General features: G+C 38.3%; 2 long non-coding RNA genes across 2 annotated transcripts; one reads left to right on the forward strand and one right to left on the reverse strand.

Annotated features, from left to right (window-relative positions):
• Window positions 1–17,253: 17,253 nt before the first annotated feature.
• On the forward strand, window positions 17,254–36,630 carry LOC309630619. The gene is made up of 2 exons (XR_014245841.1): window positions 17,254–30,348; window positions 30,539–36,630. It is a non-coding gene; the product is annotated as an uncharacterized lncRNA (long non-coding RNA).
• A 2,121-nt stretch (window positions 36,631–38,751) lies between these two features.
• LOC309630656 lies at window positions 38,752–54,642 on the reverse strand. Its single transcript, XR_014245866.1, has 2 exons — window positions 54,556–54,642; window positions 38,752–49,664 (listed from the first exon to the last, which is right to left on the reverse strand). It is a non-coding gene; the product is annotated as an uncharacterized lncRNA (long non-coding RNA).
• Between the last annotated feature and the right edge of the window lie 17,447 nt (window positions 54,643–72,089).

Raw genomic sequence — 72,089 nt, forward strand, 5'->3', positions numbered from 1 at the left:
ATGGATTTTGATGTAGGAGAAAATGGTGGTTTAGAGAAGATGAGGGCTATGTGCAATCAGGGGATGGGTTGGGGAAAATCTTTCCACTGTTCTCTTTTCTCACTACAGCCTTGCCCCACCAGGATTGTTGCCCGTTCCATCACCACTGCAAAGCCAACACTGAGCAGTTCCATACCAGGTCTGCCCAGCTGGAGGCAGCATGCAAGTGCATCTAGTCGTGCATGAGGTGTGGAGCCAATGGCTGCAGGAAGATGAGCTAAAACATTACTTTCCTCTCCCTCCTTAGTTCCTGAACTTGGTTATTACAATCATGGAAAAGATCTCTTAGATAAGAGTAGTACTAAGGGTGATGGAACAGGGAGTTTTACTGAGGGGCAGGATTAACTGGTTGGGAGTGTGCTAAATGGGCAATGGTTCAGCCTAGATTTAATACCAATGTTCTCCATTCTGAGCCATATCTCCGTACCTCCATTAAATGTTTCAGTAAAGGCATCAGGGTTTAGGATTTAGTTTCTCTCACTGGGCATCTTATTAACCAAAGTAGCTGATATATCCAGAGAAATATGAGCTTTTAGTGAATAATAAGAAATTTTATAAGTTACCTGCTATAAAAGAAAGGTAATACTTTGAATGATCTATACTGGAGGACCAGATTAATGTATTAGATCAAAAATGAATTAAAACCAAGCATAAAAATATCCTCAAAGAGATATGGAAAGATATGACAATTTGAAATAGGGTCAAGAAGTTTTAAAAAATAACTAATTGAATAATTGCCAAAACTTGGAAGCAACCAAGATAGCCTTCAGTAGATGAATGAATAAATAAAATGTGGAACATTCAGATAATGATATATTATTCAGCATTAAAAAGAAATGAGCTATCAAGCCATGACAAGATTCAAATGCATATTACTAAGTGAAAGAAGTCAATCCAAAAAGGCAATATACTACATGATTTCAACTATTTGACATCCTGGAAAAGGCAAAACTATGGAAACAGTAAAAAGATCAGTGGTTGCCAGGGGTTGTGTTTAAGGCAAGAATACAAAATAAAAAAAAAAAAAAAGAAAACTTACTGAATATAAATAATATCACAAAGGAACAAGAATCAGATCTGACACCAGACTTTTTTACTGATTTACAGATTTACCTTACCACAAACTGATGTAAGAAAACAACCAATTATGTTTCAAAATGTTTAAGAAAAATAATCTGGAACTATAATTTTGTACACAGAAAAGCTATTTTTAGATACAGGCATGAAATAAAGCTTCTCGAATATATATAAATTTAGAGTATTTATTGCACAAAGATCTTCTTTAAGAACATTTTAGAGAAAGTAGTTTGACAAAAAGATGACATAAATCCAGGAAGATACCATAAGAAAAGGAATAGAAATATTATTAAAATTAGTAAAATTTAATGCTGACTATAATAATTCAGAACTAAAATTCAAGGTGAAGGGAACTGAGGGAATGTTATATATTATGCTAGTCTACTTGTCTTCTCTAGAGGGAAGATAGAGCTATCCATAAGCTTAAGAAATAGAAAAAGAAAATAATTATAACTAAGGGTCTTAATATATTTGGAGTAACTATGAGAATAATTAAACTGTAATAAAACCTTCATACAAAAGGAAATTCAATATTTCCAATGGAAGAAAAGAAAGAAGAAAATAGAACATAAAATGGGTGATAAATAGAAAATACTAAATACGAGTATAGAAATAATATAATGTCTATTTTAATATATATAAGGGAATCAAAATAACCAATCAAAAGATAGATTACAATACCTGGCAATTACAATATTAGATTATAATATTTTCATTACTAAAGATACACTTAAAACAAAAGGATATAAAAAGACTAGAAATGAGAAATCACTAGAAAGAAATGAGAAATCACAACTAGGCAAAAAGAAAAATCAAAAAAATCCCAATAATTTTAATATTGGAAAAAAATAGAATTAAAGGTGAAAAAATAACAAAGGATAAGTAGGAACTATATACAAGTAAAATTTACAACTTAAGAGGTTATAACTATAGGGACCATATATTCACCAAACAATGTAGCCTCAAAATAAATAAAGCAACAACTGACAGAATTAAGTAAGAAGTAAAGAATTCAATAAAGTTGCAGATTTAAATATAACTGCTTCAGATTTAAATAATCAGCAGATGAGTAAAAATATAGAAAATTTGAAAAATATGACTAATAGGTTCATTAAGAGAGAGAGAAAAAAGTTTACACACAACAAGTGGTAAATATGCATTCTTTTAAGTGTATAAGCCTAAAATTGGCCAGGTACTAACCACAAATAAAGCTTCAACAAATTCCAAGGCTGAAACTTCATAAAAACTATGTTCTCTGAACATAATACATTAAAACTGGATTAAAAACCAATACAAAAGTTTGGAGGACTTTTTAAATTTTTTAAAATTTTGGCCATACCTCGCAGCTTGTGGGATCTTAGTTGCCCGACCACAGATCGAACCTGGGCTCTGGCAGTGAAAGCACAGAGACCTAACAACTGGACCACCAGGGAATTCCCAGAGGACTTCTGTTTAAAATAAATGTTGACTGTATCCCTAGACCCATTAAATTAGCAGTAAAGTTTGTTTTGTTGTAGTATGTGTGTGTGTCTGTGTGTGTGTGTCCATGTATATACATATGTGTATTAAGATCTAAACCTACAAGAACAAGACGAATGAACAAGAGTCAACAGCAAGAGAGACCCCAAAAGCATATGAACTTTTGACACCAGGCACCTCTGAAAGCTGACGTGAAAGGTGATGTTCTGTTTAAAAGTAGGTAGATTCACCAATATCCTGTCACTCTGTGCCATAAAGCAATGGGCTCCCTTCAACCAAGAAGAAGAAAAGAGGTCAATGATCTGAAGAGAGAAAATGGACTTAGGGACACTAAGCTAAGTGAGGGCTAGTATACTACACTAAAACCATGGGGACTAATTCAAAATCTACATTCAAATTTTTGGGAATTTCAAACTTCCACCCAGATCTCAAAACCAGCAGCCAGGATTATATCCTCCAGGCAGACTGTTGAGAGAATCTTCCTGATGAAACTGACAATCCCAAGAGGAAAACTAATGGCACTCAATTGTAGGTTGTGTAACAAAGTATACCAGAAAGACTAACCTACATGAAGTCCCCAACTGACAAGCCCTAACCATGTTTCAATCAACTTTTTAGTGGTTGTTTCAAAATACACCAGAAAGTCAATGACCAACAGATATTTGGAGATTTCTAAAATTAAAAATAGAGGTTAAAAAATGCTAACAAAACCCCAGCAATTTGGTACAACCTAAGACGGTGAAGGGAGGAGAAAGCTTTACATAAACTATTATACCAGTAAAGAGATAAGATATTGCTTTCATAAACCAATAAGATGCTATAATACAAATAGAACACAACACAGGAACAAAACAAAAAGGGCCCATAGCAATTAAAAACACTGTAAAAGAGATAAAAGCTTAATAAAAGAGTTGAGAGATAAAACTTCTCCAAAAACAAAAATAAAAACAACACAAACAAACAAAAAGCAAAGCAACAAACAAAGAATAGATTACAGGTGAATCTCAAAATATTGATTTCTTGTCAGTCTGGAACAGCTGAAGCCCTGCTTGGTTAACTCCTAAAGGACTGGTTAGCTCCCCCAGGCTATTCAGAGAATGGTCTTAGAGGAGTAGGGTTCGATAGCATATACAGCATGAAAGAGGTTGGGAATAGTTGATCTGGATAAAAAAATGTAAACCTAACAATAATCAGCAAATGGAGTTAAAAATGTTTACCTAAGTAGAGGGAGTGGAACCAGGGATATGACACTTTTATAGAATTGTTTCATTTTTTATATGATGTGCTGGTGCAGAAACAGATTAAGGCAGTGCCTAGACTATGAGGTCAACACAACCATCCCCTAGCAGATGCAATATTGTCTGAGGACAGTTCACAGCTGATTAACTTTTGGGGAATTGCCCTCAGCTGTGAGGAACTGTCCTGCCCAAGACTATGCTCTGCTAAAGTGGCCAGTAGCCAGTGACCAGTACTGGCTGGTGTGGAAACACAAAGGCCTGACCACTTCCTTCCATTTAAGACAACAGTGAACTGCCATCTCAGCTCCAGAACTCCCAGAGAATCCACTGAAGCATCAACTGCAAGTGCACTGAGGGTCAACTTCTCCCTCTGTCTAGTCTCACCTTATTCATTTCCTAACAGGTAGGTTTCTCAAGAGCACTCTCCAAAAAAGGAACTGCATGCAACTTTTGGTGTCAGAATTTCTTTCCCGAGAACCTAACCTAAGACAGCATCTAGTAAGTACATGGAAGGAGGTCCAATCTTACTACTAATTAGAAAATGCAGATTAAAAACAATGAGCTATCAATTTATACTTATCAATGGGCAAAATTAGATAGATAATACCAATATAAGTTCAGGCAAGGACAGCTCTGCCTTTTAATTGGGGTATTTAGACCATTTACATTTGATATAATTATTGGTATGGTTAGGTTTTAATCTATCATCTTGTTATTTGTTTCTATTGTCCCAAGTATTCTTTGTTTTCTCTATCTTATACTTTGGATGGATCTTTTACTCATGCATATTTTTGTAATATGATGCACTGGCCTTTGGAAAATATCGGTTCACTAAATTATGCAGAACTTCCAAATGTTGACACAAATCATTATATAATATCAAAACAATCACATTCATCAAAATCACCACCAGTCTCATCAGGAAAATCCTTAAGCAATGGGAAACTGTCAAGTTCACAGTAGTGGATACAGGTCTTTCATAATCTAATTTTCACAGGAAATCTCAAATTTTATCATTGGCAACAAATATCATCAGTTGTTCTCCTTGATGTAACAAATTCACTTTGTTCGATTTCAAGAAAATGTTTTCCAAATACTCAAGCCTAATTGACCATTATTTGAGTCTTTCTTATAAGTAAAAATTGTGTTCCATTAAAAAAGTGACTAGTTCCACTCAAACAACAACGTGAGCTTCTCCTGGAGACAACATTGCATTTCAAATGTGCAGCAGAAATGCTTTATGCATACTTTCCCTTTTGTCACACAGAATGTTAAAAAGACATGTACTCAAGTGTTGGCATGTAGTACAATTAATAATTTTTATTGCTTCATCAAGGACATTGCAAAGAGAAATTTGATTTTTTTAAAAAACTACAGTTAATGGCAGTAAAGAATACGACTACTAGTATGGTTTGTCACCATGAACTTGATTTGTGCTAAGGTGCCAGCAATTTGCCCACCCTGGCTTTTGCACCAGCAGTGCAAATTCCAACCCGGTGAAAAAGGCAAATAACATCTTAATACTGTGTACCTAGACCAAGTGTACCAAGTTCCACTGTGATGCTATAGTAAACTCACAGGGTGCTGAGAGAGATTTTTAAATTTCAAGGGAAACCTAGCAGTACTCAATATCTGTTGCATACTGCGCAAAGTACTAGCTCCAGCTAGTTCAGTTTCAAGGTAGATTCCACTATATTCCTTTTTATGATAGTATATTTTTGAAATTTGATTTTTCAGTGCTTCTTGTGATAAAAATTAATGTGGAATAGTAAATGAGGATGACAGTATTCCATCTGATTCCAAGGTTTGAAAAGTTGTGCCCATCAGGTACACATATCTTATTAATAAATAACTGTAGTTAGTCAAGAGTAAAATAAAAATACACCATTTATTTGCATTATTTTTTCATTTATTAAGATTTTAGAACATGAATACTTATTGAGTTCTTTCAGCCTAGCTACTTAGTATACAGAAATGCTATGGATAAATTATTGAGACACTAAGAGGGCCATGGATTGGGAACTTTTGGTTACCTCTGTCTCTGTACCATTATGAAAAAAGAATTTGAACTTTCAGGCACCCTGAAAGGGTTTCAGGAACTCTCAGTGATGTATAGACTACACTTTGAGAACCACTGTATTTGCTAAGTTCTCTAGTTCTCGAGTGTCAAAAGAAATTTTTAATAGTTATATGAATTACATGTCATCAGAAAATGTGCTCTCTCTATCCTGGCTTATTCTGGTCTATGCCTATCTGTTTGTCCAGGGTCTGGTACAGGTTGCCGGCTTAAGATGAATTGGTTAATTGAACTAACATCAATTGAGTCCAAGCCTCATGCCAGACTCACTATTTTGGTTTGGAGATTTTTATCACATGAGATCTTTCCTCTGCCTTCAGGTAGCTTAAAATCTTGTGGGAGAAATTGGCAAAATATAGATTACCAACAATATTTTTTTTATGTATTTTTTAACAACTTTATTGAAGTATAATTGCTTTACACTGGTGTGTTGGTTTCTGCTTTATAACAAAGCGAATCATCTATACATAGGGATGGACCTAGAGACTGTCATACAGAGTGAAGTAAGTCAGAAAGAGAAAAATAAATACCATATGCTAACACATATATGTATGGAATCTAAAAACAATATTTTTTAAATGCTATCATAGAGGCAAAAAGAGTGCTTTGGAAACACATAAACAGGTTTTCTAGTTTAGCTTTTGTGGCTCATGGAAGATTCTCCCAAGACATATGTTGACTACGTCTCAAAGAATAAAGGGATGAGAGAGAGAGAAGGGATAGAGAGAGAGGAAATAAATGAATGAATGAGAAGGACTATATTGGTATGAATCAGGGGATAGTGATAAATGAAGCTACAGACGGAGGCAGGGCTGTACAAATGTCAAGCTGTGAAGTTAGGACTTCATTATTAACGGGATAGTGAGAAGTCATTGAAGGATTTCAAGGAGAGAACTGACAGATTTGTTGTAAAAATCTTCCTCTGAGAGCCATTAAAGAATGGGTTAGAAGACGGCAAGCTTAGAAGGAGACCAGTTAGGAGCTGGTGGCAAAATTAAAGTGAGAAATGATGAATGCCTGAACTAAAATCTGGGTGGAGGTGGTCAGTGAAGACGAGGGTGCATTGATTTGGCAGGATGGTGAGTGGAAGCCAGTGAGCATGGGAATGAATGACCAGCAAGTGTCCTTTTACTTTTTTTTTTTTAAGAGGGAGGAAGTGCAGGTTTGCAAAGGGAAGATAGTAAGTTCATTTAGGTCATTTTGAAGTGTCTATTGAATATCCAGCAAATAGGTACTTATGCCAGAGTAGAGCTAACATTGTTCTGGCAACACTGCCAAGTTTCATGCTATTAAGTTCATTAAGGAATTATTGCCTAAGGTAGATATACAGTATGCTTCCCAACCACTGAGCAAAGAACAGGAAGAAAGAGAAGAGGAAGGACAGACAGGGACTCTATTTTATAGAGTAAACCTGAGTTCATAATCATAGTAGGATCCAATGATGCCCATAGGACTCTCCCATAGTACCTCTACTGGCAACCTCTTGTCTGATTTTTAAGCACAGTACCTAAGAAGGGAGACTGCTCATTTATTTTCTTATTGAAATTGTACTCACTTCTCACTTTGTAACAAGGAAAGGGCAACATGGTTTTGCTTAGTTTCACCAAATAAATTAAATTTAGAAGTTCGCATTTATCTAGTGCCAATTCAAAGTATCAGTAGGTTCTGTGAAGTAAAGAACTTCTCCAGCATCTGGAGTTCTGTTTCCTTTCCCCGAAGGGATTATGTGCAGCCTATCACTTTTCCTTCCCATACAGATTCTCCTCTCCCAGACCAGCTCTGTGTATAACAATGAGGCAGAAGGCAGGTTATTACACCTGGATGACTCAGACAAGGAAGCACTGACAACGGAGAGGCAGCCTCTTGACCATTCATCATGTGAACTGAACAATCCCCTCACCCTTAGGCTTAACCCCCATTGCGCAATATGACTCAAAGTTATCCAGTCACATGTGTCTTTGAAAACAGCCCGGGGCTCTCTAGTTTGAATTGATCCTTGAGCCAAAGATCCAGGCCATTTGCAGAGATCTTGGCAATAGGCTCCTCAGCTGTCAACAAGCAGAAACACTGAGTTAACACGAACACTTTCAGTGAAGTGAAGTTAGGGGCAAGTCCATTTTCTAAATCCTACATCAAGACGTCTGACATACTTGATGGTGCTTTGGACAGAATCTGGCTCTCTCAAGGATAAATCTCCCTAAAGAGTAAAACATCTTTGTCTTGGAATCCACCGATGAGAAATTCAGAAAGGAGAGTGACAGAAGTTTACTTTTGTATTATCTAAGAAAAAATACTTTGTTAAAAAAAGAGTCATGTGGTAAAAAGACCATTGGGACTTACAATCAGAAGACAGGGGTTCTGGTGTACGTTCTACCATCTGCTACTGAGACGGGACAATTTTATAAGCTTGTATAGTTTACTGAATTCATTGTCTTCCTTGTTTCCGCTTTCCAAGCTGTTTCCTAGGCCCTTGCTATTTCCTTGCCTCCAGGAATTTTGCAGGACAGAAAACAGGAGCTACACAAAGTCAATGGAAACTTTTTGTAAAAGCTCAAAGTGACTGAAGAGAGGTCAGTCACAAATTCTAAAGTGCTGAAGTTTTGCCTTAAATTTCCTATCTGTCTTATTCCCTAGCACTTCCCAATAAACCAGCGCTGAGCACAGAGAGGAAGCACATTGATGTATGTTGGTGAATGTGAGAAAGTCCTATGAACATGATGGCAGACGGTGTTGGCAGAAATCTAACTTCTTTCTCTAAAAGAAACAAAACAAAATAACAGATTCAGTAAATAATAACCATGTAGCATTGAGACTGACTATTAACACTGAAGATGCCTGAGCATCACAGAATGTCAGCAGTTAATGCTGTTACTCTTGCAACTAGTTCTTGGTAGCTATGAACCTGTGACTGGACACTGGAACACTGACCATTGATCACCTCATGAATGGCCTCTTGAAAGATATGAAGCTAAGGCCTGGTCACTGGAACTCTGCCGTAGAAAACACTCACATGTCCATGACCATGCTTGGTAGCAGAAATCAACCAAAGCAACAAGAAGACGCTGTTGGTCTCACTTCTGCATGCCAAATTTTATGTCGCTGCAACTCATTGGTGAAACCAAGTCTGCAACTAACCTCCTAATTGCAAGTCGGTATGTTACTTCTAGCTTGGTAGCTTCTAAAGTACAGGAAGACTGACTAAAAGGGGTGGAAATTGTTGCTAACAACCACCATAGTATTCAACTGCTATGTAGATGTCTACCTCAGACAACATTCTATATCTCAACTTATTATCTTTCTTTTCAAACATGCTTTTCCTCCTGGGTTCTATCTCAGTGGCACTAATTCCATCCAGTTTTCAAGTCAAAAACCTTGAGGTTATTTTTCATTTCTACTCTCTCTCTCCACGTATCACCTGGTATGACACAAAATCTTCCTAAGCCTTTCTCACATGTGCCCCTTCTGTTTTGATTTCATGTCTTCATTATTTTTCTCCTAGATTATTCCAATAATCTCTTTTATTTTAATCCACTCTCATGGATCACCCACTCTGTAGTCAGAGAAATCTCTCCCAGTGCAAATTTGATCATTTACATTTCCTCTGTTCAGAACTTTGCAATGGCTCCATGTCCAAATTTCCGGCAAGGCAATATTTCTCTTCCTTCCTTTCCAAATTTATTGGTGATACTCACCCTTCTTCATGCTTTGCACTCAGTCTTTCTGGATTAATTGGAATTCCTTGAAAATGTCTTCCATCAATTCATCCATTTACCCATTTATTAAATATCTATTAAAATCCCCTACTTATTAAAAATAGAATATGGTCAAGGATATAAAGAAGATGATTGATAATTTTCCATAAGGAGTTTACAGTTATAGTCTAAAGTGAACAGGTGGCTACAATACAGTGTGATAAAGAATTTCCCTATACAGGAGAGTTGGATGGGGTAGTCAGAGAAACTTTCCTCGCATTGTGACCCCTGAGCTGAGTCTTGAGGGATGAGTAGCACTAACTAGATGAAGACATAGGAAAAGAAGAAATGAAAAGCACTTCCAGATAGAGGAAGAAGTATACATACAAAGGCCAGAGAGAGCAAGGTGTTTCAGGGTTCAGATTGTTGAGTGAGTTGAGGATTGTATTTTTAGGGCTCTCCAGAAAAACAGAACCAATAGGAGGTAAATAAAAAGAAATTTATTTTAAGGAACTGGCTCAAGTTTAAAATCTACAGGGTGGGCTGGTTGGCTGGAGACCCAGAAATAGCTGATGCTGCAGTTCAAGTCCAAAGGCTGTTGACCTGAAGAAGAGTCAATGTTGCATCTCAAATCCAAAGACTAAAGCTAGAGAGACAGGCTGGGAAGAGCTGAGCCAATGTTGCAGTTGAAGTCTGAATGCAGTCTGCTGGCAGATTTTCCTCTTGCTTGGGAGAGGTCAGTCTTTTGTTCCATTCAGCCCTTGAACTGATTGGATGTGGCCCACCTACATTATAGAGGGCAAGCTACTTTACTCAACCTCTACCAGTTTAAATGTAAATCTTTTCTTTTGGCCAAGATGCACGGCATGTGGGATGTTAGTTCCCCAATTAGGGATTGAACCCATGCCCCCTGCATTGGAAGTGCAGAGTCTTAACCACTGGACCACCAAGGAATTCCCCCTAAATGTAAATCTTACTTAGTGAAATAAGCCAGATACATAAAGATAAATACTACATAATACAACTTATATGGGGAATCTAAAAGAGTCAAACACATAGAAAGAAAAATAGTGATTGTCAGGAGCTGGCAGAGGGGAAATGGGAGTAAGTCAAATAATACTCTTTCATTATACAAGATGAATAAGCCCTAGAGATTTACTGTATAGCATAGCTTCGATAGTTACCAATTCTTTATTGTATACTTAAAATTTTGCAGAGTGTAGATCCTATGTTAAGTATTCCTATCACACAAAAAATAATAAAGAGTACAGTAGGAAACTTCTGAAGGTGATGCATACATTTATGGCATAGATTGTGGTGATAGTTTTATAGATATACTTATCTCTAAACTCATCAGGTTCTATACATTAAATATGTACAGCTTTTTGTGTGTCAATCATGTCTCAATAAGTGGTTTAAACATGTAAATCTGGGCTTCCCTGGTGGCGCAGTGGTTGAGAATCTGCCTGCTAGTGCAGGGGACACGGGTTCGAGCCCTGGTCTGGGAAGATCCCACATGCCGCAGAGCAACTAGGCCCATGAGCCACAACTACTGGGCCTGCGTGTCTGGAGCCTGTGCCCTGCAACAAGAGAGGCCGCGACAGTGAGAGGCCCGTGCACCGCGATGAAGAGTGGCCCCTGCTTGCCACAACTAGAGAAAGCCCTCGCATAGAAACAAAGACACAACACAGCAAAAAATAAATAAATAAATAAAGTAAATAAATAAATAAGTCAGGACCTCTTTAAAAAAAAATGTAAATCTCATTCAAAACATTCCTCATGGAAACATCTAGATCATTGTTTGTCTAAATATCTAGATACTTAGGGACCACGCAAATTGACACATAAACTTTACCATCCTGGGATAAAACTGAACTCAAGATTAGAAGGGCCAAGTCTGAATGTCATGCTTGGGAATTTGAACTTCAATTTGGAGATCAGATGGAATCATTAAAGAGTTGTAAGCAGAAAGTCCCTTGAGCAGATCCGTGTTTAGGAAAAATAATTCTGCTAAGAGAGAAGAAAACAGAATGGAGTGATGACAAGAATTAAGGGGGGAGTTGTGGAGGAGGGAGAAAAGCTAGAAACTGGTTAATTAAACACAGGAAACTCTTGCAGCCATATAAGAATCATAATCTTCATATACCTCTGTTGTTTCAGGCTGTAATGTGTTTTCACCCATTGTCTACTTGGAAAAATCCTATTTGTCTGTCGAAACCCACTTGTAGTAAGCAGAATTTTAAGATGATTCCAAAGAATCCCACCTCATATAATCTCCTCCCCTTGAGTGCTTGTATAACCTGTGTATTTGATGGAGTATTATTCCTGTGATTAGATTAGACTAGATGGCTGAGGTGAAGGTTTTTGTTTTGTTTTTTTAACATCTTTATTGGAGTATAATTGCTTTACAATGTTGTGTTAGTTTCTGCTGTATAACAAAGTGACTCAGCTATACGTATACATATATTCCTATATCCCCTCCCTCTTGTGTCTCCCTCCCACCCTCCCTATCCCACCCCTCTAGGTGGTCACAAAGCAGGAGCTACTCTCCCAGTGTGATGCAGCTGCTTCCCACTATCTATCTATTTTACATTTAGTAGTGTATATATGTAAATACTATCTTCTCACTTCGTCCCAGCTTACCCTTCCCCCTCCCCGTGTCCTCAAGTCCATTCTCTATGTCTGCATCTTTATGCCTGTCCTGCCCCTAGGTTCTTCAGAACTTTTTTTTTTTTACATTCAATAAATATGTGTTTGCATACTGTATTAGTTTTTCTCTTTCTGACTTACTTCACTCTGTATGACAGACTCTAGGTCCATCCACCTCACTACAAATAACTCAATTTCATTGCTTTTTATGGCTGAGTAATATTCCATTGTATATATGTGCCACATCTGCTTTATCCATTCATCTGTCGATGGGCATTTAGGTTGCTTCCATGTCCTGGCTATTGTAGATAGAGATGCAATGAATGTTGTAGTACATGTCTCTTTTTGAATTATGGTTTTCTCAGGGTATATGGCCAGTAATGGGATTGCTGGGTCATATGGTAGTTCTATTTTTAGTTTTTTAAGGAACCTCCATACTGTTTTCCATAGTGGCTGTATCAATTTACATTCCTACTAACAGTGCAAGAGGGTTCTCTTTTCTCCACACCCTCTCCAGCATTTGTTGTTTGTAGATTTTTTGATGATGGCCATTCTGACCAGTGTGAAGTGATACCTCTTTGAAGTTTTGATTTACATTTCTCTAATGATTAGTGATGTTGAGCATCCTTTCATGTGTTTGTTGGCAATCTGTATATATTCTTTGGAGAAATGTCTATTTAGGTCTTCTGCTCATTTTTGGATTGGGTTGTTTGTTTTTTTGATATTGAGCTGCATGAGTTGCTTGTATATTTTGGAGATTAATCCTTTGGCAGTTGATTTGTTTGCAAATATTTTCTCCCATTCTGAGGGTTGTCTTTTTGTCTTGTTTATGATTTCCTTTGCTGTGCAAAAGATTTTAAGTTTCATTAGGCCCCATTTATTTATTTTTGTTTTTATTTCCATTTCTCTAGGAGGTGGGTCAAAAAAGGATCTTGTTGTGATTTATGTCATAGAGTGTTCTGCCTTTGTTTTCCTCTAAGAGTTTTAAAGTGACTGGCTTTACATTTAGGTCTTTAATCCATTTTGAGTTTACTTTTGTGTATGGTGTTAGAGAGTGTTCTAATTTCATTCTTTTACATGTAGCTGTCCAGTTTTCCCAGCATCACTTATTGAAGAGGCTGTCTTTTCTCCATTGTATATTCTTGCTTCCTTTATCAAAGGTAAGGTGATTACATGTGCGTGGGTTTATCTCTGGGCTTTCTATCCTGTTCCATTGATCTATATTTCTGTTTTTGTGCCTGTACCATACTGTCTTGATTACTGTAGTTTTGTAGTGTAGTCTGAAGTCCGGGAGCCTGATTTCTCCAGCTCCGTTTTTCTTTCTCAAGATTGCTTTGGCTAATCAGGGTCTTTTGTGTTTCCATACAAATTGTGAAATTTTTTGTTCTAGTTCTGTGAAAAATGCCATTGGTAGTTTGATAGGGATTGCATTGAACCTGTCGATTGCTTTGGGTAGTATAGTCATTTTCACAATGTTGATTCTTCCAATCCAAGAACATGGTATAGCTCATTATTCTTTGTCTCTTGTAATAATCTTTTTTTTTTTAATTTTTTTTTCACACACACACAAACACTGTATTTTATTTTTACAAGAGATAAATAGACTGACACCAAGCATTGTACATGAATGACCACAACAAAAGCAACAATGATTGCAATTACCAAACATGAAACACACTCATACTATGTCATAATATTGACATTCAGTCCAGTAATCCTCCACTGTAACAGCTCCTTTACCTTGCAGTGAAAATTGATTTGTATATTCTTTGCCTCTGAGCCCTCATGGGATTTTTTTCTTTTTTTAAATTCAAACAGAAAGTCACAAAAATTATACTCATCCTCATCAGTTCACTCAGTCCCAAGTAATTAATTTTTTTTTCCATCTTGATCTTTTGTTAGCACTTTTATGAGCTCATCAGTTATTCATTAGAGTTCTGAAAATGCTTATTCATTCAGTTCAGCAGTACAGTCAGTTACCAGAAACCTGTACTTGTCAGAGTCTTTTCCATGAATTTCCTGAAGATGAAACCCTTTTACAGGAACATATTTACAAAAGCATCAGAGTACAGCCAGAACTGTCTGTAAATGACAAAAGACTTTAAAAAGTCTCTTGTAATAATCTTTAAAGTCTATTTTGTCTGATATGAGAATTGCTACTCCAGCTTTCTTTTGATTTCCATTTTCATGGAATATCTTTTTCCATCCCCTCACTTTAAGTCTGTATGTGTCCCTAGGTCTGAAGTGGGTCTCTTGTAGACAGCATATATACGGGTCTGGTTTTTGTATCCATTCAGCCAGTCTATGTCTTTTGGTTGGGACATTTAATCTACTTACATTTAAGGTAATTATCAATATGTATGTTCCTATTATCATTTTCTTAATTGTTTTGGGTTTGTTTTTGTAGGTCTTTTCCTTGTCTTGTGTTTCCTGCCTAGAGACGTTCTTTTAGCATTTGTTGTAAAGCTGGTTTGATGGTGTTGAATTCTCTTAACTTTTGCTCATCTGTAAAGTTTTTAATTTCTCCATCGAATCTGAATGAGATCCTTGCTGGGTACAGTAATCTTGGTTGTAGGTTTTCCCTTTCATCACTTTAAATATGTCTTGCCACTCCCTCTGGCTTGCAGAGTTTCTGCTGAAAGATCAGCTGATTACCTTATGGGGATTCCCTTGTATGTTATTTGTTGCTTTTCCCTTGCTGCTTTTAATATTTTTTCATTGTATTTAATTTTTGTTAGTTTAATTAATATGTGTCTTGGTGTGTTTCTCCTTGGATTTATCCTTTATGGGACTCTCTATGCTTCCTAGAGTTGATTGACTATTTCCTTTCCCATATTAGGGAAGTTTTCACCTATAATCTCTTCAAATATTTTCTCAGTCCCTTTCTTTTTCTATTTTTCTTCTGGGACCCCTATAATTCAAATGTTCGTGCATTTAATTTTCTCCCAGAGCTCTCTGAGACTGTCTTCAATTCTTTTAATTATTTTATTCTTTATTCTGCTCTGTGGTAGTTATTTCCACTATTTTATCTTCCAGGTCACTTATCTGTTCTTCTGCCTCAGTTATTCTGCTATTGATTCCTTCTAGAGAATTCTTAATTTCATTTATTGTGTTGTTCATCACTGTTTGTTTGCTCTTTAGTTCTTCCAGGTCCTTGTTTAATGTTTCTTGTATTTTCCCCATTCTATTTCCAAGATTTTGGATCATCTTTACTATCATTACCCTGAATTCTTTTTCAGGTAGACTGCCTATTTCCTCTTCATTTGTTTGTTCTGGTGGGTTTTTACCTTGCTCCTTCATCTGCTCTGTATTTCTCTGTCTTCTCATTTTGCTTAACTTACTGTGTTTGGGGTCTCCTTTTCGTAGCCTGCAGGTTTGTAGTTTCTGTTGTTTTTGGTGTCTGCCCCAGTGGGTAAGGTTGAATCAGTGGGTTGTGTAGGCTTCCTGGTGGAGGGGACTTGTGCCTGTGTTCTGGTGGATGATGCTGGATCTTGTCGTTCTGGTGGGCAGAACCGCATCCAGTGACGTGTTTTGGGGTGTCTGTGAACTTATTATGATTTTAGGCACCCTCTCTGCCAATGGGTGGGGTTGTGTTCCTGTCTTGCTAGTTGTTTGGCATTGGGCAATCATCACTGGAGCTTGCTTGTCATTGAGTGGAGCTGGGTCTTTGCGTTGGGACGGAGATCTCTGGGAGAGCTCTCACCAACTGAGATTATGCGGGGTTGGGTGGTCTCTGGTGGTCCAATGTCCTGAACTTGGCTCTCCCACCTCAGAGGCTCAGGCCTGACACCCAGCCAAAGCACCAAGACCTTGTCAGCCTCACGGCTCAGAAGAAAAGGGAGAAAAAAAGAAATAAAAATAAAATAAAATAAAGTCATTAAAATAAAAAATAAAAAAATTATTAAAATAGAAATTAAAAATGTATTAAAAAATAGGAGAGCAACCCAACCAATAAACAAATCCACCAATGATAACAAGCACTAAAACTATACTAAGATAAACATAAAAATCAGAAAATAGTCAGTCGCATACAGCAAACCCCAAGTCCACAGTTGCTCCTAAAGTCCACCACCTCAATTTTGTGATGATTCATTGTCTCTTCAGTTATTCCACAGCTGCAGGGTACATCAAGTTGACTGTGGAGATTTAATCTGCTGCTCCTGAGCCTGCATGGAGAGATTTCCCTTTCTCTTCTTTGTTCACACAGCTGCTGGAGTTCACCTTTGGATTTGGCCTCGCCTCTGCATGTAGGTCACTCTCTGGCATCTGTTCTTTGCCCAGATAGCATGTGTTTAAAGGAGAGGCTGCTTAGGGGGTTCTGGCTTGCTCAGGCCCGGGGGGAGGGAGGGGTACAGAATGCAGGGTGAGCCTGTGATAGCAGAGGCCGGTGTGACATTGAAACAGTCTGTGTTCTCCTGGGGAAGTTGTCCCTGGATCACGGGACCCTGGCAGTGGCGGGCTGCACAGGCTCCCGGGAGGGGAGGTGTGGATAGTGACCTGTGCTTGCACACAGGCCTCTTGGTGGCGGCAACAGCAGCATTAGCATTTCATGCCCATCTCTGGTGTCCGCGCTGATAGCCGCAGCTCGCGCCTGTCTCTGGAGCTTGTTTAGGCGGTGCTCTGAATCCCCTCTCCTCATGCACCCTGAAACAATGGTCTCTTGCCTCTTAGGCAGGTCCAGACTTTTTCCCAGACTCCCTCCAGGCTAGCTGTGGCTCACTAGCCCCCTTCAGGCTGTGTTCACGCCGCCAACCCCAGTCCTCTCCCTGGGATCCGACCGAAGCCCAAGCCTCAGCTCCCAGCCCCCGCCCGCCCCGGCGGGTGAGCAGACAAGCCTCTCGGGCTGGTGAGTGCTGGTCGGCACCAATCCTTTGTGCAGGAATCTCTCTGCTTTGCCCTCCGCACCCCTGTTGCTGTGCTCTCCTCCGTGGCTCCGAAGCTTCCCCCCACCCACCCTCCATCTCCACCAGTGAAGGAGCTCCTAGTGTGTGGAAACCTTTCCTCCTTCACAGCTCCCTCCCCAAAGTTCAGGTCCCATCCCTATTCTTTTGTCTCTGTTTTTTCTTTTTTCTTTTGCCCTACCCAGGTACGTGGGGAGTTTCGTGCCTTTTAGGAGGTCTGACGTCTTCTGCCAACATTCAGTAGGTGTTCTGTCGAAGTTGTTACATATGTAGATGTATTTCTGATGTATTTGTGGGGAGGAAGGTGATCTCCACGTCTTACTCCTCCGCCATCTTGAAGGTCCCCCTGAAGGGGTTTTATAGATGTAACTGAATGCCCATCAGCTGACTGTTAATGGAAATTTAACAGAAGGAGAGATTTTTCTGGATGAGCCTCATCTAATTAGATGAGCCCTTTAATAAAAGGTCGAATGTCAGAGATGGGAGGAGTAGCAAATGTTATCCAGTTGGTTTTAAAGAAGCAAACTGCCATGTTTTGGAGGGGGTCATGTGACAAGGAATAGCAGGTGACTCTAGTAGACAAGAGCTTCAGTCTTCTAACCACAAAGAACAGAATTCTGCCAATAAATCTCAGAAAAGATTTCAGCCCCAGCCAACACCTTGGCATTAGCCTTCTGCAACCCTGAATGGAGGATCTAGTTGGGCCATGCCTGAACTTCTGACCTACAGAAAATAGCTTCTTAAACTAGGAATGTAAGCTTCCTCCCATTTGGTAGCAGTTTATAGAGACATTTCCCCTTTTGAATGCGATGAGATAGGTGGTGATAGGAATAGTGTCTGAGCAGAGTCTGGAAGAATGTGAATAGTTGGATTTAATCCGAACAACAGATAATTGTTTGCATCCAACATTTGGACTAGAAAATGAGAGGTGTAAGCACCGACTGCCAAAAGCCATCATCTGGGGTCTGGAACTTTTTCCAGCTCCTTGAGATATCATTCAAAACTATTTGAGTTCTTTGAAGGCAGGTCAAGATGGATACATTCAGTATGCTGACTCTCAAGTCAAATGAGGGCGAAAAGTTGAAGATGTCATCCCATTAACTCACACGAGTTCCAATAGTGATAATAGTAATAAAAACAATAGTTTCTGGTACTGAAGGAAAAGAATTGGGTCATAAATGAGTTAAATGCAAAAAATAACTATTCAGACTTTCTCTCCCCACTACACAACCCTGCGTATTAGATCACAAATATGAAGGGGGAAAAAGATTCTGTATTATATTCAGTGGCAAGATATTTGAATAAATGAATCTAAGTACATTTACACATTAAATTAGGCTGGTGTTTGAACTTTTCTAGAAACTCCAGGAGAGCAGCACTCTGCTTTATATGCCTCACCCTCTGTTCCCAGTGCCAAGAACAGTGCTTGGCAAATAATAGGCACTCAATAAATATTTGATGGCTGACTGACTTTCTGGAGAAACACATCCTAAAGCTGAAAATAATAACAAACTCTTAACCAAATGGAATCACTGAAATCTACAGCTGGCAAACCTCTTCTCCCTCTCTTTTTCAGGAGATTAATTGCAGTACTTAACATTTGTAAAGCATTTCTGACACATCAAAATGGCCAGAGGGGAATTTGTACTGAAAATCTAATCTATTATTACTAATAAATTGCCCTGTGGTCCCAACTATCCCCTAGGGATTTGGAGATGGGAGAGAAAGGGAAAGTCACTTTCAATGTTTTTCTCAATGTCTTAATTTGGGAAAACTCAGAAGTTTTTTCAGTGGTTCATTCTGAGGTCTGGGCAAAGGTTCAAGCCCATTCCTGAGTTATCTCAACTGATTCATCCTCCCCCGTCCAAAGCCAACAGTTGGGAAGGTTTGCAGCAGTACTCTGCCCTAACTGTACTTAGTGCTGAGAGGTTTTTAATCTTTTTCTTGTTGGTCTCCTTATCTTCTGGTGCTTCTCTGTCTCATCCCCTTTTCCAGAGGCTCCCAACATAATCAGCATCTCCTGCAGCTGATGACAGACACAAGAAGCAGATGGACAAAAAGGTTAATGGAAGGGGAATGGTAAGTCCAGATACAGAGAAAGAAGAGGCAACTGGAAGTTTAGCTGGGTTACACACAAGCAGAGATAGCTAGTAAAGGCTTCAAAGAGCTCAGAAACAGGGTCGGAAAAAGGCTTTCTACAGGTCAGCGGGGCAGTCTCTCCACCCAAAGACAAATTATTGTCTCAGCAAATTAAAAAAAAATTATACTAAAATTTCCCGAAGTGCTATTGGGTCTTTCTTTTTGTCAATGCATTTCTAGTAATTTGTCAGCTCCAACAGTTAGAAATTTTTTCCAAGTTGTGATTATCATTTGTTAGTGTAATGTTTCCTGCCCAGTATCCATTCTTTCTTATTCTAACAAGAGAACCCAGATTTGATTTTGGAGAGTGATTTCTCTGCCATTGAGTGGACTCTTGGTGAGACTGTCAATCAGAATATTCATGGCCAAGTATGTGATCGATGGTGAACACATTTTGGATTCTTTCTCTTTGGGGTTGGACAATGGAGTGAAACAAGGATTAAATTAAAAAATGATTGGAGCTGTCTCAACACAGTGGTGGTACTCAGAGAAGACCAGCAAGAGTTTTTGCCGTGTAGAAGGAATCTCAGAATATCAAGTAGAGTTCCCTGTGCGGTACAGTAGCTCCTTGTTGATTATGACCTAAACGGGAAAACAATATGAAAAAGAATGGATATATGTATATATATAAAACTGAATCACTTTGCGGTGCACCTGAAACTAACACAACATTGTAAATCAACTATACTCCAATATAAAATAAAAATTAAGTTAAAAAAGAAAGAAAGAGAGAGGGAGAATCTCAGAGTTGCCCTGGTTTCTTTTCAAGTTTGTTATCTCTCCAGGTATGTGCCCTACTCCCTATCCTTCTGACAAATTTTCTTTCACTTAAGTTGGATGGAGTTAGTCCCTGTTGCTTACCACCAAAGACCCCTAACAGATAGTCATGTATCCAGCTTATTCTTGTTATGTGCTATTCTTGCAAGGAAATATGTAATGACTGATAACATGGGTGTATAAGTTCTTAGACAATAGGATGAAGAAGACAAAAGATACTAAACTGACGAAAGTTATGGTGGCCCAAACTCTGTTTACTTGTGCCGTCCTGTATCATCACAAAACTTTCAAAGTGGCATGATTACAGCAGTTAAAACACCCCCATTCTACACAAGTATTACTTGTGGTTCTAGTTCGTAAATTGAGCCTATATAGATTAGTATCAAGCATAATTTCAGTACACGTTTCCTTTTTACAGAGGGAACAACAGGCTTACTTCTGAAAGAAAACTGAGTTCAAATGTTTTCATTGAGACACAAGTTCTAGTTGCGAGGGACATGGATTTTTATGCCTAGGTCTCTAACAACTCAGTTTTTGTCATCCCCCCAGAGTCAGTGCCTAAGGCAACTGTGGAACTTCCTGCATCCTTGGAAAAATGGCATGAAAAAAATTATGGGTAAACAATTAGCATATTTAATATTGTGAGAGAACTCTTTCTGACTTGTGATGTCTTAGGAAGGCTTTGTGGTCAAGGTGGGACTTGATTTGGAATTTAAGTGATGGATAGCATTTGAAAAGACAGAAGTAGGAAGGCCCTCCAGGTATAATGAATGGAGTTAGCAAAAGCATTTAGGTAGAAAAATAAAAGACACATCTGGAAGACAGTGTATAAGACAGCAGAAAGAGCCAAGGTAGAGGAATTTTTAGAGGAAAAACAGAGAAAAGTATGTTCAGGTTGTATGGCCTTGAAAGTAAGGCTAAGAAGTTTGGATTTTATCAACAACTAGGCTCTTGTAAGTTTTAGAGTATAGAATTGAGGAGGTAGAATGATGCTTACAAAGGTCAATTTATTGTGGGATATAGATGAAGAAAGCTTAGAGGAACTCATGTTAGAGATATTCAGGAACTGAATAAAGTTGGTAGAGGGTAAAGGTTGGAGGAAAAATATTATAACCCCAGGATATAATTTATGATTATCATTTGTTTTGTTACCAAATTCCTCCCACCAATTGGTTTTCTGATGGTTCTCCCATTTCTTCTTGAAGCAAAGGGTGGGAACATTTCAATTAATAGAGGATTGTAATGGCTTAGGATCCAAATATTCAAGGTTTTACTTTACTTTTGTTGATTGACCTATACTGTGTCAAGATGGACCCCAGGTGCTACAGTGGACCTAAGCTAGCCCAGTGGACAACTTCCTGCCCTTCTTCATTACTCTTTCCTTTAAACATTTGAAAGAAAATTCAGTAAAGTTACTAAATCTCCTTGGGTGCTATCTTAGCTTTTCTTGGCCAGATGTCAGAAATTTAGACCAATTATTCTTCCTAGTTCTTACCCTTCCAATGAAGAGGAAAATAAATTTTGTCTTGCTTGTAATCCTCAGTCAGTCAGTAGTACTGACCTGACTACTGTATCAACAGGAATTCTAAGGGTGTGTCTGGGCTCAGTGGGGAAGCGCCATGTTTAAGAACAATGTCAGCCATATATGAGGAGATGGGGCCTCTCTGACTTAGGAACTCTGTTAGACTAGCAGGGTTGGTCTTACACTAAGTAAAGCATTATTTTCTTCACAATGTAAATAGGAGGTTCCAGGAAAGCCCTAGCATCCCCAAATATCCATTCAAATATTCCTGGGAGAACTTAAAGTTGAACTAATTCATCTAAAGCTTAGAAAACTTACACCTTCTCTCTTATGTGCATGGGGTGGGAGGTTAAGATCTCTGGGTCTGAGGAAGAAGAGGGATTTTCATCCTGGAAATTAAAATGGAGTTGGACTTGCTTTGCAAACAAGTTTTTAATATGATGATTTTCTTTTCTAGATCAAAATGTGGGGACACTATTTGACAGGGAATTTTTTTAACTCAAAAATTAATTTATATTAACAATTTAAAAAATCATAGTGATTAAGTCTCATTTAGTAATTAAAATAATTGAATAATAGGCAGTTGAGACAGTCCATGAAAATCAAAACATCTGTTTAACAAATGAGAAAGACAAACAGTATTAGTTTGACACATACAAGAGATCATGAATATTATTTGACTTGGATTTCTGAGGCATATAATGATTTTCCTGCCCATTGTTTGTTATTTTGATGGATAGCCTTGTTCATACTTTAGAATTCTGAGATCAACAAGGAAAACCTATAGTTTAAGTGAAACTGCATGTGGCCAGATGTAAGTACTCAGTGATACAAATGGTTAAACTTTATCAAAAGCCAATATTATAAATCTTTCTAAAACAGACTGATTGGAATTGGAGATTTATATTATGAAAAGTACAAATTGTTACAAAAAGAACATTTTTGAAGGTTAAGTTACATTCAAATGATTATTTTTTTGATATAGGACTTGGAATGAGCCAGAGACATGAGAAGGACATGATGCACATTGAAATCCGTCAGAAACAAGGGAAAAAAATGATCTTTATGAAGATAAAATAATTCTTTGTAAACTCGGGTTCAAGTTACAAATATTTGAGTAATACAGAACATGTGTCTGTTCTAATAGTGCAACCACAGTCTAATAATTCAACCACAAATCACAGGTATTGTCATGGTAGCAATATGGTTCTTAGACGCCTACTCCATAAGTAGCACCAAATTTGGAGACTTTCATCGTAATTGCCTGGATTAATAAAATATTTCACAAAATCAGTTGTCATCATCATCAAGAAACTTTAATGACCACCTACAATAGACAAGAAACTCCATTTATACTCAGTTTAACAAGAGCCTATATACCTAAATGCCTTGTTTAGATAATGGCAAACATGTTTTTAAAATAAATCAGTTTGCAGATAATAGGAAGGGGAACAATACCATAACATCCAAACCAAGATTAGCTCACCAGAGTGTTCATAGAAATGCTTGTTTTAAAATGATAAATACTGTTCAGTCATGTTAAAGGCAATCCAAAATGTTTTTTTTTCCTAGGGTACAGTGGTTGGGCCACTTGGTTTTGTTATTTGACACCCTCTTGGCCTGGGTTCCATACCCCACACCCTCTTCCCACTCCTCCCCCTGCCCAGCTGGTGTCTGGGTGTGGGGCTGAGGAGAGACGATTGCACAACACACAGCAAGAAAGGGACAGGCTTTGGCAACAGGGCCCCCAGAGATCCAATCCAGCTGCTGTAAAAGGAATCTTATGGCATGTCCCCACCCCACCCTTGACGAAATCACAAGTGATCTTGGAAAAGTTACAAGACCAACTTGCTGATTTGTGCAGATGTAGTGAATGCAGACAGCACAACCTCCAGCATAAAGGGGGAACAAGGAGCTCTTAGGACCACCTCCACCATTACAGTGTTTCCGTGACCATGGGCAAGGAGTGAAACCCCTTCCACTCAGTCTTAACTCAGAAATAGACACAAAAATAACTCTTCCCATTTCTAGAGGACATGTGAGAACACTCCAGAAATACAAAGGGAGTACCAAAATGTTGAACGTTGTCATGAAGGAAAAATGAGAAACAAGAAGAGTTATGCATACCTCAAATAGATACATTTTAAATTCCAGGAAACTTTAAAAATAAAGTATGATAGGATGAATGTGGTATTGGAAATGTGACAATGTAAAATGAGAAACTCTGCCTATTATTACTGAGGCATCTGATTCAGTTATAATTCAACGTGTGTGTATCTGGTAGATTTCAGATCACAGTCTCAGGCATCTCATTTGATCAATTGCAGCCACGTGAGGTGAGCAAGGCAGTCAACATTGTTGCCACATTGTAAATAAAAATACTGAGGTTCAGAGAGTCTTGGTGATGAAGCACAGCCAAGTAATACCAGGTTTAGAATTTAAAGTATTTAAGATATTATTGGGAAAGCTGCATTAAGAATAGATTTGTGTCCTGAGGAATATTTCTGAAGATTCTATCTGGGATTTCACTCTAAGATGTGGATCTGTAAGTAAGCCAGAGCAAGGAGGCTCATTTTAGAATTGGTCAATTGCTCTTTACAATGATTATTAGATTGTCAGGTTGAAATATATGTCTATAAATATGGACTTTTTAAGGATATTTACTTAAGAAGAACCCACAAGAACAGAAACTACACAACCAATCGTAGTGTTTTATGTAAATCATTAAGATGCTAAATGTCTCCTCTAGGAGATTTTAGATGAGATGAAAATGAAGGTGTGCCCCACAGAAAAGTAAGCAGGAACATTCTTTGATTGAAGGCACTCTTTTTTCCTTTGCCTTACTCCCCCCTCTCCCGGCCCAAACTTTTAGTTTGAAATCATTGTCAAATGTACAGAGAAGTTGAAAAAAAACTGTTGTGATAACCTGTATCCCAACCCATTTGTGAACTATTTGTAAATTTGTTGCAGATAGTATAACATTTCGCTTCTAAACATGTCAGTTTGTATCTCCAAAAAAGAAGACACTTTTTTCTATATAACCTCAATACTCTTATCATATCTAAGAAAAATAACCATATATCCTTAATATCATCCAATATCCTCCATATTCAAAACTTTCAGATTGTCGACAAAACCTTGTCTGTAGCATTTTTTTTCTGAAATACAATCCAATCAAACTTTACACATTGCATGTGGTTATGTTTCTTTAGCTCTTTTTATATTGCAACAGTCCCCCTACCTTTTTTTTTTTTAACTTTGACTTTTTGAAGAGACAACACTGATTTTCTTACAGAATGTCCCACATTCTAGATTTGTCTGCTTATTTCTTTGTGGTGAAGTTTAACTTGTAACTCTCCCCTATGTTTCCATTAACTGGATGTGAGGTCCAAGGGCTTGTTTATATTTCAGTTAAACATTTTCAGCAAAATAATCCACAGATGATGCTATGCCCTTTATATTGCACAATGCCAAGGGGTCCTATTAGTGATGCTAACTTTGATCGTATGATCCGATGGGACCATGAGATATTTCTATAGTAAAGATACATTTTTCCCTTTGGATTGGCAAGTCATGTGTGAAATGATATATTTAAAAAAAAAATTTTATTGGCATATAGTTGCTTTACAATATTGTGTTAGTTTCTACTGTACAGCAAAGTGAATCAGTTATACTTACACATATATCCCCTCTTTTTTAGATTTCCTTCCCATTTTGGTCATCACAGAGCACTGAGGAGAGTTCCCTGTGCTACACAGTAGGTTCTCATTAGTTATCTATTTTATACATAGTAGTGTATATATGTCAATCCCAATCTCCCAATTCATCCCACCCACTCTTCCCCCCTTGGTATCCATAAATTTGTTTTCTACATCTGTGTCTCTAGTTCCACCTTGCAGATAAGTTCATCTGTACCATTTTTCTAGATTCCACATGTAAGCAATATTATATGATATTTGTTTTTCTCTTTCTGACTTACTTCACTCTGTATGACTGTCTCTAGGTCTATCCATGTCTCTGCAAATGGCACAATTGTGTTCCTTTTTATGGCTGCATAATACTCCATTTTATATATATATATATATATATATATATATCACATCATATATACATATACACATCACATCTTCTTTATCTATTCCTCTGTTGGTGGACATTTAGGTTGCTTCCATGTCCTGGCTATTGTAAATAGTGTTGCAATGAACACTGGGGTGTATCTATAGTTTTGAATTATGGTTTTCTCTGGGTACATGCCCAGGAGTGTGATTGCTGGGTCATATGGTAGTTCTATTTTTAGTTTTTTGAGGAACCTCCACACTGTTCTCCATAGTGGCTGTATCAATTCATATTCCCACCAACAGTGCAGGAGAGTTCCCTTTTCTCCACATCCTCTCCAGCATTTATTGTTTATAGATTTTTTGGTGATGGCCACTCTGACTGGTGTGAGGTGATACCTCATTGTAGTTTTCATTTGCATTTCTCTAATAATTAGTGATGTTGAGCATCTTTTTATGTGTTTGTTGGCCATCTGTATGTCTTCTTTGGAGAAATGTCTATTTAGGTTTTCTGCCCATTTTTTCATTGGGTTGTTTTTTTGATATTGATCTTCATGAGCTGTTTGTATATTTTGGAGATTAATCCCTTGTAATGATATTTGACATTATGAGACCATTTTGTTCCCTAACAAACAACATTCAATCTAATAGTTTTAGTAGCCTTTCTTGATCCTTGCACAATGGTGATTTTCTAATTCTGTCATTCCACCTACATTTCGAAGCTCACACTATTCTTTGTAAAGAAGCACTTTCTTTAAGCTTCATTTTATAAAAAAGAAAACGACAGAATAAATGCTTGATTCTTTCCTTTAGCTTTTGACCTTCAAGAAGGGGTATAATAAACTGAATCACTTTGCTGTATACCTGAAACTAACACAATGTGGCTAATCAACTATACTCCAATATAAAATAAAAAGTTAAAAAAAGAAGGGGTATAATAAGGAAATGTTAAAAGTTGAAAAACACCTCTAAAGTGCTCAGAAATCCGGAATTTTTTCATAATCTGCAATTAGCTCAAAACGGCAGTATTACTATGGACAAAGTTTAGAGATGCTCCATTAGAGATGCATAAAAGCCAGCCAGAAGAGGGTTATTAACTACAGTCTACTTGCTTTAGAGGCCATTTGGATCTAGGCAATCAAATAGTTAATCTTCTATTTGGGAAGATATTAAGGAGAGGTGAAATCTAACATTATGCTTAAAAATAGAGAGACTAAAACTGTTTCAACATGGTAGAGAAATTCGGCCAAAAGTCGCCGCTAAGTGCAACTGTACCAGGTGGTGAGAACGTTTCCCCCATAGCTGGGTACTGGGGAAGGGACAGGAGAAGTAGCGTCTGATGTGACAAGAAATGAAGTGACTTGAGATCTCTCTTACTGTCCCCTGGACTCTGTCCTCACCATCTCCTTTTTTACTATTTAAGTAAATTTGATTCATGAAAAAAACAGTTTGAAGGTTCCCAAAGAATGAAATAACTACAGATTTAATCTTCCTTTTTTAAATTTATTTGCTTTTACTGTAGGACATAAAAGGCCTTTATTTCAATGCAGCCCACAATCCAGTGAGTAATTTCCCAGGCCAGGGCGAAGCCATCGAAAGTTCTGCGATGCCTTAGAAGATATTTCAAGGCTTTCCTTGCCTCCTCTGCCCATCCCACTCCCCGTTGCTTCCTCCCCCTGAAGACTTGTACTCAAAGCTTAGAGAGCTAATAAAACCTACCGAACATTCTGTCTTCCTTTGGAAAGTGCCAGGCACTGATTTTGTTCAAAACACCATAGGTGGTGACTATTTATTCCATGCTATTTGCCAGTCACTGGAATGGAAAACAGTGGGAGAAGAGAAAAACCCAAGAGACTACAGCGTAGGGCAGGCAGGAGGAGGTGGAGCTGGTCCCTTGGCTATAACCGTGTGCTCCATTACAAAAAAGGCAGCCAGAACTGTGGTTTTCAAATTTACAGTGAAAAAAAAAAAAAAAACACGCATACTGTAGAGAGAGTGCTATAACATTCTCTCCCTCCCTGTCTCATTTCTTTCACCTTTTTTTTTCCCCCAAAGAAATGGTGAGTTGAAAATATCACACTGTGTCAGACCAAAGAGTCCAATCAAAAGTAACTTCCATGGATATGGGAAAGAGGCAATGGAAGGGCAGTCCAGGTGAGGCTGAAGGGGGGCAGTCTGACCAAGGAAAGACCACCTCGACGTTTCACTGTGGCAGCCCCACTTTGGAGAACAAGCAGCAAATGAGAGCCAGCGCAAATGTTAATGTAACAGGATAAGTGGAGGGAAGCTGCCCTTGGCAAGAGAACTAAGCCTGTTCGTTTTTATAATATAAGAGAAAGCAGGAGAGGGAGATTGTGGGCTCGCTCACCAGGTGCATTTTGCAAGCTTTCCCAGTTCCCTTTTCATTAGGTCCTCTCATATTATTGCCAGAGGCTTCAAAGCTATATGGAACGAGGCTTGCCATCCTGCTGAACTCATTCTGACTTCTATTTGTATTGCATGGTTTGCCTACTTAAAAAAATTTTTTTTTATCAGTGGAAAATAAGAAGCATCTCAGAAATTAGTGAGTTTCAGCTGACAGGGGCTAGATTCAATAGGAAAGTTCTGGCGATATTTTTGAGAACCTCTGTGTGCTTGCATGCCTAATGGTCAAGTGTAATGTATTGAATTTGTAGCATCTGTGTGCTGTCAGCTTTTATTTACTATTGTTTAAAAAATTAAATAAAAGTTTCTTGGGAAGATGTTTAGAAGCACTTCACAGTTTCTTTTCATATCAGTGTAGTGAGGTAAGTTTTTGTTGTTCTTTTTAATTTTTAGCCTTTGTCCTAAAGAATGTGGTTTCTCTCCAATATTTTTTGATACTTGCACCTTTGAACCTCACCGCATCCACAGACTGCCCCCCTAACTGTCAACTTTACCCCAAATCAGGAATTAAACATTCTGCCTTCATTTTCTCAGGGAAGCCATGACACAAAAGAAATGTAAAAAAAATGTCAGCCTATGGTTTTGGAGCTTCAAAATAAAAATTTCAAGCTCATGGAAAAAAAATGTATGATGTGAAAGTTCCAAAAGTTTGGGTTTGGGAGATACCTAAAGCATTTGCCCAAGGGTAATTGGGTATAAAATGATCAGATTTTTAAAATCAGCCTTTTTTTTTTTTGGTTCTTAGCATATATAAAGGTTCCATGAGAGAAAGGACAGATGCAAGGGGTCATTAACAGAGTTGGAAATTGGGATGGGTCCCTGAGAAGTAGACCTGTGTCCTGCTTTTCCCTCTTCTCCAGCAGTCCCCAGCTGGGGGAAATGAGAGTAGAGGCATGACTCTGCTCCATCTTCAGGTAAAGACCAAAGAGGCATCAAGACTGTAGCATCTCCCTGGTACACAGTGGTTCAGGAGGAGCAGATATATGTGGTAGGTCTGGTCAGAGAGGACTCAGGTAGCATGATACAGTTCCTTGCAAAAAATTATGGCCCAGACAGAGACCAATGTTTTCTACAAACTCCACATGAGCACAGAATCAGCTGAGACAGTCAAGGTCAAAGACCTAGTAGTGAATTCTGTAAACCCAGGACTGAAGTTAGATGGTACCTAATTATATCAGCAACCCGTGAAGACCAGTGATTTGTAGGAATGTGTGTATCCTGATAAGAATTCCACAGTCATCTATGGTATTTAAAAGTCAGTTGGATAACAAAGAAAAAAGCACTATCAAATACTCTCTAAAATTTCAAGAGCTCTAAAAATGATGGTACATTTTAGTTACACACACTCACACAAACACACACACACACACACATACGTTGGTTGGGATGAGAAGCCACTAAACAAGTAAATACGACTGGAAATTTCCATCCATTCCATCCTTTCCCTCACCTACACTGTTTTCATTTTCAGGACACGTAGCTTTTGTGACAAGCAATTATACAGTTGATATTTACATGTTCTTGTAGTACCTAGTCCAGTACTTATTCCAAACTAGGCTTTGCTGCTTCTAAGCTAAGACACAAAAACTCATGTCTGGGCTTAGCAGAGGTAGACCACTAAGAGGACAATAAAAACATTTCTTCTGGAAGACAAAAATTGAGGGAGAAAACAGGTACTGGGTTGATGAGAAGTAACTCTGAGTTTGGGAGAACACACAGTCAGCCTTCTAGTAAAGGTACCTGGAAATTTATTTACATCCTGAACTTTAATTCAAAACAGAACAAACTATGTGTCTATATCTATATCTATCTATATCTATATCTATATCTATATCTATATCTATATCTATATCTATCTATCTATCTCCATCTGCCGATCATCTATCCATGTATTTAATAGAGTGTTAAACCAGATTACTTTCCCTTGTGAATCTGTAAAACTTGGAACTGGCTTTCTCCACTATTAGTTGATGACCACACAGGAAAACTTATTTAATCTCAGAAACCTATAATTTTGAATGTAAACCTACTACCAAATGAGGGGGAAAAAACAACGCATTCTGAGGAAAAATAGTAAGTTTTTTGTTTTTAAAAATCATCTCCTGCCTCAGATTTACTGGACTGTCACTTGATTTTAATAGTATATAATAATGTTGTATATTTCTTAAACTCTCTGAGTGTATAGGGTGATATAATGTGAGTGACAAAATGTTATTTTTCTAATTGCATTGTGAACCAGGAACATGAAATGAGATTACATTACATCAAGATAGTTCTAGGTGTGCTGAACTGGGCGATTGGGATTGACATGTATACACTGATGTGTATAAAATTGATGCCTAATAAGAACCTGCAGTATAAAAAAACAAACAAAACAACTAATACTAAACTTTCATTGGGTTATTTGTATGGAAATATGTTAATATAAATGTTTCAGACATTACAAAAAAAAAAAAAAAAGAGTTCTAGAATAGACTTTAGGATAGTTTATAAAATCCTGGAAAGTGTTTTCAAACGAGGTCATGGGAATCATCAAGAAGGCAAATCCCTGAGATGGCAACACAAACAGTAAAAATGAATAAATGTTAGATACACAACCTTCTGGGGGGATTAGAAAATCATTATTCCTGGAAGAAGAGAATTGAACAAATAACACCTCAAGACTCTAAGACTCCAGAATTTCCCAGAACTAGTCTTTGGTGTGTTAGAACAGCCTTAATGGACAGAAGCCAATGACCTGGTGAGTCTGTGAAATCTTTTCTATCATCAAATCTGTGATTTATAAGATAATGCCAAATATTCTGAAAATATTTGCAATATTTGGCTATTTTTCCATCAATGAAACTTATGGTTGATCTTTTCACTAAATGAATGCCAAATAAGTTTAAAATAATGGAGATGTTAATGTTTTTACTCATTGTGTTCATAGAACCTCTTTTAATCTTAATTCTAAAACTTCCTTGTTCTTTGTAGAAAAATATGGTCGAGTAAAAATTTCAAAAACTAATATCCAAAAGCAAGCTGACTTGAGAGAGTGAAATTCTTGTCCAACAACAATTTACTTTGCCTTTTTTTTTCTGCAGACATGTTGCTAGAAATGAGAAAGTTCAAATTGGCTGGAATTTATCATCAGACAGGAGTGCCAAATCTTATGTTTCTAACTTCTGTGATCAGAATTACCTGGGGAGCTTTTTAAAAACTCAGATTCCTGGACCTCAATCCAGACCTCCAATCTGAATCTCGAGAGGGCTCAAGGCTCAATAATCTGCATTTTAAAAAAGATTGCCAGATAGTTTTGCATATACTAAATTTATGAAAAAATTGTCTAATAAAAATCAGGTTAGAAAATGTTTAGTCAGTCTCAGATCACATTTGAACTGAAACATGGAGGTGATAAAATTCTCTTTAATGTTTCAAATCACATTACAAACACTAGGGAGAGATGGGATCATAGAATGGACTTTAGGATGGGATCATAGGTATTTGTATAAATGCAGAGTTGTCTTCAAACTATGTCTATTTTGTAAGAGTTTTACAATTTGTGCCCCAATCTTTAGAATTATCTTGCCCCCCTCTAATTTGTCAGCCTTTTCTTCTTCTTTTTCTTCACTCTATTTTTCTTACTGACTCACCTTTATAGAGTCTTTCCAAAGTATTCAATTTAAATTTCAAAAGTGTACAGTCTTAAATTGTACTTATATTTTATTGGTTTATGTAATAGTTAAAATATATAAATACCTGAAAAACACAATGGGCATAAATGAGTTTGGGAACAAATACAACTGACCCTTGACAACTAAATTGGCAATACAGTAAGCCCCCTACATACAAACAAGTTCCATTCCGAGAGCATGTTCGTATGTCCCATTTGTTCGTAAGTTCAACAAAGTTAGCCTAGGTCCCCAACTAACAAAATCAGCTATATAGTACTGTACTCTAATAGGTTTATAATACTTTTCACACAAATAATACTTAAAAAACAAAACAAACAAAAAAAATAATGAAAACATTTTTAATCTTACAGTATAGTACCTTGAAAAGTACAGTAGTACAGTACAACAGCTGGTACACAGGGGCTGGCATCGAGTGAACAGGCAAGAAGAGTTACTGACTGGAGGAGGGAGAGGAGGTGGGAGATGGTAGAGCTGAAGCATCGTCAGCAGTAGGAGACGGAGGGCAGGCTGCAATTTCACTCATGCCTGACGTTGATGGAACGCAGGTTCGCATCTTTGAAAGTTTGAAACTTGAAGGTTCGTATGTAGGGGACTTACTGTAATGGAAATGTATGAGAAGTTGACCTTCAGGTGACAAGCATTCACTTTACCAGTGAGTGTAGTTTGTAGAGAGAATCCTTAGAGAATTGGTTGACCTGATCATTTAAGAGCCTATTGTATTATGATTCCCATTTAATACATGAGCATACCATGGCACTTAGAATAATCATTAGGACACATATTCTCTGTGTGACAGAGACAATTAACCAAGTCACTCTAAGAGCAAGATCATGCCCCTTTCCAACGCTCCTTCACATGATGTTTTCTCTAGTATTGGCTTTAGTGGTAGTTGGAATAAGACACTTCGAGCCTCTTGGGATCGGAGGCATCTTGCAATCCTTCCATCCAATATGTACCTTGTCCCGTGGGCTCTACAGGGCCTAAAATATTCACTTTCACTCAGTTCTCTGGTTCTGTGACCGAGAGTCTCAAATGAAGTGCAAAATACATTAGCTGAGAGGGTAAGCATACTAAATCTTCAAACATAAAATGCTTGACCAATCCGCTAGGAGAAAGCAGAGTTCTATGAAAAAAGAAATAAATTGCCAGCACATTTTGGTCACACGCAGCAGTCCTGGAAGCACAGGTGGTTGAAACCCTGAGCTAAGAGACATAAAGAGGGACCCAGGGGCCCAAGAAGAGGGGTGAGAAAGGGAGGTAAAGGAACAAAATCACTTTTCTCCATTTCATGCTGAAAGTAGGGCCTGACCTTTCCAGCCTCAACAAGACCTGATGTCTAAGGATCCAAAACTTCTGCCGTGAATTGGCCAAATTAAAGAAACATCTCTTGGCATAAAAACTCCGTTGACTTTTTTTTAATTAATTTTTATTGGAGTATAGTTGCTTTACAATGGTGTGTTAGTTTCTACTGCACAGCGAAGTGAATCAGCTCTACCTATACATATATCCCCTCTGTTTTTGGATCTCCTTCCCATTTAGGTCACCACAGAGCATTGAGTAGTGTTCCCTGAGCTATACTGTAGGTTCTCATTATCCATTGACTTTAGGATAAGTCTAATCCTTTTGAACCGACCGACGGTCTGCAGCATCATCTAATGCTGTCTACCTCTTCAGCATCATCCTTCCCCAAATTCTCACCATTTCAGACATAAAACTGACCAAATAGTCCATAGATCTCAAGGAGTCTTCAAAAGAACTTGTTATAACTTCTACCAAAGAGCTGTTATCTTTGTAACTAAAGTCAGAAGTGCTTCTGGAAATCTTTTTTTTTTTTTTTTCCCCTGGATGCCCAGAACTTAAACTTAGGACATTCTAAGATATTATCAACTGTTCTTACTAGAAATTTAGCATCAGGTTAAAGAAGGATAAGAGCATCTAAGTTCCTAGGTTTTGCTCTGTGCAAGGCACCCTTGTAAGCATTTTGCATACTTAATCCTCAGAGTCACCCATTATCCCCATTCTACAGATGATACCCCATGGGGTATTATCCCCATTCTACAGATGAGATCAAAGAGGTTAAGCAAATCACTTAAGGCTACATAGTGGGTAAGTGGCAAAGATGGGCTCCAGATGGGCTACTCAGTATGCTAATAATTCAACGTGGCATTATTTACAAGACTCCTTATAACTTAGATTTTCAACAAGAGAGGATGGAGTTGGTAGATGATAAACTGAGGCATATTAAAAATTTTAAGAGTTTATCTGAGCAAAAATTGATTTGAGTCGGGCAGTGCCAAACCAAAAGTGATTAGGAGCACTCAGCCTACAGGAGCCAGCGGAAGAAAACTTACACAGAGAAGGTACAAAAGCAAAGAAAGGAAATTACTTGATTGGCTGTTATAAAGCCTAGTTGTCTGTTTGTGACTGGTTGTCCTCAGATTTTGATTTCTGTAACCTTGAGGCATCTATAGGCTTAGATTTTGGTTTGCTTATGTAGGTTACCAGGACATTAGTGCCACCCCAGTCGAATGGCCTACTTGTTTAATTAATGTAACTGGGTACATAAATTACGGCTCATCTATGCAATTGAAAACCATATAGCCAGCCATCAAGTAATGTAGAAGTGTTTTAGTTGACATGGAAAGATAAAAATAAGTTTCAAAGCCATAGAACTGTATGCATCAATCTTTATTAAAAAAGACACATAACATTGTGTAATGTATATATTTTTAAATGAAAATGTAAGCATATAATCAATTTATAAATATTAATAAAATCTAAAAGGACATACACCTAAACATTAACAGTGGTTATATGTAAATGATGGGAGAATGGGTATTTTTTACCTTTTTGTTTAAATGTATTTCCCATTTTATTACAATAATCACAAATTGTTTAATTGAAAAAGTTAAATAAAGTAAAAATAAAAAAGGCATCGCTAAAAATAAGTGGGTTTGTATTAAAAATGGAGTTCATTTGTGTTAAGGTGGCAATAAACTTGGAGTTTATATTACAGAATTGCAGACTAACAACCTTGATGGAAAATGTTCTTTATGTGCCCATGGGAAACCCCAGAGGCCTGGGAGTTGGGTGATATCCCCAGCTATGACTGAGTTTTACAGACTTGCTGGACCCTGGTATCCCATGTAGGCATTCACTTTCCTAGACATCATATCTCATAAGAGATGGAAACAATCGTTCTAAATTTAACTGATTGGAAAACAGGAAGAAACTTAGACAAGTCCATTGTATAAAGAACTGTAATCTATGAAAAGCACAAAAGCCCATTTTATTATGGAATGCCCACAGTGGAATTCTTTTCAGGCACAAAAGTATCCTTGTCACTGACCCTTTACAATACTCTGGAAAAAGTTTTTAATTTTCTCAACATTAAAAAAATAGAATCATGTGCTTTTTGCCTTGATACTTCAAGAGGAAAAAAATAATTAGAAAACATGAAGAAGAAGAACAGAAGAACCATTTATTTCTGTAGTATGTGAAAGGGTTGTTATTGTTTGGCTGCAGTTGTGATGTGGTCTTTGACTTTATAAGGAAACTTGGATATCCGTAGGGTCAAAAGAAATCCTCAGTGAGAGAAGAACAATGAATAAGGGTTCTAGACTGAGTTTGAACCTAATCCCAGTTCCATTTGTAAATACCTTCCTTGGAAATGCTCTTCCCTTTTAGATTTCCAGACATGGCACCATCCTGGCCTGATCCATTCTTGCCTGTTTTATTTTCTCTTTTTGCCCCATCCACAACATGTCAGAATATCCCAAGGCCCTCTCCTCAGCCCCGTATTCCTTTATCTCCTCTGGGTTATATCTCACCTACTGTTTTGCCTTCACACGTGCACAAGTAATTGTGAAATTGATGTTGTTAGTCCTGAGACAGTCAAGGAAGGCTTCCTGGAGGTGGCAAGTTTTCAGAGATAGGATTTCAGTTGGGAGGACATGGACTGGGGAAAGGAACCTCAGATAAGGGGAACACTATTAACTGAAGCACAGAGATAAAGAAATTCCAGGCATGTGAGGGGGACTGCTAGCTTGATAGGAAACTCATTCATTGACTCTTGGAAACATCACATTTTATTTTTTATTTATTTATCTTTTAAAATTTACTTTATTGTAGTATAGTTTATTTACAATGTTGTTTAATTTCTACTGCACAGCAAAGTGATTCAGTTATAATATATATACATTCTTTTTTCATATTTTTTTTCCATTATGGTTTATCACAGCCTATTGAATATAATGCCCTGTGCTATAAATAAATAACAGTAGGACCTTGTTATTTATCCATTCTATATATACCAGTTTACATCTGCTAATCCCAAACTCCCATTCTATCCCTCCCCCAGCCCCCCTCATCCTTGGCAACTACAAGTTTGTTCTCTATGTCTCTGAGTCTGTTTCTGGGTAAAATCACATTTTAGAGCAAGGATTTTATTTCCTTTTATACCTCCTTGTTCATTTCCTTGTTTCTTTGTCTCCAAGCACCTGCCTGGATAAATAAATGTTCCTGACCAATTTGAACTTCTTTTACTCATCGGTTGTCTCTCTCACTTCTATGTGCCTGAGACTGAGCCATCAAGGACAAATCTTGATCTTTCCCTGCTGACTGTTCAGACAGAGCTCATTTCTTTTCCTGGTCCCTAATTAACCATTAGGATTAATTCACCATTTAGAGTCATTTGCTCTTATAACATGTTTTTTTGTTTTGTTTTGTTTTTGTATAACATGTTCTTTTACTCACAATTTTTAAAACACAAAATTTAAAAATTTTAACAAGAATAGATACATGCATATGTATAGCTGAATCACTTTGCTATACACCTGAAACTAACACACTGTTAATCAACTATACTCCAATATAAAATAAAAATTTGGGGCTTCCCTGGTGGCGCAGTGGTTGAGAATCTGCCTGCTAATGCAGGGGACACGGGTTCGAGCCCTGGTCTGGGAAGATCCCACATGCCGCGGAGCAACGGGGCCCGTGAGCCACAGCTACTGAGCCTGCGCGTCTGGAGCCTGTGCTCGGCAACAAGAGAGGCCGCAATAGTGAGAGGCCCGTGCACTGCAATGAAGAGTGGCCCCCACTTGCCACAACTAGAGAAAGCCCTCGCACAGAAATGAAGACCCAACACGGCCAAAAATAAAAATAAATAAATAAATAAATAAAAGATTACTATTAAAAAAAAAAATTAAAAAAAAAAAATAAAATAAAATAAAATAAAATAAAAATTAAAAACTAAGAACCTTACACATGGTTTTCTAGGCAATGGGAATGCCATTAATGCTGGTGAAGTGAATGTACGAATGGACACGGTTGTCCTTTGTAGCCCTGGTACTTTGTCTCAGGATCTAGGGATGATGGAAAATGTGCTTATGGGACAATTACTGCAAGTGATTCCCAGCATCCCAGGAGACCCAGAGCAGATCTCTGAAGAAACCTGCTAGGATTAGTAAAAGAAAAGAAAGGCTGATGGAAAATTTCCCTGTTGAATGAATTTATAAACAGAATATACATAAAAACTCTCAATATTTCTGTGTCTGGGCATTGCATACCATCCCCGCCCCATTACACTGAATAAATCTGTGGATGAAAAAAATTGAATGAATCTTAAAAAAAAAAAACCTGGAGCTAGCAATGCCCCAGTGACACATCATATATGGCCTTATATATACTACTTACTTAGCTTATTTTAGCCCGTAGTTGAACCAACAGGACACTTACATATTTCTCTTATTGTGTTGTTTTAGAACATAATAGTCAAAGGCCAAGTCAGTTTAACTTGCTTGGTGCAGTATTCTATACAACCCCAGGCTGAAATAGATACCTCATAGATGCTTTTTGACGATTTTGATAATGTATGATCCAATCTGCATAAAGAACGTTCAGTTTCATGGGGAAAAAAATATCATTTAACCTTGGAATCTCACACTTGGGAACTTATTTTAAGGACTTTGTTAGGTGGGGAGGGAGGAAGGAGGAAGGGGAGGGAGAGGGAACAGGAGCAGCGTGAGGGGGTGGGTGAGAAGGGGCTGGGATGGGAGGGGAGGAGAGGGAGAGAAATCTCTTGAATGAAGATGTTCACTAAGGAGTTATACATTTTCCAAAAAAATGTTTGAAAGCTAATATGTATTGAGCTCTTCTTAAGGGCCAGACACTGTTCTAAATGCTTTATATGCATTAGCTCATTTAGTCTTCCACAATAACCGCATGACGTCAGTATTATTAGTACCACTTTACAAATGAGGTAACTGGGGCACATAAACTTAATGTAACATGCCCAGGGTCACACAGCTGGTAAATGTCCAACAATAGTTAAGTACATTATGTTACATCAACTCAATGGAACTATTTTTAATGATCATTATAAAAACTAAAGAAACATTAAAAAATTCTTATAAGTTTAGTGAAAAATTCAACTATGATATTATATATACATAATGCGTTGTGACATTTAAAAATTGTAGACCTAAACTATGTGAGTCTAGGAAGGAGAAAAAAAATGATTGATATATTAGGATGATGGATTTGGTGTTGTTTAGTTCTTTCAGTCCAAGTTATTTTTAATGTAATTTTGTGAGTTTTAAAAAGTAATTACATAAAAGTAGGATAAATGTAAAGGGCAGTTAGCTTATTCTATGGGAGAATACCTTGTGCTTCTGTAACAGTTCTTGAGAATGGTATTATAGCATTCTAGATCTATCTCTTCTTAATCACTATGTCTATCCACTATGCACTCTTCTAGATATCTATTCTCTCTTGGAAAATGGAAAAAAGAGATTGAAAAGACAAAGGTTTGACCCCAAATTTCATTTTTGTCTTTCTAATGTCTCTGAAAACTGCTTTGTTTACTGTTTTGTTTATTTGTTAAGAGATACAAGAACTTAGGCTATTACCTAAGGAACCAGGTTGAGGTAGCTAACCGATGTAGGTCTTTGTCTAAAATGGACAGAAATACTGCTTTTATCAGCCACTTCATTTTGCTCTGTGGCTGCATTGTTGTGAAAGGAGGGGGGAGAAACAACTTAGCTGTTGAAGCTTCATTGCATGCCTGTTGGGAAGTTTGCCATGTAATATATCTGACATTCTTTGGGGCAAAGACAATTATGGCTTTCGTTCCTCTCCCCACACACACAAAGGAAAAAATTTAAAGGGAAAAGTACCAACAAACAACAGGAAATAGATTTTATATGATGCCAGAAGGAAAGTCTTCACTTATTTGTATTACAACGAGGCATAATCCAAAATAACAGAAGAGCAACATCCATAAATTGAAATGGGCAAAGACTCTTAAAAGGATAGCAGCCATTTAATAATAGCCTTTAAAATAACTCAAGGGAACTGGGGTGCAAAAACAAACTCTACACCCACGGTTGCAAATCTCTGGTTCCACAGGAGAGGCAAGCACATCTGTCTCCCCACACATCTGGATCTCTCTTACCCACGCCTCCATGCCTTAGACCAACACTCACAAAAGCTATGGGAATAACCTACCATCTAATAGGAGGCTTTCCCACTTGCATGTCGTATGAAATCATAAATCCTACATTATTTCAGATGAACAGTGAAAATGGAAACCTTTAAAGTTTGTACTTTCCACAGGAAGTCTCAATCCTCCGTGAACAGATGATTTTGATTTTGGAGTACACAGTGGGCCTTTAACTTCAGCTTCAGGGAGATGTTAAATTCCAAGACTCCTTCACTATCCTAAAGAAACAGCAATAAAATGTGTTTCGGGATTCAATTCCTTCAGCTTCAGAGGCTGAGATGGATGAACTAGTTTGGGGGAAATGAGACATGACCCAACCCCTTGCCTAAACAAAAAATGACTCCACATTGAACTTTTCACAAAGTTCACAATACCTTGCAATAGAAACTTTCTTAAAAAAGACATCTTGATTTTATGTTATACATTATCCTATTCCAATGGCGACTTGAAGTAGAAGACCTGAATTGAAGTTGAGAGAATGTTTGGATTCTTTTCCTCTTTCTCATACTGGTCAATGGTCCTGGAAGACCAATGAGGGGCAACTACTGAAGTTGTGAGCTCTGGAATGTTGAACCAAACTGTTCATAAGCATTAATTCAGTTAAAAATGAATCATCAGAGATGTGTTTAAGCCTTTGTCTCAATAGATCCAAGATATGTTCTGACTCAAGCTATCTTAACATCAACTCATCTTAAAATTTCTTTTAATCTATAAAGTAACTCTTCAAGCCATGGGCATTGACCATATATGAATTGGAACTGACCACATAGAAGAAGTGGTCATTATTAAAATAAAGAAATGAAAACCTGCATAGATTATGCCCCCTTTTTAAATTTAATTAATTATTTTATTTATTTATATATTATTTTTTGGCTGCATTGAGTCTTCATTGCTGCGCGCAGGCTTTCTCTAGTTGTGGCAGGCTTTCCCTAGTTGCAGCGAGCCGGGGCTAGTCTTCGTTGTGGTGCGTGGGTTTCTCATTGCGGTGGCTTCTCTCATTGTGAAGCACGAGCTCTAGGCAAGCAGGCTTCAGTAGATGTGGCTCGCGGGCTCTAGAGCGCAGGCTCTTTTTCAAGGAGTGAGTGATTATTTCATCATCCCTGCAGTCTGGTCTGTGAGCAAGAACCTGAACTATAAGACAAGTGCCCTCTGTTATTGTCTGTGACCATGGAAGAGAGAAAAGGTCACTGGCTCTTACGAGGGGTGAAGCCATACATTTAACCCTTTCATTGAGGCAAAGACCACAGAACTGCCAGCTACTTGGGAGTTATCATTACACAGGAGAGAGCACACTTGGAGGCAGCTAGACTGGAGGTCAATTTCCAATGACATTTATATGAATCTGGTGAAGCTGCTTAATTTTTGAACCAATTTTCTCTCTCTTTTTTTAATTCATAGAAGTGTCAGGTATCTGCTTCATTCTCTTGTAAAATGCCTACACATAATAGGTACTCAATAATACATTATATGATAGCTCCATCAGATCCTGCTGGGCTAAATCAGCCAGACATTGACAGAAACAAGCAACCATTCCCAAATGGTAGTGTGAATTTTTAAGAGGATGTTTGAGCTTCATTCAAGAAAGGCCTTACTTCCCTTGGTTGTTTTTAAAGGTCTGTCTTGTATATTCTTTGGCAACAAAGAATTCAAAGCGTGCTCAGAAATGGTGGAGATAAGAAGAAAAATGGAGGCAGGGAGTGAAAGGGAGACACTCGTTAGGAATTGATGGGCTCACTGACAATGAGAATCTGTTTGTGGGTTACAATTAGAGGGAGGAGAGGATGATTGAGTGCCTGTGAAGGGGAGTCAGCAAAGGAAAGCCAGGGAGGATAGGGACGATTCTTTGTAGGCGTCAGCATGGGTTGGGATGTATTATGGCTCTTAGTAGTCTTAGCAGTGACTATCTCATTATGAGGGAAGGACGGTGTGGGAGAAGATGAGTGATTCATTTTAAGTAAGAGAAGATAGTGTTTGATGTAGAGAGGATCAGAGAGACAAAGATGTAATACTGAGTTTCTAATTCAAAGAGACCATGTTATAGAAATCCCTAGTAAAGCTTCCCTTCCTTTCTTTTTAGAAAACAGAATGAGCTCACAGTGATTCTTCTAGAAAGAGGGAATCACAGAGAGGACAAAGGTATGCTGAACCCAAACCTGTAAATTCTATACTTTTTTTTTTTAAATATAAAATTAACGTGTCTATTCAATGTCTGGGACCGATCCGATACCTTCATCAATTCTTATGTCAGATGATCTGATAACAAATTTGACAAAAAGTAAATTTTAATAAAGCTGCATAGAAGTTACAGTGTTGTTCAATAAATTATTCTCTGGACTTTTCTAAAAGTTTGAGCTATTTCAGATGTTTTTAAATACAAAGAAGAAAAGAAATGGTAAGTCTAAGAGACACACATGTTCTTGCAAGTTCAGATAATCCCACTGGGGAAGTGTTTAAGTAATTGATTTTGAGTAACTTTGGCCTGAAAGTGAAATCTTGCTGCTTTCCCAAGTAATCTGGGGACTGAATGGGAACGCAGACGGTGGGATGGAAAATTTTAAAGACTTCACCCAAAATGCTCTATTCTTTTATTTCACCTTGTTGACTTGAACAAAATAAATCTCCATGCCTGTAATTCCAAGAAGCATCTGTTTCTTGTGGATATACAAGGTCTAAAAATGTAGAGCATATGTTTGAGTTGCACCGAGAAATATGCCCACATGAACTCAGGTAAACCTCAGACCTATCTACCTCCAAGGGCTTATGCCTGCGAGTCTGCCTGTAAAGTGCTTAGGAAAGACCACGCTCATGCCAGATGTCATTAGTGTCGTAATTTCTACTCTATTGGATTTGGTTATGTTGTCCTTTCTCATTTTCATGAGGGAGTGAGGAAGGAAGAACTCATAGTTTGCTCTCAGTCAACGCTGCTTTCTCAACCTCCAACCAAGATTTTCACTGAGTTTCAAGTAATTGTTTTGCTGCTTTGCAGACAGTATATAGCAGCTTGTTTACTGTAACTCATACCTTCTTTTCCTTAATAAGTGACTTCTTGGTTCCCCCATTTCTGCACCTCATAAGGGATGACTCATAGTCTCCACTGGCCACATCATCAAACAGTTGTAATCAAAACCATATTATTGCAATGTGAGTCTTCTGGATTAGTTAACTTTCTCAGCTTTATGTATCCCATTGGATGTAATTCTTACCTAAGTAACCTACTCTTTGTACATGTAGGGCAAACTGTGAATTTACTCTGCATGACTGTAGTCATCTTCATTACACCAGTTATATTTTACATCCAGAAGAAAAACGTACTCCCTTTCAATCCCTATGTTATGAAAGACTGTTTTATTTTTTTTCAGAGGAAGTTCTTATCTCCCTCAAACTATTGAATGATGTCTTCAGAGAAAACATTAGAAATGTATTCTAGTAGAATCTTCACTGATGTCAGATGGATACAGGCTTCGATACAACTCAGTTGAAATACAGTTTCCATGTTGTACATCTCAAGTTACTATCTGAGTTTTTAACAGTAGCCATGCTTCAAAATGTGGAACCACAATAATAACATTGTTTATTTAATCTGTCCTGGGATTATTTGACAATTCCCAAAGTGGATTTTTAGGAATTTAAAAAAAATTTTTTTAATGTATCGATCCTTCATCTACTTAATGAACCATCTTTGAGAGAGATTCAGGGTAGAGGTGGGCATGTAGTTCTCCTTTTTTTCTCTACTTCCCACTCTCAAATGAAGATTTACCAGCTTTATGTTCCAATCAGAACTGAAATTTCCCCAAGAACGGCGGCTGATGACTTCACTTGTGCCACTTTACGGAAAGAAAAAAGTGCTTAGTGGAAACATTAGTCTATTGCTGTTGTTAAAAAAAAAAAAATCACCAATTTAGTAGCTTAAAACAATACAAACTTAGTATCTTATTCTGTAGGTCAGAAGTCTGGGTGTCCTTGACTGATTTCTCTGCTCAAGTTCTCCCAAGGCCAAAATCAAGATGTTAGCTGGCTACTCTCTTACTAGGAGGTTCTGGGAAGAATCCACTTCCAAGATCATTCAGATTGTTGGAAGAATTCAGTTCTAGGTGTTTGTAGTACTGAGGTCCCTATTTCCTAGCTGAACGTCAGGCAGGAGTCATTCTAGAGAACAGCCATACCCTTGGTTATGACCCCCTTCTTCCATCTTCAAAGTCAGCAACAGTGGATGGAGACCTTCTCATACTCAATCTCTGTGACCTCCCCAGAGCTCCATCTCTCCTGCTTTGGCTGAGGCTGCATCTCTCTGACCCCAGCACGAGAAAGTTCCTTGTCTGAAGGGCTCATATGATTGCTTACACCCATCTGGATAATCCAGGATAATCTCTCTATTTTAGGTCCATAACCTTAATTACACTGACGAAGTCCCTTTGGCCATGTAAGATACCATTTTCCGAGGTTCTAGGTTTTAGGGAGTGGACATTTGGAAGAGGGTGTTATCTGCCCAACACATTGGGATAGTTTTCTCTTTCCGTGAGTAGTGTTAGCATCAGGATATGAGAACTTGAGAAAAATAGAATATTTTCTTCTGCTACTTTAGATGCCAAGAAAAACATCACCTAGGTAAACTGGTGACTCTGAAGGTCCTGGGGAAATTCTCATGATGACATTTTAAGACACAGAAGTTCAAACTTGTGATTTTTTGAAATCAAAATAATTTTCATAATGCCTTTCTTAATAATACCTCTTCATAAGATACCATGTTAAGACATAGACATTTTCTGAGGTGTTAAGAGGGATTTGAATCAGGTGTGTGAGACCTTGGTAAATAACATGTATTCTTTGTGTGAGGGGGTACTTTTTGATTCAAGAAAAGTCATTTTTAGCCACCAGATTTGGGACTGGAAGATGGTGGTATGTGTGTCTGAAGCTGAGATCTGAGAAAATTCGAACTGATATTGAAGATGATGGAAAGGAAACAGGCACACTGGTCAGTTCTCCCTCAACTCGTATCAAGTATCAAAAGATACGAGTGTGGCTTAGCTGAAGGATACAACTGAGTGAACACCGGCCTGGTGTCCCTTGCATGGATGCATCCAGGGTGGAGATAATGAACAGCAGACCTGAGGCTCAGGCATTGGCCAGTTTTGAGGAGGAGGAGTCTGGAGCTAGGAGTTACTTGCCTTTTTTTTTTTTCTTTAGGCAATATCCAACTGACTTTCATTGAACCTTAAAAACAATGGCGGGCAATGAGAATATTGATGGAAATGCATTCCCTTTATAATTCTCAACTTCAAACGTTTTGATATCCTACCACCATCTCCTATTTGTCTGGCTCATTCCCTCCAGTAGTTGGACTCCAATAAGAGCTCCTTGGCCTTTATCTTCCCCCCAAACGTCCCCTTCCCCCCATAGTAGTTGGATGCATGTTCAGGGTCTACATCTTGACCTTCTTATTGTTCATACTTAGGTAACTCCCCTTTATCTACTCCTGTACTGCAGGACCTCAGACTTTTCTATCCGTGTTCACTATGGGCTTCCCATGGACATGGTCTATGAGAAATCCCATTAGGGAACAGAAGTAACGATTATGTAGAACCTACCATAACGCATGAATTGTTAACATACATTATGAAACTTCGTTTAGTTTTAAAAATCCTCCTATAAGGCTATGAGAAAGGAATTTTTAATTTCTTCACGATGAAATTGAAATTCAGCGAGGATCAATGTCTTGTTCCAAGTCACAGATGCGTCACATAGAACTGGTATGATTTGAACCCAGAAATGTAAATGGTATGAGATTGCCTGTCATCCTTTCACATGAGCAATGTCCGAGTAAACCACATGCTCTAGGTAAAGGAGCATTAATGACATTGTCTGTCTCATGCATAACTGACTTTTTTGTTCAATGGGAACATCACAGCAGATCACTTCCTCCTTACTAATTAGCTCCTTAGACTTGGTTCTTTGAGGCCTTTCTAAGATTCTGAGTTCTTTGTCCCCATAAGTGCTAAGATACTGGTTCTAGTTGAGGTCTATTCCTGGACACCTTTGGAACACCAGGGGTTAATCCAGTCCTTCGTTGGCCTGCACACCTTCCTGCGGGGCAGTGAGCTTCCGTCCCCTCCCCCACTAAGGCCCCCCTCCCCCCAGGAGAGAGACTCAGCAACCTTGAGATTAACTGGGAGCTAAACGCAGGCGAGTAGCCAAACCCAGAGTGATAAGCATCCTGGTTTTGATGGAATACTTAGAAATCATTTCAACTTTTCCAGACCTAATGCAATTAAAGGATGCGGGGGTGGAGGTCCTGTGGGTCATACAAATAGCTTCACTCCAGCAACTCCTCTTAAGCTAAGATTAGAAAGAGTTGCCCTAATTGGGGGGAGGGGTCCCAGTCATACCCAACTGACTATGAAATGAGCTGTTTTTACTCTTAAACTTGGTGTCTTTTTTTGGTTTGTTTTGGTCCTTACACAAACTGGCTTATTTTTGTTGATCTATTAGAAAAGACCCCATTTCTCACAGAAAGGCTACGTGGGCACATTCTTTCCTGGTTTACTGTATGATCTTTGGCTGCTTTGTTAGGATACCATCTTACGTTTGTCTGTCCGCTTACGTGATAAGAAGTGAGGCTGACAGACTCCAGTCCATTCTTGCAGGTACGGAGGCTGAGGAGGAAACACTTTTGGAGAGGTCTTCATGACAAGAGTTTTCTGAGAAAGCTAAACTGATTGTGTCTTTTTTTTTTTTTAAAGGATTATTAGCTTTGATTGCTGTTGTGGGTGGAATGAGCCTTAGCTAATGACGTCTGAAGGTACAAGGCTACCAGAAATCTGTGAAGGAGAGCTGGAAGAGGGTGGTGGACCCAAGCCCTCATTTAAAAATAATTACTCAAGTTTCAGCCATTACTTTGAGGAAAACTATGAAATACTTCACACACAGGCAAAGTCCAGGCATGACTGTGATCAAAGCTTGGTATCCCCAGATTTCTACAGTGCCTCGTAGCACAGGCATTTCTAGGACACTGGATAAGGCAGGGAGGAAGGTGGAAATGGTATCTGGCTTACATCCTAGTACAGCCCCAAGGCTTGTTAAAGCATTGTAGCTGGTCAACAGTTTCTGTGATGGGCCTTCTAAGTATCTTCCCTGAGCAACCTGCATCCCCCCATCATTACCCAGCACTGGTGTCAACTATTTTAAATGTTGTCACTGGAGAAGGGAAGGCCTTTCAAGGTCTGTGTGTACTCACTGAGTTAGAAACAGAATTCAAGAGGAGCAGGGCATGTCCACAAAGTGCTTTAAACCGGAGCCCTTCTCACCACTCTGAGGTTGTTGCAGAATTCTGAGTCCTTATATTTTACTAGCAGTTGGGAAGGCCTAGTAGGTGGATAAGTCAGGTTTCAAAGAAAATTCCATTATGAAATTTAACCAGGTGGCCCAATATTAGGCCAACAATTCACATGTGAGTGCCTGAAGTCAGGCGCCCGGTTCAAATGTCAGAATGACTGCACGGAGTTACCCCCTTGAGTGGAAGAGTATCTGCTTTGGAATCAGGCAGATTTTGGTTGGAAGTCTGGCCCTCTCCATCACTAGTTCTGGGACCTCAGTCAGATTACAAAACTTCTCTGAGTCTTAGTATCATTATATATATGAGAGAATAATACATAGCTTGTAGGATTGTTTTGACATGGCTGGGTATTTGTTTCCTGTTTAAAATGGAAGAATCATCAGAGAATTGGGCCATGCAACACTCTGGTACTTCCGCATCGCACAGCTCAAGTGACAGTAGGAAACGTAACTGGCCCACGAGTCTTCCTCCTAACTCACAGTCTTGCCCATTTTAGACCGATCCCATGTGGGTCAGATCATTCCATCACTCCCACCTTCTTCTTGGCATGTATGTGTTTAGCTCCACAGTTAAGTTAGTTGTTCTACTTGAGTATGTATCTTTTGAGTTCTTCTTTAATCTTTCACATGATTGAGTTTCTTGCCTTTATGTTGGGAATTACCTAGGGCTGGGAGCGTGAGACTTCTACAGAACTCAGAGTGCCCTTGGTCATCAGTGTTGGTGACTGACAGAGTGACCCATGTGCTCTGGTCTGAATGTTTGTGTCCCACGCCCCACCCCCTAAATTCATATGTTGAAATCCTAACCTCCAACATGATGGTTTTAGGAGTTAGGGCCTTGGAGGTGCTTAGGTCATGAGGGTGGAGCCCTCATGAATGGGACTAGTGCCCTTATAAAAGAGATTCCAGAGAGATCCCTTGCCTCTTCCATCATGTGAGGATACGGTGAAAAGTCAGCAGTCTGCCACCCACAAGAAGGCCTTCTCCAGAACTCAACCTTGCTGGCACCCTGATCTTGAACTTCCAGTCTCCAGAACTGTGAGAAATAAATTTCTGTTGCTTATAAACTACTCAATCTATGGTATTTCTGTTACAGCATCCAAAAGGGACCAAAGCACGGTATATTCTGCCCAGCCTAGATGCAGCTCACCATCCTCTCCCCAGAGAGCATTGGGCTGAGTACTAATATTGATCAGAGCTGCCATTTATGGAACACCTCCCAGAGCCAGACCTCTGTGGCTTTGTTTACTCCATCTCATGCCCAACACTGGAAGATGCTTCATAGATAAGAAACCTGAGCTCTGTGAGATTTGTCTCACTCATCTAAGGACAGAAGACAGAGGTTTGGCCCCTGTTTCTCTTGTCTCCAAACACCAGGCTCATTTGAATGTTCATCTTGTGATCCCTAGAACCCCTAACACGCCCTTGTTCTCAGGTTGTCCAGATAGCCCCTTGTTACTGGGGTAAAGCTCCAATGGATGAAATTGAAGTCGATTGTTAGGACAGCACAAAATCCCTCATAGTCCGATCTTGATCACCTTGTTACCCAGAGTATTGCAAAAGATACGCTTGAGAAGGGTAGGGATTAATGCACAGAGAGCATATGTCTCATGACACCCAGTGGGTGTGGCTGGGAAATGGGGAGGAATAAGGTGTTTCCAGGAAAACTTCAGATCACTTACACGTTATCGAATGACAGTTTTGTGTTAAGAGTAGAAGCTAACTGAGACATGAGAGTAACCGATTTTTGTAACAGATCTTTAAGGTCCCCAACGAGTGTCCCGTGTGTGTCAGGTCCAGATGGAACACAGACAGACACAGACGGCAGCGAGGCAAGGAAAGCAGACAAGGAACGGCCATGCTCTATTCTCCATGTGGATCAGTGAAATGTCTGACTCTAAAGCAGTGAGGTCTGAGGGAGGAGGCAACCTGTGACCGAATCCCAGCCAGTCATTCTGTAGATGGATGATCTTGACAGCATTGCTTAAACGGTCTGAGCCTCAGGGTTACTCATCTGTAAATTGGAACTAATAATAGACACCACCTCCCTGAGTTATTATGAGTATTAAATGAGGTCCTATTTATAGAGCATGGTACATACTCTACATGACTCAGGTGGTTCACCTCACCTGCCCTTTATTCACATCCAGGGGCAAAAATGGACTGACCCAAGGTTCCGTGGAAAATGAATTGGAACCAAACTCAAGACGATTGGTATGATTTCCTTAAACATGCATACAGACAAATACCACACAGAGTGTATGACAGGATGGGGAGCTGAGAATCTGAATGAGATTTTGTCCAAGGATAGCAAGCCCATTGTGAGCATGGATACCAAAAAATGTGAGAAAGCTACATTGTTTACTTCAGAAAGTCACTTAGGGCCTTAAGTGTCACCACTACGGTGATAATTTTGTCTTGGGTTGTGGAGATCTGTACATGTAACTGAGGGGTCGAATTTTCCCTAGCAATGTTGGAAAAAAGATGCACAAATAAACGTGTTTCTCTGTTGCAGGCTGCAGCCGTCTCTGTTCATCAAAGCAAGAATGGTAAGCTTTAAATCTATATGTATATTACAGCTATTTTTCAGGAATAAGTGGTGAGGCGTTGGGGCCCAAAGCTGGCCTGCCTGCCAGACTTAGATACTGCTCCCCACGCCCCGCATTATAGGATTCTGCTTGAGTTAAAAATTTACATAACAGAAGAGGAAAACTAAAGCTTAGCCAAAAACAGCCCCCCAAATCGACCCCACCTCTGCTGCCATAAAGCTGATATAGCAACTGGGATTAAAATGTAACTTGAACCAAGAGAGTTTTTGCAAATAAGCTGAAAGCTGCCATTTAAGGTTTTTCAATGGCACCAACTGGATTAGATCTGCTCTGGAGACAGGCGTCTTTTGACAATCCCTGGGAACTGTGTCCGCTTACTGGAAGGCAGAGCTGATGCATGCAAAGTCAATTAAAAAGCTAAATGCGGAAAAAGACAGTGGCTTGACACGATTCATGCTAGGCATTTTCCAAACAACCCAGGCTTTATTTATCAGGGTTTTATGCAGAGAAGTGGAGCTCCAGTAGTGGTTTGAAACTGAAGTCTGAAAAATCAAGAAATAAAAACAACCAAATTAATGCCTGACTGTAGAAGAAGAGAAATTCTATACCTGCTATAGATGTTCCTATGAATAATAATTCAATCTTATGCAGGACTTTTTTGTTTTTTTAAATGAAGTCCTTTATATATTGACATTTGAGTGTGTGTGTGTGTGTATGTGTGTGTGATGTTAAATTTAGGTTCTTACAATCCTGCAACTTGTGTCATTTCTCACAAGATACATCCCTTTTTCACAAATGCCAGGCAAGTAATACCTTTGTTGTCGGGGGAACCAGTGATGTTTGAGCTGAAGTTTCTAGCCATGACCCTGATGAGTTTTGTTTCTGAGGCTCTGATGCCTGCCTCTAGTCATCCATAGATTTAAGTCCCCAGACCATTTGTTCCCCAGTATTCCACACGTTTAGAGATTCCTCATAGGTAAAGCTTATTTAGCAGGAGCTGTAACAAACTGCCCTTAAAAAGATGTCATTAGCTTTGTGGAAAGAAGAAAGTCTAGAATAAGTCAATTATTTACTGAGTGCTTTTTAAATATCACAGAGGTAGGTCACTGCTAGTTCGTTTTCACATCTATTTCACAAATATCTTAGGGATAAACCATTACTTCTGTGTGACTAAGAACTTAAAACGATCTTAATTAGTTATTTTGCTTTCAAAGGATAACTTGGCAATGTTTTAGTTAGCATATTCAATTCATTTTTTAATTTATAATCTTCTGCTTCTTACAATACTGCCTATGCCATCTGAAGTAGATTGTAAAGTGTTTCTTATAAAATCTCATTCTCCATACTAAACTAAAATAAAACTTTGTAAACTGCAACATTACCTGAAACGCTCCAATAAATCTTTTGGCTGATGTTTTATATGATATTCCTGGTCATCTGTGATTTTCTGTAAATTAGTTCTCTCATCTCAGAGACCACAGCTCACCTTTGTACCTCTAAGCCTAGAATGATGCAAAAGGCTCAGGAAGAAGATGATATTCTATTCAGTTCCATTTTTCCTGAGTTAGAGTCAGTTCACATTTTCTAGTTAGTTCTTTTCCTATCACTCAACATGGTTAGCAAATCGGAGACTACACAGCCATGTGGAACTATATTATTCGGAAAGCTTTTTAGAACTCTCTCAGCAGATCTAACTTCATATACCATTGGTCAAACGTGTGCCGTATATTCATTTCTTAATCAATGTCTGGTAAAGGGAAGGAGATCGCCATGATTGGCTTAGACTGAGGTACTGTTACAGGGAAGGTGGACATTTGATCAGACTCAGAGTTCTTTCAACAAGGAGGAAGGGGTCAGATGTGTGTTGTATAAATGACCAACAGTGTCTGCTACAGGTTGCATATGACCCGCCCGGGTCTGGCCAATCAATATCTAATATTCAGGGATATGTATAAGTTCCTTCAGGGTCTGGAGATGCCATAAAAATATGCTCAGATTTCTGGGACCGGAAGTGGCCATTCTACTCTGTTAGGCAGGAATCTGAAAGGATCTAAGTTCTAAAGCTGCTGCCATCAACTTGCCTCAGGTGGTGCCTAAGGCCAAATAATACTACTGGCTCCCCCTCACTGAGCACAGAATATGTATTAAGGCAGAGTTCTAAGTGCTTTATGTGTCTTAACTCATCTAATCTTCATGATGCTCTATAAAGTATGTTCATACTGCTGCAGCTCTCATGATGTGGTGGCTTTCTGAACCTGTACAGTGAAAGGAAGAATGGAGACCGAAACCAGGTCCTGATGCCATTATTTGAGCCCTAAATTTACTCATGCCTTCAGCGAGCACTTAGACTTTTCCATTACACGTGGCAATAAATATTCTTTCATTTGGGTAGGTTTTGGTTGATTTTTATGTCACTTGCAACTGCAAAAGTCCTAAATGACAACAGAAACCACTAACACAAGCCTTTCAACATGAAACTAAGAAAACTGAGATGCACAAAGTTTAATTTACTTGCTCCAAATAACACATCTAATTTGTGAGATGGGAACACAAGTTCCGAACTTCTAGTCAAATGTTCTTTCCCTCTAAAAATGATAACTGATATTTAACAGTCATCACTTCCTATGGGCCACATATGTGGACATGCCATTACTTATTCCATCCTCAGCAAGCCTGAGAAGAAGGGATCATAGTGTCTCCATTTAACAGGTAAGTAATTTGAGACTAACAAGGATACAAAACTTGCCTATGGTTACACAGAATCCAAGTGGAAGAGCTGGGAATCAGACCCAGGTGTGTGACCTGAGAGTCTGAGAGCTTCCTAGGGGCTCTTCAGCTTCTGACTACACCACGCTGCCCACTATTGGTCCCTACATTTTGGGCATAAAGCAATGAACTTGACATTGATTTCATGGGCTTGTCTGGAAGCATCCAGCCCTCTTTGTTCCTTTATTTGCATTTAGCAGATGGGCTTTACATTCTAAGCTAATTTTATTTTTTTTATTTATTATAACCCCTCTAAAGGGTGCCTAATGTTGCATTCCTTGGATGTCTGGTGATAAGTGTTAATGTAGGCTTTCCTGAAAGATTTTACTTAATTTTTTAAAAATTAATAGTAATCTTTTATTTATTTATTTATTTTTATATTTATTTTTGGCTGTGTTGGGTCTTCATTTCTGTGTGAGGGCTTTCTCCAGTTGAGGCAAGCGGGGGCCACTCTTCATCGCGGTGTGCGGGCCTCTCACTATTGCGGCCTCTCTTGTTACCGAGCACGGGCTCCAGATGCGCAGGCTCAGTAGTTGTGGCTCACGGGCCTAGTTGCTCCGCGGCATGTGGGATCTTCCCAGACTAGGGCTTGAACCCATGTCCCCTGCATTGGCAGGCAGACTCTCAACCACTGCGCCACCAAGGAAGCCCTTGCCCAGATTTTACTTAATTTTGACTCCTATTTTGCAAGCAGCCAAATGCTTGAGCAGATAGCTGATGGTACTGTTAGTCAGAACATATGGGCCTTAGTCTTAGTTTTCCCAGTTAACACCATTTTGATTTTCAGTTGCTACTTAAATACTAAGGCCTCTGTTTCTCCCCCAGAATAATGTGAATAATACACTGGTCTTATCTACTTCAGAGTTGTTGTAAGGTTATTCGAAAGCCTCACAGTGAGTTAATGTAAGAGATTATATTTTACTGGAAAATCGTTTTTCTATTTTCAGTTTTTACATTGGCATGTAAAGAGATTAATGCCTTATAGTTGTTTATGTAATGCCTATGAGTTGGGAAGTAGAGACAATTACATAAAAGAAAAAGGAAAAAAAACCTTAATTTTTCCTAGTTTAATGAATTACTGTAGCTCAGGCTTAGCATGTAACCTTATTCATGCCAAATTGGTGCAAAGAGACTAAACATAATCGTTTGACATTTCTCATTGGCACCAACTGGATTAAAGCAACTCATCCAGCCCTAGATATTTTTTTTTTCCAGGATTGGGGTCTGCCTCTTTCAAACAAAACATGCAAATATAGAAAGTTTCAAATGACAGGGAGAAACAAATTGGGAGATAATCAAAATGTCATTGATTAGCAATTCTGGAAGCTGTAGTTTCTCTTCATTCGCGAAAGGAAAACCAGTACCAGCTGGCAAGTACCCTCCATCGGTGTCCTCACCAGACACGGTGTCCTTGCCAGACATGGTGTCCTGGCAGAGACCCAACTGTGTAAATAATGGTAACGACAGCACAGTCTAGGGGCTCATAGTCGGTCATGAAACTCTTTTTAATAGCATCGTCATTGGTGTGCTCATTGTCGTCACATTTATCACCAGCCCATCCATCATCATCATTACCCCCGGTATTTCCATAGTAGTCCTTGGTAGTTTAGGAAGTGTTTTCCTATGGAATGCTTACAACAAACTTGCATGGTGAGTAATGTTATTACCCCTGGTTTCATGCAAAGAGGCAAGAATTTCTTGTTAGAAGACCTTAGCTCAAGCTCTGGCTCAGCTCAGTTCAGTACCTGTGAATTAACCACCTCTTTGTAACAGGGACCACGCTTGGTGCTGGGACTTCTCTGACCCGAAAAGCAGCCTCCTGTCCCCAGAGAGTCCGTGAGCTGCCTCTCCTTCCTCTCACAAAGCTGATGGTTTTTGTGGTTAAACCAATGGTTTTCACCCTTGTGTCCCAGGACCTCAAGGTATTCACAGAGGTAGAAATAGGGTCCTTCAGGTTATGGTCAATATTTCAAAATTATAAGCTTTACCCTGGAAATTGAACCTTAACTCTGGAAAAGACTGCCCAGGCTAACTCACATATGGAAAAGATTGCGGAGGCTAACGCACATGTGAAATCAACTTTTCTGAAGTCTGATCTTGCAGGGAGAACTTCTATTTGGCCAGAATAAAGAGCACTTCGCGTATCGCAGGGCATAAGTGCGGAGCTCCCTTTAACACGACTGTCTGATCTTTTGCCACTGTTCCATACACCTCATTGCATCCATAGTGCTAAGATTCCCCAGGCAGCATTTTCCCAAACTGCCCCAAATCTTGGTGGTGTCATAAGTCTGCTTGCCACACACGCACACCAGCTACGTCATTCTCAATTTTGTTTTCAATTCCAACACAAACGTGTTTGCAGAGCTGAACACTAGCTCCTCAGAGCCTGCCAGGGATTTCTATTTAGGGCACATGAGAGGCTTCTGTAAACTGAAGAGTTAGTGAAAAAATTTCCTGGGAAGTCCACAAATACCCATTCTACAATGTCTCTTTAAGTGAGCAGTATTTTATTTGCAGAAATCTATAGTGTGATTGGTGGAGTACGGGGTGGGGATGGAACGGAGCATTTGGTCCAGGTTAAAAGAGTGGGACCAAGTCAAGTACATCTGTGACTCTGGGGTGGAAAAGGGCCCCACTGCACCCCAGGTCCTAGCCCCCCCTACAAACCTGGGCGAGCTCCAGCCATAGCATGTGTGGTGGTCAAAACAGATCACCTGCCCTTCCCCTGGGTTCCACGGCATGTCTTAGCGCTTAGTCACAGAGATGAAGGATCCAGGTCCGGTGGAGTCAAAATCCTTGCTCATTGGAGTAAAAGATTATTTCAGCCACAATTAAGTAAATTCCTTGTCAACTCTTAGTTAGTGGTTCACATAACATGCAGTACAATGCACCAGTGGAAAAAGAGATTCACCCCGAGGGTGGCCTCGTCCCACCAATCCCAGGGTACTTATAACAGTTAATATAAGGCAGTGACAGCAAAGCTGGCTCACAAAGGACCCCACAGGAGGCTTTCTTCACTGCCTAGGCTGGTGGCCTGCGGGAGCTACCTCAGTGGCTGGACTTAGCTGGCTGCCTAAAGGTTTCTGAGTTCAGTACCTGACCCTTCATTGGCCACCCTAGGGCTCACTGCAGAACAAGATGCCAAGAAAAATGGTACAGGAGGGCTTTCTGTGTCCCCAGGGCCTTGTGCAGTCTGATGACATTACTAGGCCCTTAATGTACACTGTCATAAACTCTTTAATATTAAATGTTCTCTATTGTTGGACTAAATAATAAATAATTTTCCAGAGGCCTAATGAATTCCTGTGTCACTCTCTTATATAAGGCCAGAAAAAATAACACTTGCTCTCATTGATATGTAGGATGTTTTTGCTTCTGCTTCTTTAAAATATTAGAAAAATCCAAAATTTCATGAAGAATAGAATAATATCCTGCAAGGAAAATAGTGCCCTTAATACCTTTTTTTATTGACTTTTAAGATCTACTCTCTTAGCAGCTTTCAAATATACAATACGGTATTATTAACCATAGTCACCATGTCATACATTACATTCCCATGACTTATTTTATTTTATAACTGAGAGTTTGTACCTTTTGACTACTTTTGCCCATTTTACCCACCACTCACCCCCATGTCTCCAGCAACCACCAATGTGTGTTCTCTGTATCTATGAGTTCAGGTTTCTTGTTGTTCTTTTGTTTTTCTTTCTTTTTTTTTTTTCAATTCCATATGACAACGAGATCATATGGTGTTTTTCTCTGTCTGACATTTCACTTTGCATAATGCCTTCAAGTTTTTGTAGAAATGAAAACAATCTAAGTGTCCATCCATGTTGTCATAAATGGCGAGATTTCCTTCTTTTTTATGGCTGAATATTTCATTGTGTGTATATATATATATATATACAGATTTTCTGTATCCATTCAACCATCAATGGTCATGGTCACTTAGGTTGCTTCTGTTTCTTGGCTATGGTAAATAACGCTGCAATGAACATGGAGCTGCATATATCTTTTCGAGTTAGTGTTTTCATTTCCTTTGGATCAATACCAAGAAGTGGAATTGCTGGATCATATGGTAGTTCTGTTTTTAATTTTTTGAGGGACCTCCACACTGGGCACTTTTTTAATAAGCAGAGAATCTTATAGATTTTTTTAAATTAATTATTTATTTTTGGCTGCATTGGGTCTTCCTTGTTGTGTGCAGGCTTTCTCCAGTTGCAGTGAGCGGGGGCTACTCTTCGTTGCAGTGCACGGCCTTCTCATTGCGGTGGCTTCTCTTGTTGTGGAGCATGGGCTCTAGGCATGCGGGCTTAAGTAGTTGTGGCTCGCGGGCTCTAGAGCACAGGCTCAGTAGTTGTGGTGCACAGGCTTAGGTGCTCCACAGCATGTGGGATCTTCCCAGACCAGGGCTCGAACCCAGGTCCCCTGCATTGACAGGCAGTTTCTTAACCACTGCACCACCAGGGAAGTCCAAGAATTTTATAGATTTTGATGAAGTTTAATTTACTAATTATTTGTTCTAGAAATCTTTGCCTACATAAGTTTTCAAAGATACTTTCCTACTTTTTTCTAGAAGCTTCCAGAAATATTTAAATAACTAACCCCCCAAATTCAAGTCCAGAATACAGCCTCTTCTAAAGCCTGAGATGCCAAGTGAAGTTTTAATGCACAAAGAGAATGTGGAGGGTTCAGTAGCTTTGTATGTCCTGAGAACCAGTCTCATCATTCCCAGCATGACCAGTGAGTGTGAGGAGTTTCAAGGCCCTAATTTTGGTGTTATTTTTGGAGATGACTTGGGTTTCTGTAGTTTTGGCTTATTTGAGGATCAGAGTCATGCTTTGTAGCAAAGACTGCCAAGCTAAACTTTTCTCTGGGTGAGAAAGCACGTGTTTACCCACGTGCAAACCTGAGCTTTAGTGTCTTGCTGTAATTGCATCTGTAAAACCTCTTCCTCAAATATTACTCTTTGCCTCCGTGGAAAAACAGCATCTTTAGCAAAAAAAGACAAGTGGGCAAAGGTTTCCCCCACACCACCAGCAAGGTAACATTTAAAAATGGAAGTGGCTTGTGTAACCTACTTTTCTTTGGTTTTAAAATAACAGCTCCTAGATTTGCATTTGTTTTTAATTCTTGGCCCTGTGACCCCTGCTCCTGTTTCACTTGATAAATTCCATCTCGCCTTCCACAGGCAACAATTCAACCCTGAGCTTTTTCTAACTGTTTCATCAAAATGGTTTTAGGTAAGTTACCACTTCTCCAGACTGGGAGCTTTGTATTGAGAAAAAGAAAAGTATCTCCCAGTAATACTTTACCACTTGGATTTCCCAGTTTAAATTATGTTTATTGCTGTCTAATGTTAATTACTATCCACAATTAGGTAGTATGTAGAATATAACACACAACAGAGGCTCTGGCGATTCACCTATTTTGTCCCTGTAAACATACGTGTGTACACATGTATATATATGCATGCAGAAATCTCACAAGAATATAGGGAAAAGTCACTGTTTGAAAACAAAGAAGTGATTATGTACATTGAGAATCACTGCCAGAAATACAAGAAGAGACACTGTTATGTTATTTGCATTAATGAGCAAAAGAACAGCTCCATAGACAGATTCAGGATCCCTGACAATGTGCAGGTGGATACATGACAAACAGATAGAAATTAATATGCATATGTTACACAAACACTAATTAAACACACCTTGTGTTATTTTTCAACACATGAGTTTTCAGTAGTCCTATTTTTTCTTAATTACAAAAGTATGCATGCTTATTGTAACAGTTCAAGCAATATAGAAATGTATAAATTAAAACAATTGGTGGCTCTTTTCCCCAATAGTTCGATTCCTGAGGAAAACAATGTCAATAGTCTGGTATGTATCACTTTATACAAACACATAAAAAGATGTACACACAGAATTTATTATGTTTTGCTTTTTCTTTAAAATAGAAATTGAATCATACTATGCGTGTATTACCCCAAAATTTGCTTTTGTCATTTATTAATGTATCAAAGACATTTTCTAGGTGTGTGTGTATATATACATTATATAATATATATTTATGTTTATATATATATTTGAATTGTTCTTTTTAATAGCAGCATAAAAAATGAATTTATTCACTGTGTTAGTCTGTTAGGGTTGCCATAACAAAGTACCACAAATTGGGTAGCTTAAACAACAGAATTATTATTTTTTCACAGTCCTGGAGGCTGAAAGTCCAAGATCAAAGTACTTGCAGGGTTGGTGTCTAGTAAGACCTCTCATTATATCCTCACATGGCCTTTCCTCTGTGCACTCATATTCCTGGTATCTCTTCCTCTTCATATAAGGACACTAATCTTATTGGATTAGGACCCCACACTTATGACCTTATTTAACCTGAATTACCTCCTTTAAGTCCCTATCTCTACAGTCCCATTGGGAGTTATGAATGTTGAAGGACACAATTCAATTCATAATACTCACAAATTCCTCTACTGTTTGGCACATCTAGTGTGTTTTTTAATCAATTTAACTGCACTTTTCAAAACCTTAATTTTTATAAAAATGGTTCACATTCATCATACAAATATATAACACAAAAAATACAATGGATAGAGGGGAAATGCAATTACCCAAATTCCTTCATGACAGAATAATCACTGTTAATCCCTGGTAAACATCATACTAGATAGATACATGCAAATAGATAAAAAAACAGGTGGGTAGGTAGGTAGATAAATAATTGGATAGATAGAAAGATAGGCAATTCTACAAAAAAGCACATGCACTCTATTTTCATTGAAAAATGCTAAATTTACTATTATTCAAAGTTAATGAAAAAAGAAACATGAAAATAAAGAAATCAATGAAATTTGGAATGTTGTTTCTTCACATCAGGAATTAAGAGTTTCTTAAAATTTACTCAGATTTTTTACACTGTCTGAAAAACATTAAATGGCTATGGCCATTATGTTTAAGTACATATTTCAACCTTACATGATATTTCTCAATCTCTTATGAAAGAAAAAGTTCATGCTCTCTGACTTCCAACATTCATGTTCATTTAACGATATCATTAGATTTTCCTTATCAAAATTTATATAATTTATATCCATTTCTGAATCTATATTTCCCACATTCATTAAGGTCCAAAAGAAAAAGCATTCATCCATTGCTCACTAGCAATATTTTTGTTAGGGCGTCTCCAATCCTGAATCCTTTACTTGATTAACCTTTGAGAGCAGGAATTTATCTTCAAGTATGTTTATCAAGACATGCTCTGCATTCACTGAGTTCCAGCATGTCTGAGGATCTATGTCTTTTGATGAAAATTTGACTTGAGGTAAAATTTCTGGGTCACAATTTCTTTCTTCATAAATTTGTAAATATTGTTCCCATATCTCTTGGCATCCCAAAGTCTGGTGAAGAATTTTTTCCTCCTTTTTACATACCCAGTGTTCTCTGCCTTGTTACTCACATGCCCGCTTCTATGTTTACTCTTAAAATTTGTTAACTATACAAGCACATACATGTGTCAAGAAATATTTATTTTTCTCAGCTCATACTCCCTCCATAGTTTGTTTTTTTTTTTAACATCTTTATTGGAGTATAATTGCTTTACAATGGTGTGTTAGTTTCTGCTGTATAACAAAGTGAATCAGCTATAGATATACATATATCCCCATATATACTCCCTCTTGCGTCTCCCTCCCACCCTCCCTATCTCACCTTTCTAGGTGGACACAAAGCATAAAGCTGATCTCCCTGTGCTATGCAGCTGCTTCCTGCTAGCTATCTGTTTTATATTTGGTAGTGTATATATGTCCATGACACTCTCTCACTTCGTCTCAGCTTACCCTTCCCCTTCCCCATGTCCTCAAGTCCATTCTCTATGTCTGCATCTTTATTCCTGTCCTGCCCCTAGGTTCTTCAGAACTTTTTTTTTTTTTTTTAATTTCATATATATGTGTTAGCATAGAGTATTTGTTTTTCTCTTACTGACTTACTTCACTCTGTATGACAGTCACTAGGTCCATCCACCTCACTACAAATAACTCAATTTCATTTCTTTTTATAGCTGAGTAATATTTGCATATATTGAAGAATCCTTGCATTTCTGGGATAAACCCTACTTGATCATGGTGTATGATCCTTTTAATGTGCTGTGGATTCTTTTTGCTAGTATTCTGTTGAGGACTTTTGCATCCATGTTCATCAGTGATATTGGCCTGTTGTTTTCTTTTTTGTGTGACATCTTTGTCTGGTTTTGGTATCAGGATGATGGTGGCCTCGTAGAATGAGTTTGAGAGTGTTCTTCCCTCTGCTATATTTTGAAAGAGTTTGAGAAGGATGGTTGTTAGCTCTTCTCTAAATGTATGATAGAATTCGTCTGTGAAGCCATGTGGTCCTAGGCTTTTGTTTGTTGGAAGATTTTTAATCACAGTCTCAATTTCAGTGCTTGTGATTGGCCTGTTTATATTTTCTATTTCTTCCTGGTTCAGTCTCGGAAGGTTGTGCTTTTCTAAGAATTTGTCCATTTTTTCTGGGTTGTCCATTTTATGGGCATATAGTTGCTTCTAATAATCTCTCATGATCCTTTGTATTTCTGCACTGTCAGTTGTTACTTCTCCTTTTTCCATTTCTAATTCTATTGATTTGAGTCTTCTCCCTTTTGTTCTTGTTGAGTCTGGCTAATGGTTTATCAATTTTGTTTATCTTCTCAAAGAACCAGCTTTTAGTTTTATTGATCTTTGCTATCATTTCCTTCATTTCTTTTTCATTTATTTCTGATTTGATCTTTATGATTTCTTTCCTTCTGCTAACTTTGGGGTTTTTTTGTTCTTCTTCCTCTAATTGCTTTAGGTGTAAGGTTTATTTGAGATGTTTCTTCTTTCTTGAGGGAGGATTGTATTGCTATAAACTTCCCTCTTAGAACATTTTTTGCTGCATCCAATAGGTTTTGGGTTGTCGTGTTTTCATTGTCATTTATTTCTAGGCATTTTTTGATTTCCTCTTTTTTCCTTCCGTGATCTCTTTGTTATTAAGTAGTGTATTGTTTAGCCTCCATGTGTTTGTATTTTTTACAGATTTTTTCCTGTAATTGATACCTAGTCTCATAGTGCTGTGGTTGGAAAAGATACTTGATTTGATTTCAGTTTTCTTAAATTTACCAAGCTTGATTTGTGACCCAGGATATGATCTATCCTGGAGAATGTTCTATGAGCACTTGAGAAGAAAGTGTATTGTGTTGTTTTTGGATGGAATGTCCTATAAATATCAATTAAGTCCATCTTGTTTAATGGGCCATTTAAAGCTTGTGTTTACTTATTAATTTTCCTTTTGGATGATCTGTCCATTGGTGAAAGTGAGGTGTTAAAGTCCCCTACTATGATTGTGTTACTGTCGATTTCCCCTTTTATGGCTGTTAGCATTTGCCTTATATATTGAGGTGCTCCAATTTGGGTACATAAATATTTACAATGGTTTTATCTTCTTCTTGGATTGATCCATTGATCATTATGTAGTGTCCTTCTTTGTCTCTTGTAAAAGTCTTTATTTTAAAGTCTATTTTGTCTGATATGAGAATTGCTACTCCAGCTTTCTTTTGATTTCTATTTGTATGGAATATCTTTTTCCATCCCCTCACTTTAAGTCTGTATGTGTCCCTAGGTCTGAAGTAGGCCTCTTGTTGACAGCATATATATGGGTCTTATTTTTGTATCCATTCAGCTGGTCTATGTCTTTTGGTTGGGACATTTAATCCATTTACATTTAAGGTAGTTATCAATATGTATTTCCTATTACCATTTTCTTAATTGTTTTGGGTTTGTTATTGTAGGTCTTTTCCTTCTCTGTGTTTCCTGGGTAGAGACGTTCCTTTGGCATTTGTTGTAAAGCTGGTTTGGTGGTGCTGAATTCTCTTAACTTTTGCTTGTCTGTAAAGGTTTTAATTTCTCCATCGAATCTGAATGAGATCCTTGCTGGGTAGAGTAATCATCGTTGAAGGTTTTCCTCTTTCATCACTTTAAATATGTTTTGCCACTCCCTCTGGCTTGCAGAGTTTCTGCTGAAAGATCAGCTGTTAACCGTATGGGGATTTCCTTGTATGATATTTGTTGCCTTTCCCTTGCTGTTTTTAATACTTTTTCTTTGTATTTAACTTTTGATAGTTTGATTGATATGTGTCTTGGCGTGTTTCTCCTTGGATTTATCCTGTACAGGACTCTCTGTGCTTCCTGGACTTGATTGAATATTTCCTTTCCCATATTAGGGAAGTTTTCAACTATAATCTCTTCAAAAATTTTCTCAGTCCCTTTCTTTTTCTATTCTTCTTCTGAGACCCCTATAATTCGAATATTGGTGTGTTTAATGTTGTCCCAGAGGTCTCTGAGACTGTCCTCAATTCTTTTCATTCTTTTTTCTTTATTCTGCTCTGTGGTAGTTTTTCCACTATTTTATCTTCCAGGTCACTTATCCGTTCTTCTGCCTCAGTTATTCTGCTATTGATTCCTTCTAGAGAATTCTTAATTTCATTTATTGTGTTGCCCATCATTGTTTGTTTGCACTTTAGTTCTTCTAGGTCCTTGTTTAACGTTTCTTGTATTTTCTCCATTCTATTTCCAAGATTTTGGATCATCTTTACTATCATTACTCTGAATTCTTTTTCAGGTAGACTGCCTATTTCCTCTTCATTTGTTTGTTCTGGTAAGTTTTTACCTTGCTCCTTCATCTGCTCTGTATTTCACTGTCTTCTCATTTTGCTTAACTTACTGTGTTTGGCATCTCCTTTTCGCAGGCAGCAGGTTTGTCGTTTCCCTTTGTTTTTGGTGTCTGCCCCCAGTGGGTAAGCTTGGTTCAGTGGGTTGTGTAGGCTTCCTGGTGGAGGGGACTGGTGCCTGTGTTCTGGTGGATGAGGCTGGATCTTGTCCTACTGGTGGGCAGGACCACGTCCGGAGGTTTGTTTTGGGGTGTCTGTGACCTTATTATGATTTTAGGCAGCCTCTCTGCTAATGGGATGGGTTGTGTTCCTGTCTTGCTAGTTGTTTGGCATAGGGTGTCTAGCACTGTAACTTGCTGGTCGTTGAGTGGATCTGGTCTTAGCATTGTTATGGAGATGTCTGGGAGAGCTTTGGCCATTTGATATTACATGGGGCTGGGAGGTCTCTGGTCGACCAATGTCCTGAACTCAGCTCTCCCTCCTAAGAGGCACAGATCTGACATGTGGCCGGAGCACCAAGACCTTGTCAGCCACACAGCTTGTGTCCTAAAAGAATAAGTTCAGGGAGTCAGTGGAGCACTTGGCCCGCAGAGTTTTCTCTTGCTGTCGCCTGACTCCTTATAAACACATCTGGTTCTACAAGAATGAAGTCACTAGCCTCTGTAGTAACTGTCCTTCAACACCCTCTGAAAGAATTTCAGGGCAGAGATCAGGAATGAGACACTCTGTGCTCTGGGAAAACCTCACAGCTCAAAGGCATGACAGCTCTGGGAGTTTCTTCCCGGCGGAGCTTCACCATTAACTGTTTGCCGCATCATCAAGGGAGTCCCGGAGGTGACGGGCACTGAGGCAGTGGAGGCGGGGCCTGGGGCAGAGGGCGCTACGGAGTCCGGCCCTGGGAGGGCAGACCCCAGACTCTGTGTCCACCCTCCACTTCCACCTGGCTCCACAGACACCCCTTGGACAACGTGCTTTGAAAATCTAAAAAAAGAGTTTTCAGCGTGGGAAATGTTCTCAGCTGTCAGAAGGTTTTTGTGAACTCTCTCTTTGCGTAGCTCCCTACAACCTTTGAGAGAGCGAAAAGATGTGGTGCCTGGGGCAGTCAGAGCTGTGTGGGACCAACAACGGGGCGGAGGATGGGCTGCCACCTGCTGCTGCCAGCCCTGCAAGTACATAGGCCTCGCAAGCCAGGGCCACCAGCAGCAGAGCGGCGAACACCTCAGAGGAGGAGGCATCGTCCCCCTCCATAGTGAACCATCAAAGTTTTAACAGTTTATCACTCCATAATATTTTTCTAAGTTATAAATATAAATATTTGTGTGTATATATGCCCCTTATGCCTCTTCTTACCTCTCTTTTAAATAGAAGCATACACTATATATGTTCTCCAACCTTGATTATTTTTAACTTAACAAATACCCTGGAGATCACTCCATAGTAGTATGAAGAGATAGTCATGATTCTTTTATTAAAAAAAGGAAAAGTTTAGTGAGGTATCATGGGCACACAGTAAACCACATATATTTAAATGTTTGCATTTTCTAGAAATTTGTACATATGGAATCATACATTGTGTACTTCCTTTTTCTGGATTCTTTCACTCAGCATAATTATTTGTAGAGTCATCATGTAGCTGTATTCATCAGTCGTTGTCATAGTTTTATTGTTGATTAGTATTCAGTTGTAAGGATATACCACAAGTTATTTATAAACTCACGTTTTGACAGACAGTTGGGCTGTTTTCCGTTTTGACCATTACAAATAAACATTTGTGTATAAGTCTTTGTATGAGTATGTGCTTTCATTTCTCTTGAGTAAATCCTAGGAGCGGAATGGTAGGATCACATGGTAGGTGCATGTTTAAAATTTTCAGAAATTACTACACTGTTTTTCAAAGTGGTTATACCATTTTAAATTCCCACCAGCAATGTGTGAGAAATCCAATTCCTTCACACTCTCACCAATACGTGGTGTGTGCGGGCAGTCTTTCCAATTCTAGCCTTTCTACATAGGAGTGTAATGATTACTCATTATGGTTTTAATTTGCATTTCCCTAATGACTAATGCTGTTGCGTGTATTTTCATGTGCTTATTTGCCCTCCGTATATTCTCTTTGGGGAGGTGTCTGTTCAAGTTGTTTGCCCATTTTGAAAATTGAGCTTTTGATTTTCTTATTGAGTTTTGAAAGTTTTCTCTGTCTGTGGCTTATCTCTTCATCCTCTTAATAGTGTCTTTCAAAGAGCAGAAGCTTTAAATTTTGATCAAGACCAATTTATCATTTTTTTTAAAATTTTATAGAGTTTACTTATCTGTCATGTCTAAGTAATACGCTTAACCCAAGGTCACAAAGATATTTTCTTACGTTTTCATCTAGAAGTTTTACAGATTTAGACTTTACATTTACATTTATTATCCATTTTGAGTTAATTCTTATGTATGGTGTGTGGGGTGTATTGAAGTTAATTTTTTGCCTAAGTATATATATCCAATTGTCAAGCTTGATTTTTTTTTTTTTAAAGACCAGGTGTTCTTCACTGAATTGCCTTTGAACCTTTGTCAAGCATCTCTTGTCTATATATATTTGGGTCTATTGCTAGAGTCTATTCTGTGCCTTTGAGCTAATCAGTTTCTACAAAAGATAAATTCCTGCTGGCATTTCAATTGGACTTTTATTGGGTCTAAAGATTATTGTGGGGAGAACTGTCATCTTAACAATATTGTCTTCTGACTCATGACCAAGGTAGAAACTGTTGTGTGGGGGAGTTGTTTGATCTTTGATTTCCAGTTGTTTGTTTCCAGTCTATGCAAATACATTGATCTTGCACCTAGAAAACTTAGTATACTAATTCATTAGTTCCAGTTGCTTTTTTTGTAGTTTACATCGGATTTTCTACATACATGAGCATGTTGTCTGTGAATAAACACAATTTTACTTCTTTTTTTCCAATATAAATGCCTTTAATTTTTTACTTATCAGGTCAAGTAGTTTTTCTGTAGATTCCATCAGGCATACATAGGCAATCAAGTCTGCAGATAAAGACAGTTTTACTTCTTCCTTTACTTGCTTTTCATTTCTGGCAGTAATTTCTGAGAAATCACCAACATAATCCAATTTCTACATCTTTAAATTATTCTGTAAATAGGATCTGTGTTAGAGTTACTCAGAAGGTTATGTGGATATTATGTTTCCTTACTGAAACATTAAGCTATGTGAGTAGGGCAGGAATATATTTTCTCTTTCATTTAGGATCCATGGAAGTTCTCTGGTGGAAAGAGATGCTCCTTGCATAAATGATGGTCAACCAGTCTAATCACTGGGTACAGAACACTAACAAGGAGCCTCAGGTGCAGGCTGAAAAACTAAATATAATCTGCATATTTTGCTCATATTGATAGACAATTTTCTAAACACAATTCTTGGTGGAAAGCATCTATCCTATCATTTGTTTTATAAAGCTAACAAAATTATAAACTTGAAGAAACAATATATTTTATCCCACCTTGTTCTTTTGTTGTATGTACAAGGTTCTAGAAAATAATGAGAGAGCAGCAACTGTAATTCAAACTTTCCATCTTCTGGGCTATTCACTGTAGTGATGAACAACATAAACTCTGATAACATACTTGAGTTTAGCATCTCAAAATTTTACTAAATAGCATTGATTCTTAGGACAAGTTAACCTCTATGGGTCTCAGTTTTCTCATCTGTAAAATAGGAATGATAACAGCACCAGTTTCACATTTAAATTGAGAATTGGTGTCTGGAACTAGGATTATAGAAGGAATAATTAATTATACAAATTAAAAAATATATGTTTCTAGTTTGAAGGCTTAGTAATATCCTATAGTAAGAATTAATTTAATCCTCTGAAACTTTCAACAGATTTTTTTCCCATATTTTTCTATGGACTATATGTCTTTTAAAAAAATGTAGAACCAATTTCTTTTGAAAGAGATAATATTGCCACAAAGGAAGACATCACACTTCAAGGCAATCTTTAAATATATGTAAGTCAGAGGTATTTTATTTTTCAAAAACTTATTTCTAAGTTGTGTGTTTAGAAATTGGACACACGGTAACCTTCTAAAATGTTTAAAATAGTTTTAATGTACTTAATCCATTCTATAAGCCTATGTAAGACATAGTTAATGGGCATACATATGCCATAGTAATTGTCCTTTTTAACCAACCACAAAATATATCAATGTTTCTATGAGAAAATTCATCTTGAGCATTAACTTAAATGATCCCTTTAAATTGAACAAATATGTATGAAACTCCAACTTTGTCTCAGAAATGGTTTTAGATGATTTGTTTATATTTTCGTAATAACTGTGTAAGATGTAAATGGGGTATTATTATCCTAATTTCACATATAAGAAAATGGAATTTCAGAAAATTTAAGTAACTTTCCCACAGTTACAGATTATAGTAAAGCTAAGATTCAAACCAAAACCCCAATTTTTTTCCATGATACTTTGTGGTCTCTTTTTCCTGAAAACACACAAATACACACACAGCCCTGGCAGTTGGACAAATAATTTTTGCTTCAGACCCATGAATTTCTACAGAATCACATATGTTCTTCAAGCTACACTCCTTAATATGATTACTTGTGTTTTAGTTTTATGGGACCATCTCTCTCAGTAGACCAGGAGCACCTTGAAAGTAAGTTCTATGTTTTGTTCATCTTCATAAACTCCGTGGCAAACATTGCCAGTCACATACAGATGTTTTATAAAGGTTTCTTATACTTAACTTTTAGAAGGTTTTTGTTGTTTTCTTGATAAAGTTTTTTAGATTTGATAGACTTTCTCCTCTGTTCCTCTTACCTCTCTACTTTCACTTTTTGAAATCTGGTAGGGAAAGATAAAGGTCTATATTTGTTTTGGGGGAGTATTTTAGTGAATGAAGAATAAAGGAAGATTGAGTTTAATTTCTAAAATACTTGAGTTGGAAGAAAAAGGGCCCAAGACCAGAGAGGTTACCTGAGAAACCAGTTCCCAGGATGAGGGATGAGAAGAATGAACACATGTGCCAGTTCACTCCATTTCTTTCCATTTTTTTTTTCACTTCCATCAACATTGTTATTGAAGATCACATCCTAGTGAACCAAGGAAGAATGTGTGTGTGTGTGTGTGTGTATGTGTGTGTGTGTGTGTGTGAGAGAGAGAGAGAGAGAGAGAGAGAGAGAGAGAGAGATCAGAGGCAAGTCCACAGAATGACAGTAAACAAAAGAGAGAGAGAAAAGTCTGAATCAGATCACCTAATAAAGCTTTGGCATGAGTTGTTCCCAGAAATCCGTTTTTTGCAGGTACCGTAATGATGAACAAAAGATACGATGGGCCAACCTTTGGTTCATTAGTATGAACAGTAATAGTAGATCAGACTAAAAGGGCCCTCGAGAGTTGATTATACCCACACAGCTTAGACAGGTTGGGATGTGGGAGGCATGAAGGAAGATGCTCCCTGGCCGATCTTGATATTCTCACAGTAGTCCCTAAAGATGTTACCTTCATAAAGAAGTGGAGTAGTAGCCAAGATAGTAGCCAAGACCTTAATGTTAGAGATGAGGACATGTACTGAATGGAGAGGAAAGGCAGGATGGTACACTTGAGCATCCAGAAGTTCAAGAAAAAAAGGCAAGGGCAGCAGGCATGGCTGCCCTGGGTATGCTACTGCCTTCCGATGATATGCCCACTTCCCTGGTATAGCCTTAGGTGCCTCTTCTACCAGAATTAAGGTTAATAGGTCCTAATTAACCCAGGTACTCTACAAGTATTAAGCAAATAAATTCATTGTTATAAATTCAACAGTTACAAAGGTATTAATTTAACTCTTGGCACTTTTTTTTCTAATAGCCTGGCAGATAGCCATACACATCAACACAATGTGATATACTTAAGAATAAATACCAAGAGAATCTTTTATAGTAAGGGTAATAGGACTCCAAACATATGCCACTGGAAGCCTAAAGAAGCCCTTGACTAACATATTTCTTATACGTGCACAAAAATTCAATATAATTGTGGGTGCATAAATGTGAACATTACTACTAGCATATCTATGGATGTGCTTTTAATGCTGATATGTCTCATTCTCCTAAGAAATGAACATTTTATTTATAGAGTTGGGGAAAATGTTCCCTTGGGAAAATATAAGCACAAAAATCATTACAGAATACAGTGAACTTTCTAAAAATTGAATCACTTACCCAAAAGAAATAGCAAATAGATAGCAAATTCTAATACTTTGTATTAGAATACAAAGCAATTGTTTTTATAGTTGAAGCAACAAAGTCCATGGGGGCAAATAGTAATTTGATGCCAAGCATCCACATAAATAACAAGTCCTTCAACTTCATCTGCCCTCCCTGACTGGGTTTTCCTTTCGGGTAATATGCTGCTTTCTGAGTTGCTCAAGTTTTTCCTCCTAGAGTCATATGTAAGTGGAGATTTTCTAGAAAGGACAAGGGTCTTCAATCTGAATGATGTAGGACTCATGGGCAAAACAGCTGGCTTGACTCAAAATGCATAGCAACCTAAATGTCCATTGACAGATGAATGGATAAAGATGTGGTACAAACATACAACGGAATACTACTCAGCCATTAAAAATGAATGAAATAATGCCATTTTCAGCAACATGGATGGACCTAGAGATTGTCATACTGAGTGAAGTAAGTCAGACAGAGAAAGACAAATATCATATAATATCGCTCATATGTGGAATCTTAAAAAAATGGCACAAATGAACTTATTTACAAAACAGAAGTAGAGTCACAGATGTAGAAAACAATCTTATGGTTACCAGTGAGGAAAGGGGGGAGGGATAAATTGGGAGATTGGGATTGACAGATACATACTACTATATATAGAATAGATAATTAATAAGAACCTACCGAATAGCACAGGGAATTCTACTCAATACTCTGTCATGACCTATATGAGAAAATAATCTAAAAAAGGGTGGATATATGCATACGTATAACTGATTCACTTTGGTGTACAGCAGAAATTAACACAACATTGTAAATCAACTATATTCCAATAAAAAATTAACTAAGAAAAACAAAATGCATAGTCATAACCTAAAGTATAAATGTCCATGAGTCCATACTGATATAAATAAATGCTTGAAAAAATAAATAGGGGACATAGAAAAATCTCCTATGCAGAAGAATTCCAAATAATTTATGTAGATACTTGGCCCTCAAGGAGGTGGAGAATAAGTCCTTACTCCTTACTTGTGGGGTGCACATAATGAGTTCCTCCCAGAGAAGACAGTATGAGAGGAAGGGAAAAATAACTTTACTTGGAGAAATCTGACAAACACTACTTCAGCCAGGTGATCAAGTGATATCAACAGTGATAAGTCATGTTGATAGTATATGTTCTTGATATAGTGTGATGAAAATGGAACTTTTCCTCTCCAGTCTTAACTCCAATCTAATCATGAGAAGAATATCAGACAAATCTCAACTGGGAACATTCTACAAAATACCTGACCAGTGCTCCTCAAAACTGTCAAGTTCATCAAAAACAAGTCAGAGAAACTGTCATAGCCTAGAGGAGCCTAAGGAGACAGAACAATTACAGGTAATGTGGTGTCCAGGATGGGATCCCAAAACAGAAAGAGAACTTTAGGTAACAAATAAGGAAATCTGAATCAAGTATGGACTTTGGTTAATAATAATGGATCACTACTTATTCATTTGTTGTGACAAATGTACCATACCAATGTTAGATGCTAATCATAGTTGAAACTGGGTGTATAGGCTGCATGAGAACTCTTGGTACTTTCATAATTTTTCTATAAATCTAAAACTGTTCTAAAATAAAAAGCTTATTTTAAAATATGCAGAGAATTATTAGAGAAAAATGCACAGTATCTGAATATAGAGGATCCTGTGAAATAATAGGAAATATATATATTGGTCTCTACCCCCGGTTCCTTGCACAGAGCTCCTAAAACCCTTGTAATTTCTTAAGTGATAAGAATACTAGGAGAACATTTCGTTCAAATATTTGGTCTTTGACCCTGGTGTCTGACAAAGAGTTCCTAAATCCTTTGGAATTTTCTGGGTGATGGGAGTGTATTTTGTTCTAATGAGGTGATCCTTGGTGGGCTCCTGGATGGGGATTGGTCACCAGAAAGACCAAGCCATGATTAGAAGCTTGGAACTTTCAACCCTGACCCCCAGGGCTGAGGAGAGGGCTGGAAATGGAATTAACGATCGATCATGCCTGCATGAGGCAGCCTCCATCAAAATCTCACAAGTATGGAAAGTTCCAGGTTGGTGGACACGTGGAGGTGCTGGGAGGGTGGTACACTTGGAGGCGCCACGAAGCTCCTTGCCCTCCCCACATACCTGGCCCTGTTCATCTGATGCATCTGGCTGTTTATCTGTATCCTTTATTGTATCCTTTATTGTATCCTTTTATAATAAACCGGTCAACAGTAAGTAAACTGTTTTTCTGAGTTCTTTGAGCTGCTCTAGCAAATTAACCAAACCTGAGGTGTGATCCTAGGGACCTTCCATCTACAGCGCATCAGTCAGAAGCACAGGTAACAACTTGAACCTGAGACTGGCATCTGAAGAGATAAGGACAGTCTTGTGGGACTGAAGCCCTTAACCTGTAGGATCTGACGTTATCTCCAGGTAGATAGTGTCAGAATTGAGCGCATTGTAGGACATCCAGCTGGTGTTGCAGAATCGCTTGGTGTGGTGGGGCAGGAAACACACGTACACACATCTGGTGTCAGAAGTGTCGTGAGTGTGGGAATAGTGTGAGAGTAAAGGGGAAACGCCCGGGAGGAGTGAGGTTTACTTTACAGATTTCATTTGACTAAAGCCCACAGCAATTAGGGAGATTTGGGGGCAATGCATACAGAATGGGATGAAAGAGGAAATACGGACCATGGAATATGTGGCTGAGGAAAACCTGAAAATTTTATAATGCAGGTCTTCAGAGAATCCATCTCTTAATTATTGATTTAAGGATTGTGTAATATCACGTGTATGTATTTAAATCACTGTATGTTCTTTGGAAACAAGATTTTTAAAGTATTTCTCCTCTTGTGATATATTACCTTGTACTACCTTCCCTTCTCCCCTAGAATACACAGCTTTTGTGCTCAATCTTTCCCTCCCTGGTCCCATTCTCTCTCTCTGTCTCACTATCACTATCAGCTTTGTCTCTTGATCTCCCTGTTTCACTTTCTGTCTCTCTCTGTCTCTCCGTCTCTCTGCGTCTCTCTCTCTCTCACACACACACACACACACACACACACACACACACACACACACACACACACTAGTGTTTTTAGAGGCAACAAGGAGGCAAGAGAACAAGTTATTCTTTTGAGAAAAGTATAACGAAGATAATGACAACTGGTCCCTCTCCTTTAATAGTGAACTCCTTCTTATTTACATAAGACTATCTACTTAAAAGGACTTGACATTTATTATATTTTTGTCAAAGAA

The sequence above is a fragment of the Balaenoptera borealis genome (assembly GCF_965194805.1).
Source record: "Balaenoptera borealis genome assembly, chromosome: 1".
Lineage (NCBI taxonomy): Eukaryota > Metazoa > Chordata > Mammalia > Artiodactyla > Balaenopteridae > Balaenoptera > Balaenoptera borealis.